Genomic DNA, 72,089 nt, shown 5'->3' on the forward strand with positions numbered 1-72,089 from the left:
AGATCGCCCACGCCCCCCCCCGGATCCCGGAGCCCGCCCGTGCTGCCTTGTCCCGCCATTCAAAAGGTGGTTTAATCCACGCCGGCGGGACAGGCAATTTATCGGCGGGACTACGGCCCATACGGGCCGAAGAATCCAGCGGGGGGGGCCCGCCAACCGGCGCGGCCCGATTCCCGCCCCCGCCGAATATCCGGTGCCGGAGACTTCGGCAACCGGCGGGGACTCCGGCGGCGGGTCGGAGAATGACGCCCATGGTGCTCATTATGCCACTCTTGGTTAGTTCATAAGCACAAGAAACACTAGTTGCATACAGCACTTGAATAATAATTGAGCATAGAAATACATAATAGAATGAAAAGCAATATAATTAGCAGAGCCAGTCCCGGATAATGTCACCTTGGTTCTCGGCAGCCAGTAGCCATATTGTCAAGGCTTTTGTGCAAGCTGTTCACGCCAGTGGGATCTTCCCGTCCCGCCAACAGCGCATCCCCACCGTGGGTTTCCAGGTGACCTGGGGTGGTTTCAATGGGAAATCCCATTGACAGCGATGAGACCAAACAGTCCCGGGGCAGCACAGTAGCATGGTGGTTAGCACAGTTGCTTCACAGCTCCAGGGTCCCAGGTTCGATTTCCAGTTTGGGTCACTGTCTGTGCAAAGTCTGCACGTTCAACATGTCTGCGTGGTTTCCTCCGTGTGCTCCGGTTTCCTCCCACAGTCCAAAGATGTGCAGGTTAGGTAGATTGGCCATTCTAAATTAAGTGTCCAAAAAGGGTGGGGTTACTGGGTTACGGGGATAGAATGGAGGCGTGGGTTTAAGTGGGGTGCTCTTCCCAAGGGTGGGTGCAGCCTCGATGGGCTGAATGGCTTCCTTCTGCACTGTAAATTCCATGATTCTCAGATTCAATGGTGGGTCATCACCACGACGCGGGGAAACCAGAGAATCTCAGCCCACAGCAGAGCCAGTGGAAGGCTTTTGTAGGGTTGCGACCATACGTTACAAGGCCAAGGCACACAATGGCAGGAGTTCAAATGGGTGTGCTCCATAGAACGGAAGGATTAGAGGAGGTTGTGGAATCAGATCAACTATGAATGGGCAGCAGTCAATGTAAAAAGGTGAGGCTATAGGAACTATAGTGGGAATTAATAAAACCAAGGTAAATGTTCCTACAAGTATAAGTTAGTTTCCAGGCATAAAAAAATGACACCAGAGGTGACAAGAGTATCAACAAAGGAAAGACAAAAACAGGAAGTGCTTCCATGCACAGGATTTTTGATATGATAGAACAATAACGGAAATGGAGATGAGCCTTGGTATGGAACCCGCATGGTTAACTAATCCTAGAGATAAATTTACAAGCAAGCCACATTGGCAGTACAAATTGCATTTATGTCGCAATGTTGTTCCGAAGTGACACAAACTCTGTCCTTCTGGCACACAGGTCAATAGAGTAAAAAGGTCCTATAATCAATATTAATCCTTCGCCATAAGAATTTTGCCAAACTCTGGATGGTTGAAAGAGCCTGAATACAAAAGGTAACTGTAACATTTATATTTCAGTCAACAAATTATTTGCAATATTGTAATTCCGGTTTGAAAAATATCAGACAAAAACATAGATCTTAGCCCAAATTTATAATGACTGACTTGGTCTTAAACATCTTCATTTTATAGCAACATATTTTGAAAATCAGGCACTTTGAAACTAGCAGTGCAGTATACAGCAATTCATATGAATGTGTAAGAAATGATCACACTGTAATTTTGTATTGTGTGTTTTAATTCATTTTATCTCTACAGTTTTTAAGCTTCATTCCACAAATAAATGCCAATTAAATGAGAGAATATATAGCTACATGCACATTTCTTTTCTCTTCAGTTTCTCAGCCTTTTCTATTGAAAGCCAACTGAACTGGATTCCTCCTACAGCTGCCATTAAGCGATCAATGGAACTGAGCAGCTTAGCATAATTTAATTCGATGTTGTTGACACCTCTATTTAAAGCAATATGCTCACAGCCAGATCAAAACCAAGCGACTTAACATTTATATTAATAATCCTTAGCCTGTTAAATATTCCAGTTATCAAACTCAATCTTTTTGTGTCATAGTGTATAGGAATCTGTAAAGACCAGTTATGTTACATGTCTGAAATTCAGGATTTGTTTTGGTAGAAGATTCAATTACTGCCTGTTCCATTTTCAGAGCTGACAGTTTGCGGGAAACACAATTGCAGAAAAAAAGGAGCAACCTATATCCTCAGAAAGAGAACAAAGGGCTGGAACTTCCAATTTGATAAGGAAACAAAAGGGTGCAGTTTAGTTTTTGAGCAAATAAATTGTGATCCAGATCAACAGTGCCCCCAAATGGTAACTTAGCGACAAACATATATCTAAAAAGAAATACCTGGCAGAAATCAAAATAAGTTTGATAGAGGATAAGCAGTGAAGCTGATTTTAGGAGTTTCAGATGTAAGGTGCAAGGTAGGTAAGTAAGTTAGGTTATTCCCCTGGAAAAAGGAGACTTTGTGTCCACCTAAATTATATTTTCAAGATTGTAAAGGGTATTGACTAAGTTGATCCATGTAACTTGTCGATTGCAGCAATTTGGGTCAAATAACTGGAGCAAAAAGATAAAAATAAGTAAGCTACAAGTGAGAATGGAAGCCTAAATTGCACTATTTATTTTTCTTCCAAGGGGTTACAGGCTTGCGTCACAGGTTACCAGGGAAGATCATCGAAGAAGACAGTATAAATGGATTGAAAAAGCAATCAGAAACGTTTCTGGAGAGAGAAGACTGTAATAGTGCTGTCACTTGCATCAAAATTGCATGCCCCCTACGATTTCAGACAGGAGGTCCTGTGGACATTAGGGGTGTTAGCACAAAAGTGTATTGTGCACAAAAAGAGCAGAGACCTGGCATTATAATGCAGACAGGATGCAAAGGACAAGAAAACTGACCCCCATATTTTATAGGACATTTTCAAAGTTTTTAATGTGGCAATTTGATTACTGCATTGGGTAGTCCTTGGTCTGCACCTGTCTAACTTAGCCATAAATAGCAGACAGTTGGGCATGCTGGAGAACTTGCCTTAAAAAACTTGCCTGATTTTTCTTCAATTAATTTTTCAAATTTAGACCTCATTCATTTTTGAATATTGGGACTGGATAAGAAGCTTTTACTCCTCAGGTACAACTCTTGATTCGATGGAACTCTTGTTGCGAATACTGGACTTTATAAGATGGTAAAACAGGAGCAAACTGTCTCCTTTAATTCAATGTAAATTGGAATACTTTGATAAAGGGAATGACACTTCCTATGGGATCTGGACAGAGACAAACACGTGTGACCTGATACTTCATCCATCTGGAGACAAACCCATGTGATCTGCTTGCGACTGAACCTTATTCAAAGTGAAATTTTTGACAACTGACCATAAAGGAGGAGGTAGCTGGCCTTACTGCTGCCAGAAGCACAGACTCTCAGAGGCAGTCAAACCAAAGGAATTGGGGTAAGAAGACTCACGACAAGTGCTCCTATGCCAAGCAGGAAAATAGGACAAATTTTGTTTATTTTTCATTTACAGGATGTGGGCTTCACTGGCTAGGCCTGGCATTTATTACCTATCGCTAATTGCCCTTGAGAAGGTGGTGATGAGCTGCCTTCTTGAACTGTTTCATTCCATGTGATATAGGTATACTCATGGTGCTGTCAGGTAGGGAGTTTCAGGGTTTTGACCCAGTGACAGTGAAAATAATATATTTCCAAGCCAGGGTGGTGAGTGACTTGGATGGAAACTTCCAAGTGGTGGTGCTCCCATGTATTGAGCTGATTGCAGACTAGCACCTGTGATGCTGGAGACTTCAGGAGGAGGCTGAGATAGACATCTATTCAGCACTTCTAGTTGAGCATTGTAACAAAAGATTCAGCCTTATCTTTTGATGTGATGGACTCCCTGGGTGTTTACTGTGAAACCAATGTGTTGAGTTGGCAGGAATGTTAATTAATCCAATACAAACATCTGTAGACAAGTGTCAGATTCCATAGATATTGGTGTCTGCTTCTATCTCCTGTTACGATACCCTGGGCAGGTTTGAGGTCAATTCCAGCCCCATTCGTCCCAGAGACACAACACAAGTGAATTAATCAGTAATTCTTATTAAAGAAATCCCGAAATCTTTGGCCCTTGGCTGCCCAATAAATATAGTCAGCAGATTTGTAAGTTTAAACACAATAACTGTTCATTTATAACTAGGACAAATATGAAAATAAGCAGTTAATTCAGCTGTTTAACATCTGAGAATTTGCTGCTTACTTTAGTGACGTTTGACAAACACACAAATAGGATGGGAATAGAGGAATATCGACCCCGGAAGTATAGAATATTTTAGTTTAGACGGGCAGCATGGTCGGCGCAGGCTTGGAGGGCCGAAAGGCCTGTTCCTGTGCTGTACTTTTCTTTGTTCTTTGTTCTAGAGAAAACAGAGTGGGAAAAAGACTAGTTGCCAAAGCAAAACTGAAACCTCTCTGGGTCTCTTAACCATTTCAGTGGTAACAGATCCAATCACCACTTGTTTCCTGGCAGTACACTGTCTTTTAGACCAATTTATTGGCCACCAGCCAAATCAATCAAACCAAGTTGTCACTGATGTCAACTAATCTGTAATCACCATGTTGAACTGGCACACCCCTTCCTGGATTATTCTGTTTAATTAAAGGCACAGGCCACTTTCCTTAAAGACACATGTCCATTAATCACCCATGGATCAAAAATGCAACAAGAAACAAAAAGAAAGGGGTAATAAGGGAATAAACAGGGAACAAACAGGAGGGCCACTTACACTCCCCAGAAATTCTCTCAAGCACACATTTCCAAGCTGTCAGACTGCTCCTGTGACATAGCCTTGAATAAGTCTCACCTTCGCTCAAGCTGACCATTAGGAGGGATGAAGTCATTGTTTTGATGCCCACCAAAAACTCTCCTCTGATGCCATTTGTATCTCTAACCATCAGGCTAGGCTGAACAAAGCCACTCACAATGTCAGCATCTCAATCAATCCTAAGCTGAACAATATCAGTCACATACTCTCTACCACCAAGTCTCTGCGCTTTGGCCTCTTCAATGGATCTTGGACTGGATCAATGTCCTTCCCAGTTTAGCAGTTGGAAACCTTACTTCGGATACTGTCTCACTTCCGGCAGTGGTGCAGGACTCTTGGAATTTTGGCACCCAGTTCTCTACAGAAGAATTCAAGACTGATTACTTTGACCAGCAAAATTTAAGGAGAGCTCCCATCTTAAAATAAAACTCTATTATCAGTGTAGTTCATGTTTAGACTAATAATACTTTGTTGCATTGAAGACATTAGAGAGGCATAAACTATTTCAAGGAACAAGAAAGAATATACAGACACATAAATCAATATTTATATTGTTGAAATGGATTCAAAATAACATAATAAATAATTTAAATCTCACAGTGGCAAGCACAAACTATATAATATAATTCTGTTAGCTTCTGTTTGCACATCTATGTGTTTACTGCAAATATTTTTCATCTTTGCACTTCTACTTGTTAAGCAATAACAGCTGAAGCAGGTCATGAGTAAGTATTTTATTAAAATTACATATAATACTCAACTACATTTGCTATTTATAGCTTGACTGGTGCTGAAAATGCTGAAAAGGAGTCAAAATATAATGACTATTCATGTACACATTGAAATTAAAAATAATACCTTCAGTACACACTACTGCTCTTCCTGACTGACGATATCCGCTGCCACATCCATTACCTTCAGCGAACTGGCATCCTTTCTTTACTAGCTTAATGTTAAGGGTTAATAATCCACACAGAGAGTTGGGCAGAAATAGTTCATCTGCTTTCCATAGTAATTTAACCATGGGATAGTCTGCAGATATTAATAAACACTTTGATTTCCCCAGTGCATGACTAATCTATATTTGTTATAATCCCCGCAGCAAACAACAGCTGACTTACAAGGTGATAAAACTGATTGTTGGCAAGTTAGTTGGATTGCTTATCCCCAACAAATCTGCAGCAGCTGGTTGCAAATGTGTCATTAGTGACTTCCTTACTGCTGAATGTTCACTTCTGTTCAAAAAAAAATGTGGAAGGAGCTGGAGCTGGTGCTGTTAATTTGAAAAATGTACTATACTTCCAGAATACAACAGCAACAGGATGACGGGTCCGAAGGATATCACAAACCCTAAGGGAGATATAGACGTGGTTTAGGGATACTATAGAAATGGAAGGCATTTTTGACACTCTCCCAATGATTCACAGAACTCCAGTGTGGTACAGTTTATTAACTTTCACACAAGGGTCAGCACCTATCTGTGCCTTAGCAATAGATGATATTGCAAAAGGAGAAATGCATTACCCATACTTTCCTTGGCAGAGTAGGTACCAATTTTTCAACAGTCTTGAAGGAAGTCCTCATCCCGCCCTGGCCTTCTGCAATTCAGTGGCCTTTAGTTCATACCCAGCTTATCTTATCTGGTATTTAGATTCTGAATCCTCTTATGAGACCATTGCTGTCAGCGACTATTCCCGGGTCAGCCCGTGCTCCTGGCCTGATAGCTGTATAACTTGACTCTGCAAATACTGGTGCATTTATGCCAATTTTGAGGGTGGGTATAGAGGGTAATAGTGACACAGGTGTTTGCCCCATTGGGACTTTTCCAAAAGATGGAGTGGCCAATGAGGCATCAAATGTATTTTGCAAAGAAAAATAATTACTCCATCCTTATCTCTGACCTTTCTGGATGAAGTGGGTAGAGAAGTATTCAGAATCCTTTGTTTAGAACATAGAACATTACAGCGCAGTACAGGCCCTTCGGCCCTTGATGTTGCGCCGTCCTGTGAAACCACTCTAAAGCCCATCTACACTATTCCCTTATCGTCCATATGTCTATCCAATCACCATTTGAATGCCCTTAGTGTTGACGAGTCCACTACTGTTGCAGGCAGGGCATTCCACGCCCTTACTACTCTCTGAGTAAAGAACCTCCATCTGACATCTGTCCTATATCTATCTCCCCTCAATTTAAAGCTATGTCCCCTCGTGCTCGACATCACCATTCAAGGAAAAAGGCTCTCACTGTCCACCCTATCCAATCCTCTGATCATCTTGTATGCCTCAATTAAGTCACCTCTTAACCTTCTTCTCTCTAACGAAAACAGCCTCAAGTCCCTCAGCCTTTCCTTATAAGATCTTTCCTCCATACCAGGCAACATTCTGGTAAATCTTCTCTGCACCCTTTCCAATGCTTCCACGTCCTTCCTATAATGCGGCGACCAGAATTGCATGCAATACTCCAAATGCGGCCGCACCAGAGTTTTGTACAGCTGCAACATGACCTCATGGCTCCGAAACTCAATCCCTCTACCAATAAAGGCTAACACACCGTACGCCTTCTTAACAACCCTCTCAACCTCGGTGGCAACTTTCAGGGACCTATGTACATGGACACCGAGATCTCTCTGCTCATCCACACTGCCAAGAATATTACCATTAGACCAGTACTCTGTCTTCCTGTTATTCCTTCCAAAATGAATCACCTCACACTTTTCTGCATTAAACTCCATTTGCCACCTCTCAGCCCAGCGCTGCAGCTTATCTATGTCCCTCTGTAGCTTGTAACATCCTTCTGCACTGTCCACAACTCCACCGACTTTAGTGTTATCTGCAAATTTACTCACCCATCCTTCTACGCCCTCCTCCAGGTCATTCAAAAAATGACAAACAGCAGTGGCCCCAAAACAGATCTTTGTGGTACACCACTAGTAACTGCACTCTAGTCTGAACATTTCCCATCAACTACCACCCTTTGTCTTCTTCCAGCTAGCCAATTTCTGATCCAAACTGCTAAATCACCCTGAATCCCATGCCTCCGTATTTTCTGCAGTAGCCTACCGTGGGGAACCTTATCAAACGCTTTACTGAAATCCATATACACCACATCAACTGCTTTACCCTCATCCACCTGTTTGGTCACCTTCTCAAAGAACTCAGGAAGGTTTGTGAGGCACGACCTACCCTTCACAAAACCGTGTTGACTATCTCTAATCAAATTATTCCTTTCCAGATGATTATACATCCTGGGCGTCATTCTCCGCCGGCGGGAGTCTCCGTTCTGCCGGCGCTCGGGGGTTTCCCGACGGCGTGGGGGTGCCCCACAATGGGAAACCCCATTGACCGGCCGGTGTTACGGAGACTCCCGCCGGCCGGTCGGCGCAGAAATGTGGCGGGGCGGGTAGGAGAATTTCGCCCCCTATCTCTTATAAACCTTTCCAAGATTTTGCCCACAACAGAGGTAAGGCTCACTGGTCTATAGTTACCGGGGTTGTCTCTACTCCCCTTCTTGAACAAGGGGACAGCATTTGCTATCCTCCAGTCTTCTGGCACTATTCCTGTAGACAAAGATGAATTAAAGATCAAAGTCAAAGGCTCAGCAATCTCCTCGCTAGCTTCCCAGAGAATCCTAGGATAAATCCCATCCGGCCCAGGGGACTTATCTATTTTCACACTTTCCAGAATTGCTAATACCTCCTCCTCATGAACCTCAAGCCCTTCTAGTCGAGTAGCCTGAATCTCAGTATTCTCCTCGACAACATTGTCTTTTTCTTATGTGAATACTGACGAAAAATATTCATTTAGCTCCTCTCCTATCTCCTCAGGCTCCAAGCACAACTTCCCACTACTGTCCTTGACTGGCCCTACTCTTACACTAGTCATTTGTTTATTCCTGACATATTTATAGAAAGCTTTAGGGTTATCCTTGATCCTACCTGCCAAAGACTTCTCATGTCCCCTCCTGGCTCTTCTTAGCTCTCTCTTTAGGTCCTTCCTAGCGAACTTGTAACTCTCGAGCGCCCTAACTGAACCTTCATGTCTCATCTTTACATAAGCCTCCTTCTACCTCTTGACAAGTGTTTCAATTGCTTTAGTGAACCACGGTTCCCTTTCTCGACCACTTCCTCCTTGCCTGACAGGTACATACTTATCAAGGACACGCAGTAGCTGTTCCTTGAACAAGCTCCATATTTCCATTGTGCCCATCCCCTGCAGTTTTCCTCTCCATCCGATGCAGCCTAAGTCTTGCCTCATCGCATCATAATTGCCTTTCCCCCAGATATAACACTTGCCCTGCGGTATATACCTATCTCTTTCCATCAATAAAAAAAACTTAATCGAATTGTGGTCACTATCACCAAAGTGCTCACCTACCTCCAAATCTAACACCTGTCCTGGTTCATTACCCAGTACCAAATCCAATATGGCCTCGCCTCTCGTTGGCCTATCTACATACTGTGTCAGGAAACCCTCCTGCACACATTGGACAAAAACAGACCCATCTAAAGTACTCGAACTATAGCGTTTCCAGTCAATATTTGGAAAGTTAAAGTCCCCCATAACAATTACCCTGTTGCTTTCGCTCCTATCCAGAATCATCTTTGCAATCCTTTCCTCTATATCTCTGGAACTTTTCGGTGGCCTATAGAAAACCCCTAACAGGGTGACCTCGCCTTTCCTGTTTCTAACCTCAGCCCATACTGCCTCAGGAGACGAGTCCTCATCAAACGTCCTTTCTGCCACCGGAATACTGCCCTTGACTAATAATGACACCCCTCCCCCTCTTTTACCACCTTCCCTGAGCTTACTGAAATATCTAAACCCCGGCACCTGCAACAACCATTCCTGTCCCTGCTCTATCCATGTCTCCAAAATGGCCACAACATCAAAGTCCCAGGTACCAACCCATGTCGCAAGTTCATCCACCTTATTCCGGATGCTCCTGGCATTGAAGAAGACACACTTTATACCACCTTCCTGCCTGCTGGTACCCTCCTGCAATTTTATCTTGAAACCTTACTCACGACCTCACTACTCTCAACCTCCTGTATACTGGAGCTACAATTCAGGTTCCCAAGCCCCTGCTGAACTAGTTTAAACCCTCTCGAAGAGCATTAGCAAATTTACCCCCAAGGTTATTGGTACCCCTCTGGTCCAGGTGTAGACCATCCCGTTTGTCGAGGTGCCACCGACCCCAGAATGAGCCCCAATTATCCAGAAATCTGAAACCCTCCCTCCTGCACCATCCCTGTAGCCACGTGTTCAACTCCTCTCTCTCCCTATTCCTCATCTCGCTATCACGTGGCACGGGTAACAACCCAGAGATAATAACTCTGTTTGTCCTAGATCTAAGTTTCCACCCTAGCTCCCTGAATTCCTGCCTTACATCCCTATCCCTTTTCCTACCTATGTCATTGGTACCTATGTGGACCACGACTTGGGGCTGCTCCCCCTCCCCGTTAAGGATCCCGAAAACACAATTCGAGACATCACGCACCCTGGCACCTGGGAGGCAACACACCAACCGCGAGTCTCTCTCGTTCCCACAGAATCTCCTATCTATCCCCCTAACTATGGAGTCTCCAATGACTAATGCTCTACTCCTCCCCCCCCCCTTCCCTTCTGAGCAACAGGGACAGACTCTGTGCCAGAGACCTGTACCCCATGGCTTACCCCTGGTAAGTCCCCCCCCCCAACAGTATCCAAAGCGGTATATTTGTTACTAAGGGGAACGACCACAGGGGTTCCCTGTACTGACTGCTTCCTCCCAGCCCCTCTCACCATCACCCATCTATCTTTATTCTTCGGAGTACCTACATCCCTGAAGCTTCTATCTATGACCACCTCTGCCTCCCGAATGATCCAAAGTTCATCCAGCTCGAGCTCCAGTTCCCTAATGCGGTTTCTGAGGAGCTGGGTGCACTTCCCACAGATGAAATCAGCAGGGACACTGACAGCGTCCCTCACCTCAAACATTCTACAGGAGGAACATTGCACTACCTTCCCTGCCATCCCCTCTAGATAAAAAAAGAGAAAGAAAGAGCTTACCTGTTATTCACTCCCCTTCTTAGCCAGCACACACTCAGTAGCCTCTGCGCCCCGCACAATAACACCTGAGGGAAAATAAAAGAAAAACTACTTACCAGTCACCGTTTAAGCAATCATCTGCCTGACACAATGAAAGGACACTTTGCAATTTTAATTTGGTCTGCTTCTTTCAAAGCTCAATCAGGAAATTGAGCTATTGTGTTACATTCCTGGTCAGTTCTCAGGCTAAGAATTCTATGCGACCTCACCCCCAACCCTCAGCACCACTCCGTTGAGAAGAGCAGATTCTTACCTCATTGCCAGGATTTGGGTTGTTAGCATGTATAAAATTACTGATGAATTCGACATTTCATCTTTTTTAGCTGTGTTAGAAAGAGAATGCTGCTTTTATCTAACAGTTTTTGCAAAGCTTGTCAGTTTTTAGGTGTGTGGTCGCAATCTACCCGCCACGTTGCACTCTCGCTCGAGCACAACGCGGATGATAGATGCTGGGAGAGGCCTCCCGCAGGCTTCCCGTCAGCCTTCATGCCTCGCAGAATATACCAAAGTCCCGCGAGGTGTGAGAATCATAATCCCGCCCAAAAGGGGCCTGACCAAACAGCGCGCGCCTAAGTAGGGTTTAGGCAAGTTCAGCCAATATCTACCAGCCTCCTGGGATTTACCACCTCCCCAGTGAGGCCTCAGCCGGGCATTGTTCAGTATTGGTCCACACAAACATGGACCAGGTGGAATAGCACTTGGGGGGTCTCCCGGGACATTGGAGACACCTGAGTAGTCAGGGATAGTGCAGGGTATTTCACTGGCCCTTCCCCCTGGAATGCGGGCACCGTGGCATTGCCCAGCTGGCACCTTGGCACTGCCAATCTGACATGAACACTGAGAGAGTGGCTATGCAAGGATGCCCGTGTGCCAGGGTGGTACTGCCAATGGTCAGGAACTGAGGGGGGCCATTCCATGAACAGAGAGTGGAGGGGGGGTTTGAAGGGTGGCAGGTAAGCAGGGGTCTCTGGAAGGTGGGAGGGTGACAGCTGGAAGTCCTGGAGGGAGCAGGGCTGTAAGGGGATGTGGGGACATCTGAAGAGGTGGGCCCTAGACACCTCACATCGGAGGTCGTGGGGTAGTGTCCATGTGTGTGGTATTTGACAATGTGGGGAGAGTGGGCTACCCACAAACTCACTTAGAGATCAGAGCACCTTGTAAAATGGCAGGCCGAGCTCTGAGTTCAGCTACCCTGTTGAAAACAATTCTAAGGGCGTGATTCAACTAATTGGGAAAAATGCGCCATAATGAGTGCGTTTAGCCAAGTATTTCGAGCACCGGGAAACACAAAGCTATACAACGCATCTCACATTGTATAAGGAGCCTCAGTGGGGAACATGCAGCTGAGGCCACACATAGCTCCATTTTGTACACTGAGGAACTCCGCTCATCGAAGCGAACCCGCGACTTCCCCAACCCAAACACACTATGGGATGATCCCTGACCCCCTCCTCCCAAAAACCCGTGCAGGGCACCCCCAGCCCGATCACATGCAGACAAAACAAATACCAGCATGGCACCTTGGCAGTGCCTATTCCAGCTTGCAGTGCCACCTGGGCACCTTGGCAGTGCCAGGGTGCCAGGATGGCACTAGAAGTCCCAGGGCACTACTCTGCCGAAAGGGCATGAATCTGGGGGCCTCCAATCCCCTGGAAGATCCTCACATTTGTGGAGATCAGTACTGAATGGCACTCACCCAAGGTCTCCAAGGCAAAGGGGATAGATTCAACAGCCTCAGGTACCTCAGGAATTTAATATGCAGATTTTCCAAAAAGTGATCCGACCTGCAATGGGCGAGATTTATATCGCAACAAATCACAAGGTCGCATTAAACCACGTGAGGTGTTGCGAGCAGGGAAGATCCTGGGAGCGGGGTCCCCTGGCTTTTATTGGCCACGCTGCATCGTGGCGAGCTGACTTTCAGGTGCATCACGCCCTAAGTGTGGGCTAAAATGGTGAGAAACTCTCCAAGGCCCAAACAAGTGACTAAATGTTGTTTGATAGCCTTGGGGAACTTGTCGGCAGAGCCGGCAGGAAACTCCCTGAAAAAAACGCCACAAATGAACTTAGAAATATTCCCATTAATTTCAGCCCTATGTGTAAAACACCCTTATTCAGGTTAATTACTGCATTATTATTAACACAAAAAGGTGATCATATAAAAATATTAAAGGTTCCATATCAAAAGTGACAGGAGGTGCAATGAATCAAGGTTCATGTGGGGTTAGAACTGTTTCTTCCATTCATTAGTAGTCATCAAATTTTGTTAATAAAAGTGAGTTTCCAAAGTATCTATTCAATGCAGATTCAACACATAATATTCATTCAGAAAGGATACCGAGGTGCTTCCAGGTCATAGTAGTACTTGTGAGGAAAGATGAAAGATGTGTTGGATTTGTTCTCTTTAAAAAAAGGGTCTTGTGATGATCAAATTGAAGTTATCAAAATTCTGAAGGAAATTCTGCAAAGTTGATATTCATTGAGGTGGAAGCTTCAAATGTTGGGCACACAAACTATGGAAGAAATTTGGATGAAACTTTCTTGTTTACCATGAGATGTTCATATACTTATAAGAATGGAGGTTTTTGTTGTGTCTCTATTGTTGGAACTGTGTTCAATGGGAGAATGCGATGCAAGTAAACATTGCTCCAATGCATCACTCATATGAGAAAAAGTGATACATTTTTGGGCTCCCGAACAAAAGTCACATTACCTTTCACGATCATATTCATGTAAGAAGATTCACCAATATTTTGCAGTTGTTGTATTAACATTTTCTTTTGAATAAAAAGATTAAGATTTGCATTCCCTGACAACTTGAGTTTATATGAAGCAGGTTAGACCTCTGTATGTGCCAGCTAGTACCCCATCGATCATCCCATTTTTACCACTTACCACTTTATAGTATATTTCTGTTTATGGAAGATGTGGCGACATCTATTTCTCAAGTAAGAAATTCTATAATTGACTGACTCAGTAAGGATTGAAAAAAATGCAAAGTTATTAACATGTACTTTATCAATCATAGTTTATTATTTGTTGATAGCTACTGGACTGTGCACTTAGTTGTATACAAGTTGATAACAGTACATGTAATAATGATGGAACACTCAAATAGGATAGAATATTGACTCAAACCACGAAAAGACACACAAATCCAATCCAGCTAATTACTGCTCCATCAGTCTACTTTCGATCATCAGCAAAGTGATGGATGATGTCATCGGCAATGCTATCAAGTGGCATTTAAGCTGCTCACTGATGCTATGTTTGGATTCCCAAGGGCAACTCAGCCCCTGGTTGCAGAGTAAAGGTTTAACATCAGAAGCATATATGATGCTGATGTAATAATGATGTCAGATCACATGACTGAGAACTAAGAGAAATGAGGAGGGGGAGGAGGAGAAGCTCCAGTCTCGTGTAGCGGTCCAAATGTTTAAATACTTGCTGTATGTAAAGAGTAATAGTTTTGAGAAACCGGATTTGAATAGAATACTTTGGGAGAATAGACAATCCCCCAAACCCATGTCTAGACCATGACCACAATGGAATACTGACCTCATTACAGCCTTGAACCAAACATGGACAAAAGAGCTGAGGTGAGGTGAGAATGGCCATCCTTGCCATCCTTGACATCAAGCAGCATTTGCCCAAGTGTGATCTCAAGGAGCCCTAGCAAAACAGGAATCAATGGGAATCGTGGGGGAAAATTTCCACTGGTTGGAGCCATACTGAGCACAAAGGATGGTGCTTTAGTTGTTGGAATTCAGCCATTTCAGTCCCAGGGAATCACTTCAAAGGTTTCTCAGGATAGTGTCTATGGTGTTCTTTGCATTATTTCATTCAGGATGGTTGGCGTAGTGTTCACAAAGACCACAAAATAGCTTGAACTTGAACAAAGCTATAAATTTATTAACACTACTAATTTGGATTTGACACTTACTTCTAAATAATACAGTTGATTGTTAACATATAAACTATACTCATCTACAACTAATCTTAATACTATCATAAACTATGATCTGCTCTTACATTATCAATACTTCTGTCTGTTTCCAGCTAACTCCTGTACTACTTTCTCCCACAAGGCTTAGCGTCAATGCCTTATATGCTTGAAACTGTAGCTCCCTCTAGTGGTTACTCTAGATATGTCATTAACCCTTGCAGTTCTCACAGTTATGATAATACCACAGTGTCCTAAGTCTAATCATCTTCAGTTGATTCATCAATGACCTTCCTTCCACCATAACGTCAGAAGTGGGGATGATTGTGGGCGATTGCACAATGTTCAGCACCATTCACAACTCCTCAGACACTGAAGCAGTTAGTGCCCATATGCAGCAAGACCTGGACAACATTCAGGCCTTTAATTATCAGGGCTGATAATTAAGTAGCAAGTAACAATCACGCACAAAGGTACAAGACAATGACCATCTCCAACAAGCAATAATCTAACCATCTCCCCTTGACATGCGAGGCAATAAATGCTGACCTAGCCAACAATGCCCACGTCCCATGAAAGCATGAAAAAGACTACTCTCATTAAACAGCAAAGGAGATGCAACAGCACATAAGGCAATTAATCAGTTCAGTAAACAATAAATCCACTGAAAATTGCAGAAAGAAAATGAACCATATTTATTACCAATGATTTAATTCTCTTCTAGATTCACCTTGGATAGTAGCTTTGTGGCTTAGCCTAGCTTACTCTCAAGGTTCTTAGTTTCCTATCCCCCCTCAAGCTTACATAATTCTGACACTAACAGTTGCAGGGATGAAGACAGAATTTAAATTAAGGAAATTATGGTCAAATTTATTTAATTTCTCCTCATTCAGTTGAGCCATGGCTTTGTGAAAATCTTGCCTTTACTGGGTGTGAATCTGTTACTACCTGAATACAATTGTAATTATAATTATCCAATTTTCCAATATTTAACAAATTCAGATATTTATTCAAATAACAGCATTAATGAGGCAGATCAAATATTTTAGAGCTAAACTTCCAACATGTTGAATTAATATAGTGCTAAAGGGATGATCAAATCTTTTGCAGGCACTTGCCAAATAAGCAGCCTTCAATACATTATTTTCTGATCATGCTCACTGAAAATTCAATTGTCTGATCTGCTAAAATCAAAGACGTTTGTCATCATCAAATAAAGAAATCAGCACAATGCAACGGCCATCAATTTCCTAAATTCATAAATGCATTATTTCTGTGAACACCACTAAGTCTTGGAACACAACAAATTAAAGTTATGATAGATGAGGCTATTTAGCTGCAATTACATTATTGCCTTTTCTCAGTGATCCATTGAAATGTTTTTCAAATTGCCCTCATTTTAGTTTTCTGAATGTAATCTCTAATAACCTCCAAATAAATTTGGGTTGACTTAACAAGGGCCATGGCATTATGAGTTCACTGGAAAAAGTATCGACTAGCCATAGTATCTCGATTAAAAGATATATTTGTCTCCTGTAAGCCCTGGTGTGGCCAGTGACAGCATATGGTTGTGAAAGCCAGATCGTCAGGAAGAGTAATGAGAATCGAATAAGAGCATTTGAAATGAAAGGACTCAAATGGAGTTTCACGTGTCATGGACATCCAAGCAGATAAATGAGTGGGTGCTTCAGAAAGCTGGTGTGATGAGGAACTTGCAGAAGGCAGTGATAGCAAGGAATCTCACATATTTTGGATATGTAATGCGAACAGGAGGGGAGTATTTGGAAAAAGAGGTAACGCATAGCTCAGTTGACTGGACAGCTGGTTTGTGATGCCCAGCAACGCCAACAGCATGGGTTCAATTCCCCTACCTGAGGTTATTCATGAAGACCCCGCCTTCTCAACCTTGCCCCTCGCCTGAGGTGTGGTGACCCTCAGGGTAAATCATCACCAGTCAGCTATCTCTCAAAGGGGAGAGCAGCTTATAGTCATCTGGGACTATGGCAACTTTAAATAAATAATCTTTATTGTCACAAGTAGGCTTATATTAACACTGCAATGAAGTTACTGTGAAAACCCCTAGTTGCCACATTCCGGCGCCTGTTCGGATACACAGCGGGAGAATTCAGAATGTCCAAATGAACAAACAGCACATTTTTCAGGACTTGTGGGAGGAAACCGGAGCACCCGGAGGAAACCCACGCAGACACAGGGAGAACGTGCAGACTCCACACAGACAGTGACCCAAGCCCGGAATCAAACCTGGGATCCTGGAGCTGTGAAGCAACAGTGCTAACCACTGTGCTACCATGCCGTCTTTCATTTCAATGCAAGGGAAGACACCTGGAAAACATGCATGAGGAGGACCCAAGATGGCATGGATGGATAATATCAGAATGTGGACTGGCCTCTCTGGGGCAGGCAATGAGGGCAATGGAGAATAGAAATCAGTGGAAAAAGATAGTTTTATAGTGCAACCAATCCTCGGAACGAGGGTGGATGAAATAAGAGATGGGCCAAGAATCCCCAGTATCGAAGTAGTTAATTTAAAAGCAGATTAAACCAATCCACCCCCTAAAACCAATACTGTCTGGGACATACATTACTGATAAACCAAGAACCCACCTGATTATATAAAAGCCTACTGTGCTGCCCTGAACACATCAAATCTCACCATGGAATATATTAAATGGAAATGGTATTTGCTAATTGGACATGAATGAGAAACTGTTCATGATTTTAAAAATGTGCACCTACACCCGCCTTTCCTTTTAGTTCCCATTACCTAGTTAGTGATCTGTAGTTATAAATCTAATGATTTTTTAAAACAGGAAATGGTGATGACCAGAAATTCCAGTGTCTGAGAGTGAAGCTGAACAACGCACCAAGCAGTTGTAGAATTTTAGGAAAGAATTAAGTTCCCCAGGATTTGAGTTAGAATTGGGTGCTTTAATTGTTTTTATTGCTTAATAGATTTTAGTTAATGTTTAAATAGATTGCACCATGTAAATAAAAGGGATATAGGTGGTACTGGATGAGCTGGTGGAGCAGTGATCACTGCTTAGAATAAACCTAAATTTGATTAAGTGAAGATTTGCTTTCTAGTCTTATGAACAGAGTTACCTTTGGAGCTTAACAAAGAATTGTAGCAATAGTCAGGAGAAATCAACCAGCAACTAACCTGTAAGTAGTTAATGATCCCTTTAAATAGCTCTAATGGTGGTGAGGGATCCTTCGTGCTCCTTCATGCATGTTTAGCTGTGAGAGTTTAAGAGGGACCTGATGTGTTGGGTGTTCTGGATCACATACAGGTCACCAACACTTGAAGTAGTGCAACACTATTTTATTGAAAGGTTAACCGTTTAAACATACTTGAACTGTGGGTAAATACGATACTAGCTTTAACTAAAGACCTTTGCCTTGTCCTAACCAGTTGATGCACTCAGCACATGGTAAATGTCTGTGTTGCAGGCTGTGAGCTCTGTGCTCCTAGCTAGCTGCTACTCGAATGAGCGGGAACTCTGATGCCCCCTGTCTTTATAGTGCGTGTGCTCTCACTGGTGATTGGCTGCGGTGTTGTGTATGTTGATTGGTCCCAGTGTGTGTCCATCAGTGTGTGTCTGCACCATGATATACTCGTGTATATTATGACAGGGCCATTGACCAAAGCATCGAGTCCAAAATAGCTCCCAAAAAAATAAATCTGGAAAAGTCACATGTTATGAGCTATGTAATGCAATTCAATGGAAAGTAGATATCTTAATTGCCTTGGGGATTATATTTACCAATAGGTTCAGAAAAAATACTTGCCCCAATGGCAATTCCTTTTTTTAAATGTTTTTATGAGAGTTTTTCTTTTTATACAAAATAAAGATGAACGTGAACATACACGAAAACTATATACATTGGTTACCATTCACTATATACATCAGTTACAATTTATATTTCTCAGCAAATGCCTCCAAATGGTAATTTTAAAACACAGGAAATATCAAATGAACATCTAAACTCACCCACCAACAGATACAAAGGATAAATCGCATTAAGTATTAATCCTTAGCTATAGCTGTTTGGAATTAGCAGCAAGAACAATTATTTTGTAGGTGTGAACCTATCAGTGCACATTTAGAGAATCTGCAAAAGAAGGGAATCATCAAAATTACAGTGCAGAAGGAAGCCATTCAGCGCATCGAGTCTGCATAACCCCTTAGAAAGAGCACCCTACTTAAGCCCATGTCTCCACCCCATCCCTATAACTCAGTAACCCCATCTAACCTTTCGGACGAAGGGGCAATTTAGCATACCCAATCCACCGAACCTGCACATCTTTGGAATGTGGGAGGAAACCGGAGCACCCGGAGGAACCCCACGTAGACACGGGGAGAAATTGGAAACTCCACACAGTCACCCAAGGCTGAAATTGAACCCGGGTCCCTGGAGTTGTGAGGTAGAAGTGCTAACCACTGTGCTGTCCGTATCAGGATTTAGAAAGCAGCATCACAAACAAAAGTAATTTAACAAAGAGAGTATTAATAACTGTGTTAGGGGGCATGGGATACAGGGAAATTTGGCTGCCTGGATACAGAATTGGCTGGCCGAAAGAAAACAGCGAGTGGTAGTGGATGGAAAGTATTCTGCCTGGAGGTCGGTGACCAGTGGTGTCCCGCAAGGATCTGTTCTGGGACCTCTGCTCTTTGTGGTTTTTATAAATGACTTGGATGAGGAAGTGGAAGGGTGGGTTAGTAAGTTTGCCGATGACACAAAGGTTGGATGAGTTGTAGATAGTGTTAAGGGTTGTTGCAGGTTACAGCAGGATATTGACAGAATGCAGAGCTGGGCTGAGAAGTGGCAGATGGAGTTTAACCTTGATAAATGTGAAGTGATTCATTTTGGAAGGTCGAATTTGAATGCTGAATACAGGGTTAAAGGCAGTATTATTGGAAGTGCGGAGAAACAAAGGGATCTTGGGGTCCATGTACATAGGTCCCTCAAAGTTGCCACCCAGGTTGATAGGGTTGTTAAGAAGGCGTATGGTGCGTTGGCTTTCATTAATGGGGGATTGAGTTTAAGAGCCGCGAGGTTTTGCTGCAGCTTTATAAAACTCTAGTTAGACCACACTTGGAATATTGTGTCCAGTTCTGGTCGCCTCATTATAGGAAGGATGTGGATGCTTTAAAGAGGGTACAGAGGAGATTTATCAGGATGCTGCCTGGACTGGAGGGCATGTCTTCTGAAGAAAGGTTGAGGGAGCTAGGGCTTTTCTCACTGGAACGAAGAAGGCAGAGAGGTGACTTGATAGAGGTGTATAAGGTGATGAGAGGCATGGATAGAGTGGATAGCCAGAGACTTTTCCCCAGGATGGAAATGGCTGTCACGAGTGGACATAGTTTTAAGGTGATTGGAGGAAGGTATAGGGGAGATGTCAGAAGTAGTTTCTTTACACAGAGTGGTGGGTGTGTGGAATGCACTGCCAGCAGAGGTGGTGGAGTCAGAGTCATTCGGGACATTTAAGCGACTCTTAGACAGGCACATGGGCAGCAGTAAATTGAAGGGGTGTAGGGTAGGTTGATCTTAGATTAGGATAAATGGTCGGCACAACATCGTGGGCTGAAGGGCCTGTACTGTGCTATACTGTTCTATGTTGAAATATTGGTAAGCATTTATTAAATCATATTTACATGAACATATGCTTTGCACATGGATATGGTTCAGTAAATTGTAAGTACTTTGGGAAACTTTCACCATGCACTCGCACTGACAAAATTTGGGCTGTGTTTTTCACAGTTAAATTTATCATTTTGCGACATCTAGTGCACGAAAGGTGCCTTCATCCCATGTGAAGATTTAAGATTCCTTCTCCCCATGTGAGTATTTCATAAGGCGAATATCAAACAGAGCAAATGTTTCAGTCAAATAACCACCATGATGTAGAAATAAATTTCACCAAGATGGAATCGAGATTGAACCCGAACACAAAGTTTAAAATATTGGAAGGAGTGAGCAAAAACCTGTCAAAGAGGTAGATTTTAAGGAGGCTGAGAAATGGAGAGTGTATGAGAAAGAGGTGTAAAGCAGGATGAAGTTAGAGATAGGGAGAGACAAGGCCATCAAAGAATTTCAATACAAGGAGGAAATTTTCACCTTAAGACATTGGAGGACTGGGAAGCATGGAGATTGATGACAACAGAGATAACGGGTAAGCAATATTTGATGTGACATTAGGTTACCTGCAGAAGGATATTGGATGAGTTGTTGTTTACAGAGGGTGGATGGTGGGAGGCTGGCCAGTAGAGCATTAGAACAGTCAACTCTGGGATGACAGTGGTGTGGATTAGTGTTAGAGCAGCAGCTGCACTTAGGTAGGAACAGAGGTGATCATTTTGATGAGGAAGAGGAAGTGGACAGGCGCAGATCTTTAGGAACATCAGTGTTACTCTCCAAAAGGTCTGTGGTGACCGATCGAACAGGGGCGGGATTCTCCGGTCTCCCAGCCAAGTGTTTCTCGAAGGCGGCAGGCCGTTCGCTGGCTGCCGGATTCTCTGCTCCCACCGCTGTCAATGGGAATTCCCATTGAAGTCACCCCACACTGTCGCGAACCCATGGGCGGGGGTGCGCTGCTGGCGGCACCAGAAAATGCCGTCGCCAACAAAAAGCCGAAGAATTTCAGCCGGGAGCTCATTTTTAAACCTTTTTAAAAGCATTTATTCACAAAAATGTACATAACAAACATGTGCCTCCTCTACTCCAATGCCCACCTGTTCCTATCCATAGGAGCTAAAGTAAATTCCGAGGCAATGCCTATTGTTTCCATCCAATTAAACACATTTAATATACATCTAACAGTCGATATAATGATGCAGGATTGTTGCAGAAGCCATTGCAGCAGATGCTCTGGCGATGTTCATCGAGGTAAGAATAGGACCAAGTTGGGGCAATCCCACTGAGCTGAACAATGGAGGAGAAGGGTTGGAAAACGATGGTGTGGTCAACCACCATAGAATCCCTTCAGTGCAGAAGGAGGCCATTTGGCCCCGACCCTCTGAAAGAGCACCCTACCTAGGCCCACTCTCCCGCTTTATCCGTAACCCCATCTAAGCTGCATATCTTTGGAAACTAAGGGGCAATTTTAGCACGGTCGATCCACCTAACCTGCACATCTTTGGCAACCATTACCAAAGCCCAAATTGGGGTTCGAAGGATGAGGAGGAATAATGCACCATAGTTATAATAATCGAGGATATAATTTGCGACTTTGATTCAGGTGACAGTGATACCCAAGGAGTTGCAGGAAAAATGGTAATAGATTTCAGAGGGGACAACACATTCAAGGATGTTGGAGAGCAGACAGATTTGAATGGTGGGCCGGGTAGGTCACAAGGACATTGGTATTGAGGGCATTATTTTAAGGAGGGATATGATGATGACAACTTTGAAAGGGTTGGGTTAGCATCTGTGGAGAGAAAGACATTTAAAGTATCAGTTAGCATAGGAACCAGTAAAGAGGTCAAGAGAGTACAAAGCAACTTGCATGCAAGGTACATTAGGATTGAATCAATAATTCAATCAGATGATTTTTCCCACCTGGTTTTCTGCTGCTTACAATACTATGTAGATTTACTTGAGCAAATGCCTGTTTTATACTCAGGAATATATTTCACATGTGTTTTAAAATAGAAATGTGAAAACTAGGGCATTCTATTGTCATACAAGATACAAGAGGTTGCTGTCAATTTGCGATGTTTTTCAATGCTGCCATAGGCATCCTACAAAGAACAAAGAACAGTACAGCACAGGAACAGGCCTTTAGCCCTCCAAGCCTGTACCGGTCATGATAACAATCTTTGCCAAAACCCTCAGCACTTCCTTGTGCTGTATCCCTCTATACCCATCCCATCCATGTGTTTGTCAAGCTGCCTTTTGAACGCAGTTAATGTATCTGCTTCCACAACCTCCCCTGGCAACGGGTTCCAGGCACTCACCACCCTCTGCGTAAAAAGCCTGCCTCGCACATCTCCTCTAAATGTTGCCCCATTAAGCCTATGCCCCCCTGGTGACTGACCCCTCCACCCTGGGAAAGAGTGCCTGTCCATCCACTCTATCCATGCCCCTCATAATCTTGTAGACCTCATCCTCCGTCTTTCTAGTGAAAACAGTCCGAGTCTATTCAGCCTCCCTCACATAGCTAACACCTTCCAGACCAGGCAACATCTTGGTAACCCTCCTCTGCACCCTCTCCAAAGCCTCCACATCCTTCTGGTACTGTGGCGACCAGAATTGTGCGCAATATTCAAAGTGCGGCCTTACCAAGGTTCTATACAACTGTAGCATGACTTGCCAGTTTTTATACTCAATCCCCCATCCAATGAAGGTAAGCATTCCGTATGCTTTCTTGACTACCTTGTCCACTTGTGTTGCCACCTCCAAAGATCTGTGGACCTGCATGCCCAGATCTCTCTGACTTTCTATATTCCTAAGAATTTTGCCATTTACGGTATATATCTCCTGAATGTTAGACCTACCAAAATGCATTAACTCACATTTGTCCAGATTAAACTCCATTTGCCATTTCTCTGCCCAAGTCTCCAACCTATCTATGTCCTGCTGTATCTTCTGACAATCCTCAACACTATCTGCCACACCACCAACTTTGGTGTCATCCGTAAACTTACTAATCAGACCGGCTACATTTTCTTCCAAATCGTTTATGTACACCACAAACAACAGAGGCCCAAACACAGATCCCTATGGAAAACCACTAGTCACAACCATCCATTCAGAAAAACACCCTTCTACTGCTACCCCTTGCCTTCTGTGACCGAGCCAGTTCTGTATCCATCTTACCACCTCACCTCTGATCCCGTGTGACTTCACCTTTTGTACCAGTCTGCCATGAGGCACCTTGTCAAAAGCATCACTGAAGTAAAACTGTTCCACCTTCTCGCTTCTTCTCTGGTTTTCCTCAAATTTTCCTCAGTGCGCATCTCAATGTTAGCCATTCATCCAATTTTTCTTTTTTCTATTCTGTTATCATCCTGATTTTCTCCATCAATTTTTGCCTGTCAGACAACTTAAAGCCAGGAATTAATGAATTCTAAGTATATAAATCACATGTAGTAAATTGGGCTTCAGTCCAGCAACATTTATTACTCACATTAATAGTTAAATAACTTTTAAGTAAGTGTAAATTTACAAATGGCACTTCAAATCTATTCAGATGGAAATTATTCAGCCTCTATGCATAGCTGCTGGATTCACTTCCATCTAACACCTGAGAAACCCATGAATAAAATCATCACAATAATACTGCACTTTAAGTCAGGTCCTGGCTATCAGGTCCCGCAGAGGCTGCAAAATAACCAAAATTTAATTACCAAGTCACTGTAATTTCCTCTCCACAGTTCAGCAATGGCAGCACAGAGACAGGCTGTGCTCACCTGACAACAGCATTTGTCACCTGGAGAATAATATTCTCTAGATGATGCCAAATTAGTTTATCCATTGAAAAACTTAACCACAATCATTTGATATACCAGGAATTGTGTTTGTGCCAGTCACTGCACAATCAAAGCAGGTACTCATCTTTGATGAATCCAAATCCAGTAGCTCATATGAGTCTGGAAATTAGTGTTGATAATACTATACTTTGACAGCGTCTTCCAAACCACAACCTCTACCGCCTAGAAGGATGGGGGCAGCAGATACATGGGAATACCAGTACGTGTAAGTTCCCCTGCCAGCTACCGACCATCATACTCTGAACTATATTCCCATACCTTCACTGGAACTCCCCCTCACTTAGCACTGTTGGTGCATCTACACCACATAAGTTACAGTGGCTCAAGAAAGTGGCTCACCCTCACCTTCTCAAGAGAAATTCTGAATGGGTAATAAATGTTAGTCCAGCCATCAACTCGCACATCCTGTGAACAAATTTTCAAAAATCAGTTTCATGTTTTATGTATTTACTTTAAATGTGTTAATTTTAAAAGTAATGCAGCGGGGCGTCTAAATCATGGCCCCAATATTAATAAGGAGGTGGGGCGATGCAGTGGGAGGATGGTGGAATTATGTGAAAAATATTCAGGAGGCAACGGAGTGGGTCTGAATTACAACTGCTCAGGGACCCAAAGAAATAAAAAGCATGGATCTGTGATCCAAAGAAGTCAGAATCGAAGTGGATTAGTCATTAGGCTCAACTTGGAGAGATGGAGAAAGGGTAATTTAGCGAGGAAGACAGTCGGTAAGGGTTTGATAATGAGGTTTGGTTAAGTAACTACCTACCTCTGTGCACAGCCTGCTATGGAACGGAACCACCAGACCCCCCAACCGGTAGCCTCTTGTGGCAAAGAGGGAGTTTGGTACTCTGGGTGTGCCTAAGCAAGTGTTTCGAATGCAAAGAAGTGTAGGAATAGGGAAAGAATATTCAAACCACCTTGTAGAAGGTGGCCAGTGATTTTTTTAAAAGCTCCAGGAAAGATCCTTTGTGTCAAAGGGGGATAAGCACATGATATTGGGATAGTCAGGGATTATCCCGAGAAAAAGTAAAGATATGTGGGCAGCACGGTAGCACAGTGATTAGCACAGTTGATTCACAGCTCCAGGGCCCCAGGTTCAATTCCCGGCTTGGGTCTGTGCAAAGTCTGCATGTTCTCCCCTTTTCTGAGTGGGTTTCCTCCGGGTGCTCCGGTTTCCTCCCACAGTCCAAAGATGTGCAGGTTAGGTGGATTGGCCATGCTAAATTGCCCTTAGTGTCCAAAAAGATTAGGTGGGGTTACTGGGTTATGAGGATTGTGTGGAGGTGTGAACTTGGGTGGGGTGCTCTTTCCAAGAGCCGGTGCAGATTTGATGGGCCGAATGGCCTCCTCTGCCCTGTAACTTCTATGATTCTATGAGTCTTGGTTCATGTGTGTAATGGGTTTTACGAAAAATCAGGAATTGGTGCTCCAGAAGAACTATAATGAAAAGAACCAAGTGTCAGAAAAAGCGAGAGAAAAACAATTTTTAAAAAAAGAAATAGAAAAAGAGAGCAAGGTTCGAGCCTCCACTCTAAGTCCAAAGGGGTATGAGAGACGGATAAAGATGATGGGGATATAAAATTGTGGACATGCTTTTGAGTTTGGAAAAGGTAAATTAACAATTTGGAAAAGAGTTTGAATCCTGCATTCTGAATGTATATTTGAAACAAAGGGCGATCTACCGGCCTCGTCGTGCCCGGCTCGGTGACGTCTCGAGGCCGTTAAATCTCATGAGAGGCCTCTTGCAAGATTTACGACGCTTGTTATGCCTCGCGAGATCTAACGAGATCACATGAGGCATCAAGATCTGGACCTCGCCCTCAATGGGTGCGATCCAGATTTGCATAGTCAAGTCAGTAGTTAGTTTCACTTGGATATTTCTATGTTGGACTTATCCAAACGCAGGATCGAACGGCTTCACCACAGAGACCCCGCCATGGCGCCGTTTACCATTGCTTTCCACAACGTGGACCAGGTGTAACAACACTTGGGCAGCGGGGGGTTCCTAGCTGTTCAGAGGCCCCCAGGTGGTTGGGCTCTGGGCAGGGTGGTAGCCGGACACTCCCGATGCCATCCGGGCATCTTGGCACTGGCACTCTATCAGTGCCACCATGGTAGTGCCACCCTGGCACTACCAAGGTGCCCAGGTGGCACTGCCAGGCTGGCATCAGCACTGCCAGCGTGCCGGCTGGCAATTAAATGGTGCCTGTGTGCCAGGTCGCCGGTGCCAGGAATCGGGCCCCAGAGTGCCTTTCTCTTATGAAGTGGGGTGTGTGGTGGTGGGGGGGGGGGAACTCGAGTGCTGTTTAATTGTTAAGCTACGGTGTTGCGGGGATCCAGAGGCTTCGGTTGGGGTCCAGAGATCAGGACGCTCAGATCTCTTCTTGAAGTGGCGAGCTGAGCTCATCAGTGCAGAAAATGAATCTTAAGTGCAGCTTTGGTGGGACGTTCCTTGCCGAGGCCCAAAAAAGAAGCAGAGGCCCCTTTAATAGCAGGGTCGTTCTCGGCACTGTAGCATTGCGAAACATCCCACTAAACATGCCCAAAATCCAACTTTGGGTTTTTTGCCATTAAATCCCGCCCAAAAGCCTGATTCGGGGAAATTATTAGCTTTTTTTCATGTAAAGTTAATAGGTATTTTGCAGATTTTAATCAACTCATTCAGAGCTACTGGCAACTGAGTTGAAAAGGCAACTTGTGTTTGAATAATTGCTGTCTGCATGTTACAGTGTGTTATAACCTGCCTACTGACGATTGGCTGGGGACTAATGACTATCCCACAATCCTATGGGAGTATGAACTTCCCCAATGAGGGGGGCGGAGAAACTCCTACTATAAATAAGCTGGCCAGTCCAGGAACCAGGAGGAAGGAGAAGGTAGCAAGGGAAGTTACTGCTACTGTTATGTATATATTGTTATAGTAAATAAACGTTATTATTTTGTATCCTTAAAACTCGTGCTGGATTCTTCGGGGCCCTTACAAAACTGGCGACGAAGGTAAAAGTGAATAGCTGTCTACACTGCTGAAGCCACCTCCCTGGATTTTTGTTGGATACAGGTTGGAAGTTGTTTTCTATTATACCATGCCTCTGTACGGACGTTTGGATGTTTTTGATGCTGCGCTGGAAAGCTGGAACCAGTACACACAACGGATGCATTACTATTTCCGGGCAAACAATATCACTGAAAACGAGCGCCAGGTGGTCATATTGCTCACCGCCTGCGGGCCGCATACGTTTGGGGTGATTAGGAGCCTTACGTACCCAGCTGCGCCGGACACCAAAACATTTGACGAACTTGTGAATATAGTGGGGCAACACTTTAACCCAACCCCGTCCACGATAGTCCAGCGTTACCGGTTTAATACCGCTGAGAGGACCCCTGGAGAATCCCTTGCCGATTTTTTTTTTTATCCAGGCTACGTGGGATTGCGGAATACTGTGACTATGGTGAGACCTTGTCAGAAATGTTACGCGACCGTTTGGTTTGCGGTATTAACAATGCGGCCACCCAGAGAAAGTTGTTAGCGGAGCCAACATTGACTTTTCAACAGGCAATACAAATAGTCTTGTCCCGAGAGAGCGCAGAGCGAGGAGTACAGGAGCTACAGGGAATGGAAGTGCATGCCTTGGGGCGCAACCCTTTCCGCCCAAAAACGTCCCCCCGCACTCCTGCGGTACCTTGGGCGAGGCAACGACCAGACCGACGCCAGTGGCCATCGGACATTCCTCCCCGAGGGGAGCCTTCTCCAGAGCCAATGGATGAGGAGCCATGTCCGTGTCAGACTTGTAGGCGCCGACCCCGTCGCGGACGGCGGTCCTGGGGACGCCAGAGGCGCCGTCGTTCCGACCGAAACTGGGACCAGCCCAGGGGCCGTAACTGGGACCAGCCCAGAGGCCGTACCTTCCATGTGGACGAACCTGCGGTGACCACTCCTGAGGACGTGGAGACAGAGGACGACTGCCTGCAGCTGCATTGTGTGGCAGCTCCCCGTGTGGTCCCCATTAAGGTGACAGTACGGGTCAATGGCCACCCGCTGGAGATGGAGTTGGATACTGGCGCAGCGGTCTCTGTGATCGCCCAGAGGACATTCGACCGCATCAAGCAGGGTATACAGACCCTTACATTAACTGACTCACAGGCCAGGTTGGCCACCTACACGGGGGAACCACTGGACATTGCAGGAACTACAATGACCCCTGTTGTCTATGGACGCCAGGAGGGGCGTTTCCCACTTATCGTAGTGCGTGGCCATGGGCCCAGCCTGTTGGGTCGGGACTGGTTGCGCCATTTGCGGTTGCAATGGCAGCGCATCCTCCAAACAGTTTCTGGAGGGTTGACTGAGGTGCTAGGATGATACCCAGAGGTATTCCAGCCTGGTTTGGGGAAAATAAAAGGGGCCGTAGCCCGTATCCAAGTTGAACCAGGAGCTACGCCGTGCTATTTCCGGGCGCGCCCAGTGCCTTACGCTTTGCTCGAGAAGGTAGAAGGGGAGCTCACTCGTTTGGAGAATTTGGGTATTATCAGGCCCGTCCGTTTCGCTGACTGGGCAGCACCAATTGTACTAGTAATGAAGCCAGATGCCACAGTTCGCTTGTGTGGCGACCATAAACTTACAGTGAATACAGTTTCCTGACTCGACCGATACCCAATGCCTCGCATAGAGGATCTCTACGCGAAACTTACAGGCGGACTCTCATTCACAAAATTAGATATGAGTCACGCCTACCTGCAGTTGGAGCTGGACCCTGCCTCCCGACCATATGTAACAATTAACACACACAGGGGCCTGTATGAATATACACGGTTGCCCTTTGGAGTGTCCTCTGCCTGTGCAATTTTTCAACGTGTTATGGAGGGCATTTTGAGAGGTTAACCACGTGTGGCTGTCTACCTAGATGACGTGTTGATTACAGGGACGTCGGAGCAAGAGCATTTGGAAAATCTGGAGGCTGTCCTTAAACGCCTTTTGGAGGCTGGAGTCCGTTTACGTCACACAAAGTGCGTATTTCAGGCAAAAGAAGTAGTCTACCTAGGTTATCGGGTGGACCGCGAGGGTCTGCACCCCGTCGCAGAGAAGGTGCGTGCAATTCAACATGCCCCCACCCCGACTGACACTTCGCATCTTCGTTCTTTTCTCGGTCTCGTAAACTATTACGGGAAGTTCCTCCCCAATCTGGCAACTACGCTGGCCCCGTTGCACCTTCTGCTAAAGAAAAATCACACCTGGGTTTGGGGTCAGCCGCAAGAAACCGCTTTCCGGCGGGTAAAGCAACAATTGTCGTCGTCTGGGTTACTAACCCACTATGATCCGGGAAAGCCTTTGCTCGTCACATGTGATGCATCCCCGTATGGTATTGGAGCTGTCCTGTCCCACAAGATGGAGAACGGGGCCGAGCGACCGATAGCTTTCGCCTCCCGCACATTGACTGCAGCGGAGAAAAAGTACGCGCAGATCGAGAAGGAGGGCCTGGCAGTGGTTTTCGCGGTGGAACGCTTCCACCAGTATGTGTACGGCCGCCATTTCACTATCGTGACTGATCATAAGCCCCTGCTGGGACTCTTCAGAGAGGATAAGCCAATACCGCCCATTGCTTCTGCACGGATCCAGCGCTGGGCTTTGTTGCTTGCTGCATATGAGTATTCTCTGGAGCACAAACCAGGTACGCAGATAGCAAATGCCGACGCACTGAGCCGATTGCCTTTATCAACCAGCCCCATGTCGACCCCCACGACCGGTGAGGTGGTCGCAACCCTAAATTTTATGGACACCTTGCCTGTCACGGCATCACAGATCCGTGAGTGGACCCAGACGGAGCCAGTCCTGTCAAAGGTTCGGCACATAGTCCTGTATGGTGGGCAGCATAGACAGCTCCCAGGCGAGTTGCGGGCATTTTCCTCCAAGCTGTCAGAGTTCAGCGTGGAAGACGGCGCCCTCTTGTGGGGGACGCGTGTGATTGTCCCGGAAAAAGGCCAGGAGCTGATATTATCAGACTTGCACAATGGGCATCCGGGCGTGACCAAGTTGAAAATGTTGGCCCGGAGTTATGTCTGGTGGCCAGGCCTCGACACCGACATTGAGAAGGTGGCCCAAAACTGCTCCATTTGCCAGGAGCATCAGAAGCTTCCGCCGGCCGCGCCCCTACATCACTGGGAATGGCCAGGGCGGCCTTGGGCACGCTTACATGCAGATTTCGCTGGCCCTTTTCAGGGATCCATGTTACTTCTACTAATTGACGCCCAGTCCAAATGGCTGGAGGTGCATAAGATGCAGGGGACAACGTCCTGCGCAACAATTGAAAAAATGCGTTTATCATTTAGCACGCATGGCCTCCCCAAGGTGCTGGTCACGGATAATGGCACTCCATTCACGAGTGAGGAGTTTGCTAGGTTTACAAAGACGAACGGCATCCGCCATATCCGCACTGCCCCTTACCACCCGGCTTCAAATGGGTTGGCAGAGCGTGCAGTGCAAACATTCAAAAGAGGCCTAAAGAAGCAGTCTTCCGGATCAATGGACTGGCTCGGTTTTTGTTTACGTACAGGACCACCCCCCATACAGTGACTGGGGTAGCTCCCGCAGAACTCCTAATGGGCCGGAGACTTCGCACCCGCCTTAGTATGGTCTTCCCGGACATTGGCGCAAAAGTACGCCGCACACAAGAACGGCAGGGACCGGGATTGTCTCGGCATCGTCCGATTCGGCAGTTTGCGCCCGGTGACCCAGTATTCGTGCGGAATTTTGCTGGTGGTGCCAAATGGGTTCCTGGTGTAATCTTTCGCCAAACGGGCCCTATATCGTACCAAGTCCAAGCCCAGGGTCGTCTCCAGCGAAAACATGTAGACCACGTCCGGTCCAGAAGATAGGGCAGCACGGTAGCATTGTGGATAGCCCAATTGCTTCACAGCTCCAGGGTCCCAGGTTCGATTCCAGGCTTGGGTCACTGTCTGTGCGGAGTCTGCACGTTCTCCCTGTGTGTGCGTGGGTTTCCTCCGGGTGCTCCGGTTTCCTCCCACAGTCCAAAGATGTGCAGGTTAGGTGGATTGGCCATGATAAATTGCCCTTAGTGTTGGGTGGGGTTACTGGGTTATGGGGATAGGGTGGAGGTGTTGACCTTGGGTAGGGTGCTCTTTCCAAGAGCCGGTGCAGACTCGATGGGCCGAATGGCCTCCTTCTGCACTGTAAATTCTATGATGAATAGTACCTCATCTTTCATCATCCCCGCAAAAGATTCCCCGCCCCCGGAGCTCAGTTCAACAGTGGCAAAGACCAGAAACAAGGGAAGGTAGTCCTCCAAATCTTCCACTGGTGCCTCACTCGAAGCCTGCGCAGGTCGTGACGGGACCGAATGGGGATAGAGACGCTGACATGACGGAGGCAGCAGACTCTGACTCCGAGATGGAGACACAGGATGAATCAGAGGGGGAATCCTCGGGTCCACAGGCCGTGGATGTACAACCGCGCCGTTCATCACGGAAGCGACGGTCTCCGTCTCGTTATACGCCGCCTGATCCAGCGCCGCGTGCAAATGGCGTCCGGCCTGCGGCCAAACGAGTTTGACGCCTTCCTTCGCCAGGGCCTACGGTGGATTCCTTGGACTTTGGGGGGGAGGGATGTTATAACCTGCCTACTGACGATTGGCTGGGGACTAATGACTATCCCACAATCCTATGGGAGTATGAACTTCCCCAATGAGGGGGGCGGAGAAACTCCTACTATAAATAAGCTGGCCAGTCCAGGAACCAGCAGGAAGGAGAAGGTAGCAAGGGAAGTTACTGCTACTGTTATGTATATATTGTTATAGTAAATAAACGTTATTATTTTGTATCCTTAAAACTCGTGCTGGATTCTTCGGGGCCCTTACAAAACAGTGTCTATGTGATTTTCCCTTGTCTGTGTGTCTAAGTCTATGTCTAACCTGCAGAGTGAACCCTCTGTGGTCTAGTTCTGTCAGTTGTTTTAAAGTTGCTTGTTCAACGTGTGTGCGTAGTTGTATTTTGAATTAGGTTAAGCCGAAGGGAAGGATAAGCTGTGACAAAATGGTCGAGGAGTTGTTACAGCAATTGCTTTGTTCTGGCGGGCAACACAAAAAGTGTTCAACTTTTTTTTTTAATTATTTTTATCAAAACATAATTTTTGCATAACCATTAACAACATCTAACAAAACAAGGTAAACGTTAACATTATATGAAGAAAAAAGAACAAAAATACACAACATCCCCCCCTCCCCCTCCCCAGATTGCTGCTGCTGCTGACGTTTTAGTGCTCTCCTAGAAAGTTGAGGAACGGCTGCCACCTCCGAGAGAACCCCGTCATGGACCCTCTCAAGGCAAACTTTATTTTCTCGAGACTGAGAAACCCAGCCATGTCACCAATCCAGGTCTCCACACTCGGGGGCTTCGAGTCCCTCCACATTAAATGGATCCATCTACGGGCTACCAGGGAGGCAAAGGCCAAGACCTTGGCCTCTTTCGCTTCCTGAACTCCCGGTTCGTCTGACACACCAAAGATCGCTATCTCTGGACTCGGCGCCACCCGCGTGTCTAGGATCTTGGACATTGCCTTAGCGAATCTCTGCCAGAATCCTTTAAGAGCCGGACATGCCCAGAACATATGGACGTGGTTCGCTGGGCTTCCCGCACACCTCGCACATCTATCCTCAACCCAAAAAAACTTGCTCATTCTCGCTGCCATCATGTGTGCCCGATGGATCACCTTAAACTGAATTAAGCTAAGACTGGCACATGATGAGGAGGAATTAACCCTGCTTAGGGCATCAGCCCACAGGCCCGCATCCAGCTCCCCGCCTAGCTCCTCCTCCCACTTGCCCTTAAGTTCCCTCACTGGGGCTTCCTCCGCCTCCTGTAGTTCTTGGTAGTTGTCCGACACTTTGTGTTAAACTTTTAAAAATAAGAATTTACTGTCTTCTTTGAGTTTAATTACATAAGACAGAAATATAAAGTACAGAATTCATGAACTAAGAAAGAATGGTCAAGAACAATGATGAGATAATGGAGGATTTTCCTCTAAAATTTGTTAAGGTGGCATAAAATTTGTTGAACTTGCTTTTCACCTGTATGGGGACATAACTTGTGTATGCTAGTGGAGACAAAAGGTTTGAACTATGACTATTGAGAATTTAGGTTTACAGCGATAGCTGTGACCTTATCAATGGTCATACAAACTTATCATTGATCTTCACAAATTTGGTTTGCAGCAGAGTAGGAGTGATGTGGTGCTGGCCCAAGAAAAGGCTGATGATGAATTCCCATTGAAGTGGGCACTCTATTCTAAATGCTTCCACTTACCCGCACAACCAGCATCCCTAAGCCAATACCTGACATACTGCATGGTTTCTTGATAGCTTGGACATAACAGCTGCAGCTTTTGCAATACGTCTCTTGATTTCAGCATCAGATTGCTGGTGATTGTGGAGTCTAGATATGAGGAGCCTAGATAAGCTACCTCTAAGATTGTCAGTGGTGGTAGACAGCAGTATGGCAACATCCTGGACATGACATATGCCTTCCTGATGTTATTTGTCAAAGCAAATTCTTTACAGGAATGCAGGAGTCTATCCATTCACCGCTGTAGATGTACTTCAGTATGGAATGCTAATGCGGCATTGCCAGGATAGATCACCTTCCTAATGAGGACTTGGTGCACCTCTGTCTTGGCTCAGGTGAGCAAGATTGAAGAGCCTTCTATTTATTTCTGGTATATAATAGTCGGCCTCCGTAGGTGACCTGAAGGCATATGACAACAGCAAAGAGAAGAATACACCTGCGAGTGTCAATCTCTGTTTGACTCCACTATGGATTTCAAAAAGGTTCCATGTTGTCCCATCATTGCTGACATTATTCATAATGTTGTCAGTGGAAAGAGGAAATCACACAGAGCAGTTGCAGTGGGCAGACAATTTGTCTTTTTATCTGACTTGTAACTATAGCGCAGTTCCTCCACTACCACAGGATCAAAACCCTGGAACACCTTTGGCAGCCGCACGTGGTCTGCAGTTGTTCAAGAGCGTGGCTCACCTCCACATTCTCAAGGGCAAGTAGAGATGGGCAACAAATGCTGGCTTTGCCAGCAATGTCCACATCCCATGAAAGAATAAACAAAACATACATTTTGTAGCCGATTTACGCACTGCTCGATAAATCGCCAGCGCAGAAACATGCCAATAATAATTTTAATGCCACTTTGAAAATAAGTGGCGATTAACCGTGTTAATGATATTAATTTTGTTGCAAGAATTGATAGCTGTGATTAAGTGGCAGTAATTAGATCAAGATGCTTTGAACAGAGAGCAGACATTCAGCAATGTATTAGCTGAAAACCAACAGGAAGATAAAACTGTAACCTTGAAGTCATACCGCTATGCTATATTAATAATGAAAAATTACTCACCCGTCATATTACATGCTATTTCAGGCAGAAGCAGCTGATGATCTGAATCATGTGGAATCTGACCCATTTACATCAGGCAGTGAAATCCACAGCACCAGTGCCAGCCAGTAAACAAAAGGCACATTTGCAGACTTTGAAAAGCATGGTTGTTTGAAAGTCATGAATTGCAGCTTCATTTCTTTTGGCTACTGGATCGCTCCCAATCATTGGGGAAGGTTTATGTAGGCCAGGGAACAAAGCAGAACAACAAAAATGTCCTATTGAGTTGTACAGGCCAGATGGGCTTTCACCCGGCTGGCTGTAAAATATAGTTTCTGATGCCAATGTGTGGCACTGTTGTCTACTAATACAGCAGAAACATTCACAAGATCATTTAGTTCCACAGCACAGTTGCCAACCTGAGGTTGGAAATATCCCTTCCTCATAACAAGGTCTTTCATGTGCAGGCAACATGGAGCAGGATTTCACACACATTTCAGGCATAGAATGGGTGCAACGTTCAGCATTTTCAGAGAATAGAATAGAATCATAGAATTATTACAGTGCCCCAGGAGTCCATTCGGATGACTGATTTTGCACCGCCCCTCCGAAAGAGCACCTTACCTAGGCTCATGCCCCCACCCTAACCCAGTAATCCCACCTAACCTCTTGGACATTAAGGGACAATTTATCATGACCAATCCACCTAACCTGCATATCTTTGGACTGTGGGAGGAAACCGGAGCACCGGGAGGAAACCCACGCAGGTACGGGGAGAAAGTGCAAACTCCACACAGACAAAGCCAGAATTGAACCCGGGTCCCTGGTGCTGTGAGGCAGCAGTGCTAACCACCATACCACCCCGTGCACCAGAGATGTCATGACATGCAGACATACAGCTAATGAACACATAGAATAGGACACGACCAATGGGCAGGCAAGACACCCAGAGGTGACACTACCACAAGGGGGCTACCCATATAAAAGGACAGGGCACACATGCTCTTTCTCTTTCCACAGGTGACACTCAGAGAGAAGGACAGGGGCAGATCAAAAGTATCACACCCACCGCATGGCTTAGAGCAGACTGGTTAGTTAGACTGAGTTACTATAGCAAGATTAGCAGGAGAGTCGAACTCAAGTAGGAGAATTGTTAACTGTTCAATAAATGTGTTAAACCGATCTCCAAGTCTGAACCTTCCTTTATCAGAGCATGCATTAAGGCAGCAGCTTATGCTACATGAAGAAGCATAACACAACAGCCCCAAGCTTAAGGTGTTGCGCCTGATGTCATGATATTCAGATGAACATCACAGCACATACATACACACCTAATGATGGACAGATCAACGGACCAATCAACACACAAAACACGACAGCCAACCACGGACAAGAGCATACACAGTACAAAGCAGGGAACATGACACTTCCTGGGCACTCGAGCAGGAGAGAGCTCAGGGCACTGACCTCATTGCCAGCCACTCAGAGGTTCACCATGTGCTGAATACCAGAGTTTACTATGTTTATAGTTCACTGAAATAAAACTGCGTTGTACCATTCGCAACCGTGTTGGTTCGTCTGTGTATCAGAGTACCCAACACTTCATGATACCAGGAGTGAATTGACACCTACCCACAAATCTGCCATCCTGCGCCATGGACACCATCAACACACCGCAGCCGCTGCAAGTCGCTGGGAACCTCGGCGTAAATTGGAAGCTATTCAAGCAGCGCTTCCAGCTCTTTCTGGAAGCCAACGAAAGAGAGAGCGCCTCCGACACCAGAAAGATCGCTGTCCTCCTCACCACCGCAGGGCAGCACGCCATCCACGTCTACAACTCCCTGGTGTTCGCGGAAGACGAGGACAAATCCAAATACAAGACGGTCCTTCTCAAGCTCGACCAACACTTCGACGTCGAGGTCAATGAAAGCTTCGAGAGATATGTCTTTCAGCAGCGCCTGCAAGGTAAGGATGAGATATTTCAGTCATTCCTTACCCATCTCCGCATCCTCGCGCAGTCCTGCGGTTACGACACCACCTCAGACACCATGATTCGGGGCCTGATCGTTTTTGGGTTCGCCTCGGGCACCCTACGCCAGCAGTTTTTAAAAATAAAAGGCCTCACCTTAACCTCCGCAATCGAAGCCTGTGTCCTGCACGAAAACGCGACTAGCTGCTATGCACAATTTCAGGCGACCGAATCGGCGCGTCGGGGGTCCTTCGCGGCCGGATCGGCGAGCCAGGTGCCCCACAAGGCCGACCGGGTCCAGGTGATCGAGTTCCTCCCGGCCCGTGGCCCGGACGACGCCGGCCATTTCACGCGCTTTTCGGGGCCTCCCGCGCTTGTGCGCGCCAAAACCCACGGCAACACTGAGGGACGTGATGCGCAGGCGCGCCCGACGCAAGACCGAACTGCGCATGCGCAGTGGTGCAACGAACGTCATGACGTCACGACGTGCAGCAACTGTGGAGCTGCGCATTTAAAGCGGCAATGTCCCGCAAGAACCCGACAATGCCTATGCTGTGGCAAGGTGGGCCACTACGCTGCTTACTGTCGAGCAGCTCAATCTGTCAATCTTCCACAATTCCGACAACCTCGCAGGGACGTGCGGTCCATTCAGCCTCCCCATTACGAATCTTGCCCAGGCGACATCCAGACCGGTGACACAGATGACCGAGACGCCTTCCGTGTTGCGGTCATTGATGGGAACCGAGTTAACACGATCAATCCGGGTGATGAATGGTGTGCCACCCTGACGGTCAACCGATCGCTGATAACTTTCCGCCTGGACACTGGCGCCTCCGCCATCCTCATAGCATGGTCAGCCTTCTACGCCATGAAGGTCAGACCACCAATTTGGCCGTCCAGGTGCAGGATGGTCAACTACAACGGGAACGTTATACCGGCTATGGGATCCTGCCAGCTCCAGGTGACACACAACACACACACGGCCACACTCTCATTCGAGATAGTCGGCTCATCGAAGGATTCCCTGCTAGGCGCACAGGCATGCAAGGCTCTCCACCTCGTGCAACGAGTCCACTCTCTCTCTCCAGACGGAACGTCTGACTTCCCGGATGCAGAGTTTAACACACAGCTCCAATCGCTCCTCGCCCACAACCAGAAGGCACTTGAGGGCATGGGAACACTGCCATACACCTATAGAATTCGGCTCAAACCAGACGCCACCCTGGTCATTCACGCACCTCGCAGGGTCCCTGCGCCACTCAAAGACCGCTTCAAGCAGCAGCTGCAGGATCTCCAGGACCAAGGGGTCCTATCCAGGGACACGGAGCCCATGCCATGGGTCAGCTCCATGGTGTGTGTCAAGAAGCCCTCCGGCGAGCTCCGGATCTGTATTGACCCAAAAGACCTCAATAACAATATTATGAGGGAACATTACCCCATACCCAAATGGGAAGAGATCACGAGTGAAATGGCCCAGGCGAAAATATTTACCAAACTGGATGTCTCTAAAGGCTTTTGGCAGATCCAACTAGATCCGTCCAGCCAAAAGCTGTGCACTTTCAGCACCCCTTTCGGCAGGTTCTGCTACAACCGAATGCCATTTGGCATCATCTCGGCATCCGAGGTCTTTCATAGGATCATGGAGCAGATGATGGAAGGCATCGAAGGGGTGCTCGTCTACGTGGACGACGTCATCATCTGGTCCACCACACCACAGGAGCACATCCAACGCGTCTTTGCATGCATAAGTGAAAACGGCCTGCGCCTCAACCGAGCCAAGTGTTCTTTCGGCCAAACCGAGCTGAGGTTCCTGGGGGACCACATTTCCCGGTCAGGGGTCCGTCTGGATGCAGACAAGGTGAGCGTCATTACAGCCATGCCGCAGCCGGCAGACAAGAAAGCAGTACTACGCTTCCTAGGCATGGTCAACTTCCTGGGGAAGTTCATTCCCAACCTTGCCTCCCACACGACAGCTCTGCGCCACCTCGTCAAAAAGTCCACGGAGTTCCAGTGGCAGCACACACACCAGCAGAAATGGGAGGAGCTCAAACTCAAGCTCACCACTGCACCGGTACTGGCGCTTTTCGACACATCTCGTGCCACTAAAATCTCGACTGATGCCAGCCAGTCCGGCATTGGGGCAGTGCTCCTGCAGCGGGATGACACAGCGTCATGGGCCCCGGTCGCCTATGCCTCGCGGGCCATGACCCCCACAGAGCAGCACTACGCGCAGATCGAAAAGGAGTGCCTGGGCTTGCTAACCTGTTTAGACAAGTTCCATGATTATGTGTATGGTCTTCCCCGGTTCACTGTTGAAACTGACCACCGCCCCCTGGTCAGCATCATAATCAAGGACCTGAACGAGATGACCCCTCGCCCCCAGCGCATCCTACTTAAACTCAGGAGGTATGACTTCCAACTGGTCTACACCCCAGGGAAGGACCCTATCATTGCGGATGCCCTATCGAGAGCAGTGAGCACGCCGCATGATTCGGAGGGGTTCGTATGTCAGGTCGAGGCGCAGGTGGCCTTCACATCGGCAAATCTGCCAGCTGACGACTCCAGTCTGGCCGCATTCGCAGAGAGACTGCGGCCGACCCCCTTCTACAACGAGTGATGCGCCACATGACGAGAGGGTGTTGATTTGATGCCTCAACAGCGGCGTCAACGCGGTCCAGAACGCACGTACAGTAAACATCATTTGCATATCATTAGCGAGCCTGATCCTGCAATCTCCAGGGCCTCCGCGATGCTCTGCCTCCGATCAGCCATGGTCCCAATGGCGCGGTTAACTTGTGCTTTTAAAAATTGTGAAACCGTGCGGCACGATGGTGCAGCGGTTAGCACTGCTGCCTATGGCGCTGAAGACTCGGATTCGATCCAGCCCTGGGTCACTGTCTGTGAGGAGTTTGCACATTCCACCCATGTCTGCACGGGCTTCACTCCCACAGGTTAGGTCGGTTGGCCACGCTAAATTGCCCTTTAATTGGAAAAACTCTAAATTTAAAAAAGAAATTGTGAAACCGACATTGTGGCTGATGAGGGAGAGAGAGGAGGTAGGACATGAAGAGGCACGACTGTGAGCTGCTGGGCTGGACATTGGCTGAGCTGGCTGGGGTGTGGTGGGGCCCTGCCAGTGCCGGGGAGCAGTGACAGGGGAACAAAGCCAAGTGGCCAGGGGACCCTCCCCATGGGACTGGGGCGGTGTCCAGGCACTGACCGCCATTGCCGTGGCCTGCAAGGCAGCCATCTTGCAGCGCACCCCAATGACCACCCACCTTGACCCCTGCTTCTGCAGAGTGACACCAGCCATACGGGTGTCCCCACCTCCCCCCCCCTCCCCCTCCACCATACCCAACCACCACCCGCTGGCGGGGCATCAAGCGGCTCACCCAGGGCAACACCCACTATAGCCCCTACGAGGGCATTGGACAGGGGCTGTGGAGGGTACCGCTGGCATGGCAGCGGCAGCCGATGGTGTCATGATATGCAAACATGCAGCTTATGAGCACATAGAATAGGACACGACCAATGAGCAGTCAGGACACTCAGGGACACTATAAAAGGGACGAGGCACATACAACCTCTTTCCACATACCAACATCTACAGAGTGAGACAGGGTGTATCCTCAGCATCACACCCCAGCACATGGCTTAGAGGAAGACTGGTTCAGTTCGACTGAGTTACTACATTTAGATTAGCAGAGAGTCGAACTCATTGAGAACTGTGCTAGTAGTTCAATAAAACACATTGAACTCACTTCAAAGTCTGGAGCACCTTTTACTCAAAACTGCATCAAGTGGCAGCTTGTGTTATTCCAAATTACATAACACAACAGATGGTATCCCTGGCATCAGGCCGGGCACTAGGGCCAGAGTCCCTACAGTGCCAGGCAATGAAAGAGCCAGGGGTGCGGAGATGGGCGATGACATTTGGGGGCAGAGCCCGCATTGCCAACCAGGCCACTATGTAGCCTATTGGACCTGGTTGGGCATGTTAATATGTCGGCCTTTCACCCCCTACAGACAATGGATATTGGAATTCAACCAGCATTGGAGGCCTTCCTGCGAGTCACCACAGCCCAGGGGGATGCTCTTTAGTGCACAGGTGCATCCATGACATCAGGGACGCCATATAGGCTTAGCCGGCTCAATACATCCATTTCAATGAGGACCGAGCCCATCAGGATGCGGGCAGCCGTGTTTGCCTTGGGTCCAGGGGGTGATCGGCAGGATGCATGTCTGCCTTCCAGCACCTGCAAATGACAGGCCGCTCTACACAAACCGAAAGGGGTTCCATTCGATGAACGTGCAGCTGATATGTGACCATAAGCTGTGCATCATGCATGTCTGTGCCCAATATCCGGGCAGTGTCCACGACGCCTTCATCGTGGCACACTCGGCGATACCTGACATGTTCGAGACGCCCCCCAGCCGTGGGGGGGGTGGGGGGGGGGGGGCGGGGGGGGGGGGGGGGGGGGGGGGCTCAGTAACAGGAGTTATCTACTGCGGTCGTGGCTGATGACTCCTATCCGGAGGTCACAGACTGATACCAAAACCCACTACAACAACGCCCATGCTGCAACCAGGAGCATGATCGAGTGGTGCTTCAACCGCCTGAAGATGCAGTTCAGGTGCCTGGACCGCTCTGGATGGGCCCTCCAGTATGATGCTGAGAACATCTCTAACATTGTGGCAGCCTGCTGCGTCCTCCACAACACAGGGCAGCAGTGGGGCATTGTGCTGGAGGAGGAGGATGAACGTCAGGCCTTGTCCGACGAGGAGAATGCGGGGGAGGGGGAGGATGGACAGGACATGGGGCCCAGGCAGGCACGGGAGGCCGCACGACATGCGTGCCTTGGTACAGGGCACTCTGAACGCCTCCAGATTCACCGACTGCGGGGGGTGGTGGTGAACTGGTCAGGGGCACGAACACCGCATCGCATCCCACCCCCACATCCACCCCCCCCCCCCCACCCCCCCACCCCCCACCCCCCACCCCGACCACACCTTTGCCTGCAACCCCTTCCGTGATACATACCTGATGCTCTACAGGGTGCTGGCACGGGTTTGGTCCGTGGGATGGTGGATGATGACCCTCTTTGCGATAAGCTCTGGTGCTCCGCATCATATGACGAGGTCTGACTCCTGCCCACGGTAGCACCTTCCACCGTCCACCCGGGTGATTCCTGCATGCGAGCTGGCTATTCCATCACACGGTGCCATTGAATCCCTGGGGGGGTTGGGAGGGGAAGAGGGGGGAATCCCAGGCCACCCACAACGTCCACACATTTCCCCCCCCACCCCCCCACCCCACGCCCCCTCTCTGGCTAGCCCAGACCTGCCCACCACTCACACCCATCTGACAGTGCCACGAGGCAGGTTGTAACAGTGTGAATAGGTGTTTAATGTGAAAATGGACATACAGATTTGAGCCCTAGCCTCTATAACTAAACTGTGCCCTGCACCCGTGCTAATTTAAATTTCTGGCCATACAGGCCCTATTGCTACGTCTTGGTGGATCCCCAGATGGTACATCAGGAGTAGAGGAGGCCTGCTATGATTCCCGCATTGGGTCCCCATTGGCGGCCATCTTCGGGGGGGGGGGGGGGGGGGGGGACCGGGCCTGGATGGGTCAGACTGCTGCTGGGTGACCCAGGTGACGTGGTGCCGCCCTGTTCTACCCGCTGCCCACCAGATGCACCAGGGACAGGAGGAAGGGTGTTTGAGGTGCTGTGATGTTCCGGCATCTCCTGTGCGAGCGTCAACGGCACAGGCCCCATCACCTTATCCTTCCTCGGGGTGTCCGATGGCCCCCGGGCTACTACATGGGACAGGGGTGCAAGTGGAGCTGTCCCTGAGGCTCCCCTGTCACCTGGTGCTGCCAGTCCTGGAGACCTGCTCTGGTCTGAACCAGGGTCTGCATGCTCGTGGTCATGGAGCACAGAGATTGAACCATCTCTGTTTGGGACTGCGCCACATCACACATTCACTGTGCCCCCATCTTCTGGTCTGTGTCACATCAACCAGTGACTGCGCCATCTCCCTCTGGGACTGGGCCATCTCCCCCTATGTCTGTGCCATGTCGCTCAGTGCCTGGGCAATGCCGCCAACGTTCCCAGCCATGGCCTGTGTGACTGTGCCATGCTCAGGAGCGACGCTGCGATGTCCAGGTGGCTCTGGTACATGGCTGCCTGTGAGGCGGTAACCCTGTCCTGGGCCTCGGTCAGTGCCTGCACAGAATTCCGCAGAATGCCCCAGGCCTTGCACATTCTGATCCATTGCCGAAACCGTCGCCCCCAATGCTTCCACCTTGGATGCCAACTTGTGGTGTTGGCCTGGGCGGCAAACATCGTCGGCACCACCTCCTGCTCCTGCACGTGGAGCAGTGCACCGGCAGGTGCTGGACTCTCGCCGACAACCCCTCATGTAGTCCCTGGCTCTGCGACTGCATCTCCACGTATCACGGGGAACCGCAACTCAGCAGGGTCTCCCTTCCTTGCCCATGGCCGAACTCCATTCCGACGACTTCCCTTTCCTCCGGGTCGGACCCAGGGCTCTCTGCTCTGCCATGGCCAGTGGCTGCAGGTCTGGCAGTTTCCCTCGAGGTTTTTCGGGCTCCCGGCGGTTATGAGTATCCTTTTCCTGAGGGGGGTGGGCGGGGAGGAGAAACAGAAATTGACAGTGTTAGACGCACCGACGCATGCAGCCCAGGGGGTGGGTAGCTGGTGGCCCCAGTGGCCAGGGCACCTGGCCAAAGTGGCTGGTATGGGTGCTGGCATGTGGTGCAGGGTGGGGGTTAGCCCCCCCCCCCTCCGGGTGGGGAGGTGGTCATGTCACGGGTGTGTGGGATGCAGGTTGCTGCCAGAAGCACAGTGCTGCCAACTCACCCTGGCCACCCTGAGGTGGTGGTGCAGTTTTTTCCGGCACTGATGGCCGGTCCGGACAGTGTTGCTGACGGCACTCGGCGCCATCTGCGCCCAGGCACAGCGAATGGCGGTGGCTGGCAGCCACCTTCCTGGGCCGGGGTACAGGGTCAACAGCCGCTCCTCCACTGCATCCAGGGTGGTCTCCAGCTCGGCGTCTGTGAATTTCGGGGCTGCTCTGCTTGCTGCCATCTTGTTGGTTCGGATGCTAAGTGCGGTGAGTGAAGTGAGTATGTGCGGCTGCAGCTTGTCAGCCTCCTGAGTGTCAATCACGGACCCGGAGAAGCCTGCGCCATTTCTCATTGAAAGCGATTGTGTTCCACCTGGCGCCGGTGCTAGCCCCTTAACAATAGAAGAATCAGTCCAGGTGCGGCGCCAGGTTTGCTGTCATGGAAGTCCATGAATCCTGCGCCAAAGTGAAACACTTCATCTCAGGAACGGAGAATCCCGTTGCTCATTTTAGCTACTGAGCATATTAGAGTGAGTCAGGTAGTCTCACTCTAATATGCACCTCCATAATCTTACCAAGGCGTTGGAATCTAACCCCTTCGTCTTGGAGATCTCGGGCGAGCTCGTTCAGTGATAGTCTCCACAAACAGGGATCAGATGGAACGGCACTTGTAAGCTGCCCAGGTGGCATTGCCAGCTGGCAGGATCAGGCTGGCAGTGCCAAAGTGGCAAGCTGGCACTTTTTCCGTGTCAGTGATCAGGGGTGCCTGCATGGCTACAGGAGGTGATGGGAGGCCTGAGGACCTCCTTATAGGTGAGTTGGGACGTTGGGGTGTTTGGGCATTGCATCAGGGGGCCGAGCGCCGTGCGCATGTGCAGCCTCTGACCTGGAAGTGAGGGGGTCCATATCTGCAGCAAAAGCTGCAAGATTTACTCCGGGTCCTTGCTCGGCCCCTCCAGGGCTGGGAATACGTGTCCCTTTAATGCAGGATTTTCAGGAGTAAAACTATACCGTTTTGACGCCAGCGTGGGGTCATTGTCCCAATAATGGAGAACCTTGCCCTGTGTTTTAAGCTTTGCGAGCACGGGCTGGTTGGGTATGGTTTGTGCCTTGCCTGCTGCGAACTGCAGAAAGGACATGATATTTGGCATGTTCCACCAGTCTTTGGGATGTACAGCCTACATACCTAACATCACACGGGCACTAAAATTCATACACCATAATACTCATTTGTGTGATAGCAAAATGCCTTTTTGGCAGCATCTTTTCACTGGTGAATACCACACTTGCTACTGCTGCATAGTTGCAGCTTAAACAGTTAATTATCAGTCATTAACAACTGGTGCATTCTCCATGGCAATGCCTCCACCAATCACAACCTACTTGCTAACCAGTCAGCACTCTCTTATTATACAGTGTAAATTTGTTGTCTGCCCTTACATTGGTATTCTTCTGATTATTCTGATGAGTGAAAGACAAAAAGCTTCAACAAAATGTCCATTTTGTTCAGCAATACACATACAATTTTGGAAACATAAAACAATTAAATATAAATATCTTACAGTCTAATATTCAGGAGTGTATGCGGTACATGTGAATTAACAGGCAAACTGTGGTCAGACACACCACACTCCAAGCAAATGACTGAAACAACCCAAAATGATTTCCAGCCCCACCATAGCTGGGGTGCAAGGTGCTAGCCAAAAAGCCATTGACTTTCAGCAGGACCGCTGGCCTCTGTCTTTCTCACAAGGGTTGGCAATCTCCATGGGTAAATAACTTACCTGGGAATTCTCTCCAAAAGTAATTAACACAAGGACAGCTTCTAAAACGATCCACTACCAGGCTATCTGACTTGCCTTCTGAGATTCCTTTCCCCTGGATCTCCACGTACACTGGAGCTACACCTCCACAGTTTCAAATCTTTCACCATGCTAAGCGGGACACCACTGCTCCAAAAGGCAGATGTCACCAAACTTAGCTGTTTCCTCAAACCTTCAGGGTTTCTCTCAAGCCTGCTTTGCTCCAGGTTTGCCCCTTGTAACTCTCTCTTTAACGTGAAGCCTCTTCCAGTGCTTCTTTCTCTCAACTTTACTGAACAGGATCTGTTCCTGATCTCTGTCCTCCTCCCTTACCTAGGACCTTCCCCTGGGGTCTGTTTTTGAACTCTACCTTTGTAGAGTTTACCTATGACTGTCACCTGGAACCATTTCTGATCCCTGCCCCTGTCCTGACCTCTTTCTTTCCCACTATTTGGTTGAGACTTTGTTCTTGATTTGAGACCTTCTCCCTCCACCCCCCAGCCCTTCCCCTGGCTCCATGTCCTGCTTCTTGGGACAGCTTCTGTTTAATGGCACAACAATTCAAGTTCACCTGAACTGCTTTTCATGCCATTCCACGTGGTTTTCTTCTGCGCATGTGTGAGGGCCGATTCCCACCCTATAGAAGCTAACATCAAAGAACTGCGGCTCTGCAGCCACTCCCAGGAGGGCACAGCCCGCCAGGAACCGCCGTTCCAACCTCCGACTACAGTTTTTGGTAAATATTACATTCCATCACGATATATGTGATCGTATAAGAGTGAGAGAGTGTGTGTGTATGGAAGTGAGAGAATGACTAAATGTGTGAGTGAGAGTGAGAGAGTGACGGATTGAGTGTGTGTCCGTGGAAACGTGAGGGTGAGTGGGTGGCGGCCTTACTCCCAGTCTTTGATTTCTCATTCACTCTTACCAACAAATACACTCACTCACTCAGAGTTGGTGAGAGTGAGTAGAGTGAGCACCCTGAGACTGGTAGTGAGCCTGGCACAGGCACTCTGGCCCTCTTACACTTTGGTCATTTTTATTAATTCCTCTTTTTTTTAACAATGACATTGCTTTATTTTCACTCAGAAATTGTTTCTTTTCTTAATTCCGTGACTTTAAAAAAAAAAAGTCATCTTTCCAAAATGTGCTCACCGGCCCCTTAAGTGAGAAGAAAAAAAGGAAATGTGACTCCTGAGGTCCTACAGGTAGAGGTCATGTAGGTAGAGGTTGGACTTTAGGTCTCAAACCAACATTGTTTTGAAATCTTAAACCCAAACCCAACCGGCATCCAAAAGCTGCCCACATCTGGCTTTAGTGGATGTTCTGACAAGGGGTGAGCTGTCAACCCTCTCCCTGGAGTCAGATTGGTAATTTAACTGTTATAGTGAGGCTGGCAGCCTATGATTCAACTTGTCTTATAGGTTAAACTGATTTCGACCAGGTTTCCCAGGCCTCAGGAAACCTAGCATCTGAAGGGAGTTGACGACAGCTTAGAGAGAAGGTAAGAATCTTTATAGCACTGCTTACAGACTAGGAGGAATGGGAGTACTCCCCCCCCCCTCCCCACCCCTCCCTCCCACCCCCAAACCCCTGCCCAAGCTAACAACCCTCTATGAGAAATCCTCCACAAACAAAGACCCCATGAGGAATCTATTCATGGGAAAAAGAAATTTCAGAAAGACGCAAGAATGTTAGAGTAGTGGTATTAGGGGACTTCCATGATGTTAATATAGATTTGGAAAATAGCAGAGAAAAGGGCTGAACTGTGTACAAGAATATTCTTCATCATTATATTTCAGCACATTAGGGAAGCAAGCAGGTCTTGGGAATAATGTCAGGCAGGTGGTGCAAGTTTCTATATGAGAACATTAGGGAAATAACAATCATAGTATTATTAGGGTTAAAGTAGTTATGGAAAAACACAAGAGAATATCACATGTGAAAATATTTACCCCGAGGGGAGAAAATGTCAGTGAATTGAAAAGGGATCAGATTCAAGTAGACTAGGATTAGACGGCTCGAAGGGCCAAATGACCTACTCCCACCTCTATTTTCGATGTAAGCTTTCTATGTATATCCCAAATGGTAAGGGGGGAATGCGGAGGAGGTCACCCCACATTCCCACACTTGGCCAAAGCAGGTTAACCTGCCAGCCTCCCTATGCCCCAACCCAGTCCCTGACTTCCTCCCACTGGCCTGAAAATTTCAGCAGGTGGAAAGCAGCCCTTAAGCAGCCATTAGAGGGCCTCAATTGGAGAGACAAGGGTGGACACCCTTGGCCTCACCCTCCTGCAGTTTAATCGTGACCAGAGTGGGATGGGTAGTTGCAGGGAGGATCCCACAAAAATTCACGGGCTCCCCCACCTGCAAACCTGCTGCCAGGGGGCCAGACAATTCTCCCCCATATATTAGGAAGGATGTAATAACCTTGAAAGAGCGTAAAGAGATGATTTACTAGAATGGTACTGGCATGAAACACTTCAGTTTGGGCAGCACGGTAGCATACGTGGCTAGCACTGTGGCATCACAGTGGCAGGGTCCCAGGTTCGATTCCCCGCTGGGTCAATGTCTGTACGGAGTCTGCACGTTCTCCCCGTGTCTGCGTGGGCTTCCTCCGGGTGCTCCGGTTTCCTCCCACAGTCCAAAGACGTGCAGGTTAGGTGGATTGGCCATGCTCAATTGCCCTTAGTGTCCAAAAGAGATTAGGAGGGGCTATTGGGCTATGGGGATTGGGTGGGAGGGAGGGTTTAAGTGAATCGGTGCAGACTCGATGGGCCGAATGGCCTCCTTCTGCACTGTATGTTCTATGTATCTATGTAGTTACTTAGAGAGATGCCAGAAACGTGGGTTGATATCCTTAAAGCAGGGAACTTATCAGAGATTTAAAAGAAACCTTGAAGTATTTTGATAGAGGAAAAAAGGAGAAACCAATTACAGTGGCAGATGGGTCAATAAGCAGAGAACAGTGCTTGAACATAATTGGCAAAAGAACCAGGGACATCAGGAGGAAAATATATTTTTGCACAGCAAGTTCTTATGATCAAGAATGCAATGTCTGAAAGGGCGGTGGAAGCAGATTCATTAATGACTTTCAAAAGGGAATTAGATAAATATTTGAAAAGGAAAAGAATTGCTGAAATACGGGGAACAAGCAGGGGAGCAAGATTAATTGGATAGCTGTTTCAAAGAGCTATGCCGTGATTCTGTGATTCTATATGTATAACAAACTCAGATTAAAAATGAGTCATAACCATCTTAAGTATTCAAAGGCAAGAGTTTTCATCTGGTGATAAAGCAAAATCTGTGCCATGGTTTCTGACAGAAATAAATTGGTAATCTGTCTTAATGATACACCTTTAATGGAAAATATAGAGTTAGTTGCTGAGTTTCCCAACCCTCAAAGTTAGGGAGTTTTAGATTGTGAGATTTATACAGTAAAAGTGTTGTCACCAATTAGAGGTATTTGTGAGTACTTCAGGCTTTTAAAAAAATTCCTGATGGAGATGGAAAATTCAGAGCAAATTGTCAGAGAGGAACACATGGGCAGCACGGTAGCACAGTGGGTAGCACTGTTGCTTCACAACTCCAGGATCCCAGGTTCGATTCCCGGCTTGGGTCACGGTCTGTGTGATGTCTGCAAGTTCTCCCCGTGTCTGCATGGGTTTCCTCCGGGTGCTCCGGTTTCCTCCCACAAGTCCCAAAAGACGTGTTGTTAGGTAATTTGGACATTCTGAATTCTGCCTCTGTGTACCCGAACAGGTGCCGGAATGTGGCGACTAGGGGCTTTTCACAGTAACTTTATTGCAGTGTTAATGTAAGCCTATTTATGACAATAAAGATTATTATTATTCTACTTGAAAATTAGTCTCTGCAATTTGTCTGGTGGAGGTAATTTTAATGTCTGCCTGCGTAGCTCCCAAGTGTCAGTGTACTCAATTTCTTTAATTCCCAACAACGTTCACACCAGAGAATTAATGACTATGGTAATGCAGCAGATTTATCAAACAATACCATTCTGGGCTTGCTTCCAAACAGTGCTCCAACAGCAAAGCTTAGTCATTGTAATGGAATATAGAGGATCACTGATCATCCTTCTGTCCTCCTCCTGCTTTTAATTTCATTCCTGTTAACTAAATTGTAATTTTGCTACGAAAGAGTGCCGCCATCGTACTGAGGGGGCACATGACAGAAAGTTCCTGAAACTGTATCGCATTGAAAACTCAAGCATAATTCTATCAAGAAAATGTTTCCCAAATGCATGTCTTTCAGGACATAAAAATTCAGAATTTTCTTGGATCTATCAAATTATTCAGTTGGATTCTCAAATGCATGTTGGTAGGCCCATTTGATGACTATGCGATGATATTATTTCATTCAGAGAGATAGTATTGAAAGGGTGCTGGTTTCCCTGAATGCTACATGCATATTCTTCTTGACAGGTTCCCCACCTGGGAGCCCGCTTGATTAACAGGCTGGGCTTCCAGTTGGACACAAAGCACTCAGAAGCAGGCTGCAACTACAGTTAAGGGACCTGTCGCTATCAAAGGGAGTCATAGAGTTATAGATGTTTACAGCATGGAAACAGGCCTTTTGGCCTAGCTTGTCCATGCCGGCCAGTTTCTATCACCAAGCTAGTCCCACTGACCAGCATTTGGCCTATATCCCTCGATACCCACCCTGCCCATGTAACTGTCTAACTGTTTATTAAAGGAAAAAATTGTGCCCGCCTCTACCACTGCCTCTGGCAGTCCATTCCAGATGCTCACCACCCTCTGTGTGAAGAAATTTCCCCTCTGGTCTCTTTTGTATCTCTCCCCTCTCACCTTAAACTTATGCATTCTAGTTCTAGACTCCTCTACCTTTGGGCAAAGATGTTGACAATCTACCTTATGTATGCCCCTCATTATTTTATAAGATCACCCTTAAACCTCTTACGCTCCAGAGAAAAAAGTCCCAGCCTATCCAGCCTCTCCTTGTTGAGGAGATCTTTCCACAGGGTTGCGGTTCTGATCATTGACATGAGAAGTTCTGTTAGGCAGGTGGGGGTAGTTGTAGGGAGGGAGTGAGGGGGTCAGGGGGTCTGATGGGGATGGGGATCTGGGTTTGTGTGGGGCAGAGAGCTGGTTTAGCTCAGTGGGCTAGAAAGCTGGTTTGTGATGCAGAACAAGGCCAGCAGCGCGGGTTCAATTCCTGGAGCAGCTGAGAATTCTGAATTCTCCCTCTGTGTACCCGAACAAGCGCTGGAATGTGGTGACTAGAGGCTTTTCACAGTAACTTCATTGCAGTGTTAATGTAAGCCTACTTGTGACAATAAAGATTATTTTACATTTATAAGGCGTTGGCTGGGGTAATGTTGGAAATGGGGGGGGTGACCCCTTGGAGGTTTCTGCACCCGAGGGAGTGGGAGTATTCGTTTTTCTCGGCAGTCCATTAGGTCTACTTGCAGATCGACATTTTTGTGGCGGGGAAGGCTTTGCTGGCTGGGGTTAAGGGGTCGGAGTACTCGGCAAATGCAGTATCAGATCATGCTCCGCATTGGGTGGATATGGTACTGGAGAAGGGGGTAGCACAGAGGCCGGGGTGGAAATTAGATGGGGGACCGAGGAATTTGTGACAAAATTGAAAAAGTAATTGAGGAATACGTAGGTTTCAACTGTACGGGTGAGATGTCGAAGGCAGTTGGCTGGGAGGCTCTAAAGGAGGTGTTGAGGGGTGAGGTGATCTCATTTAAGGCTAGGGTGGACAAAGAATAGAGGTTGGAGCATTAGAGGGTAATAGATGAGATGCTGGAGGTAGATAGGAGGTACGCAGAAGATGGGGACCCAGCAAAACTGGAAAAGAGGAAGGAACTACAGGCAAGCTTTGACCGACTATCTATCAGGAAGACGGTACGCCAATTGAGGCAAGCAAGGGGGGCAGTTTACGAGCATGGAGAGAAGGCGGGATGTATGTTAGCGGGTCAGCTTCAGAACGAGGCGGTGGCAAGGGAAATTGTTCAGGTGCGCGACAGGACAGAGAAGTTGGTGGTGGCTCCGGATCAGATTAACAAGGTCTTTGAGGAATTCTATGAGAGGTTGTACAGGTCAGAGCCACCTGGGGGAGACCGGGTGATGCAGGAATTTCTATATGGGCTGGAGTATCCAAGGTTTAGGAGGGAGACAGGGCTACATTGGAAGGAGCGATAGTGGAGCAGGAGATAAAGGATGCGCTCGGGAGGATGCAGTTGGGGAAGGTGGCGGGGCCGATGGGTTTCCGGTGGAATATTATTAAAAAATTCAAGGATAAGCTGGCACCCCTGATGGTGGGGAAGTTTGAGGAGACGATAGGGAAGGGAGTGTTATCACAAACTTTGGGGCAGGCATCGATTTCCCTGTTGCTTAAAAAAGATAAGGTAAGGTGTGTAGACCCATATCACTTGTAAACATGGACGCAAATGTATTGGCGATGGTACTGGCAGGTAGGCTGGAGAAGTACCTCCCAAAGGTGATAGGTGAAGATCAGACGGGGTTCATGAGAGGGAGGCAGCTCTTTTCAAATGTTAGAAGGGTATTGAACGTGGTTATGGCACCGGCGGAGGGGAAGGAAACAGGTGGTTGTGGCATTGGATGCCGAGAAAGCGTTTGACCAGGTAGAATAGGGTACTTGATGGCAGTTCTGGAGCGGTTTGGGATTGGACCAAGATTTGTGAACTGGGTAAAGCTACTATATAAGGGCGGGTGTCCGTACAAATAACATCAGCTCTAGATACTTTTCTCTCCACCGTGGAACTAGGCAGGGATGTCCTATGCCCCTACTACTGTTTGCACTCGCGATTGAGCCGTTGGCCATCGCGTTAAGAAGCTTGGAGGTATGGAAAGGGATAGAGCGGGGGCGGATAGAGCATAGTGTGTCCTTTTCTGTCGATGAATTGTTGTTATACGTGTCAGAACCAATTGTGTCAATAGGGGGAATATTGGAGCTGCTTCGGGTGTTTGGATCTTTCTCAGGGTACAAATTAAATCGAGACAAGAGTGAGTATTTTGTGGTGTCCCGACCGGGAGTGGGGGGGCGGGGGGGGGTGCTGCCATTCCATAGGGCAGGGACTCACTTTAGATACCTAGGGGTGCAGGTTGCTCGGGAGTAGGTTGGGGGGTTCTGTAGGTACAACATTTCTAGTTTGGTGGAGAGAGTGAAAACTGATCTAGCAAGGTGGGATGATCTCCCTCAGTCACTGGCGGGTCGGGTACAGGTGGTTAAAATGAACGTGTTGCCGCGATTTTTGTTTATTTTTCAATGCCTGCCGATTTTCCTGCCAAAGGCATTTTTTAGAGAGATTGAAGTAATGATTACTTCATTCATATGGGGAAGGGAAGTTGGCCAGAGTTAGAAAAGTGCTGCTACAGAGGGGAAGGCAGGCAGGGGGTTTGAGTCTTCCGAGCCTGATGTATTATTACTGGGCGGCGATTTTGGAGAAGATGTGGAGCTGGGTCAGAGAGGTTGATTCCCAGTGGGTCAGAATGGAGGAGAGTTTGTGTAGGGGGTAGGGACTGAAGGCGTAGCAACAGCACCGCTCCCGATGGCCCCGGGGAAATACTTAGGGTTTCCGGTAATAATAGCTTCATTGAGAATTTGGAGGCAGTTTCGCCAACACTTCGGGTTGGGAGCAGGGCCAAGGGAAATGCCGATTCGGGGGAACCACAGATTTGAGCCAGTGAAGTGGGACGGAAATTTTCAGAAATGGGAGGAGAAGGGGATTAAGACACTAAAAGATTTGTTTCTTGGGGGTCGGTTTGCAGGATTGAAGGAGCTGGAAGCAAAGTATCGGCTGGAGCAGGGAGAAATGTTTAGATCCATGCAGGTTTGAGATTTTGCCAGGAAGGAGATACAGAGCTTCCTGGTGGAGCCGGCCTCCACATTGCTGGAGGAGGTGCTGATGACAGGGGGACTGGAGAAGGGGGTAGTGTCGGCGGTTTATCGGACTATTTGGGAAGGGGAAAAGGCACCACTGGAAGGGATCAAAGCAAAGTGGGAGGAAGAGTTGGGAGAGGGTATGGAGGAGGGGTTCTGGTGTGAGCTGCTCTGGCGAGTGAACGCCTCCACCTCGTGCACGAGGTTGGGGCTGATACAGCTGAATGTGATATATAGAGCGCACCTTACAAGGGCGAGGATGAGCCAGCTCTTTGAGGGGGTAGAAGATGTGTGTGAACATTACGGGGGGCCCGCAAATCACGTTTATATGTTTTGGTCCTGTCAAAAGCTGGAGGATTACTGTAAGGAGGTTTTTAGGGTAATCTCTAAAGTGGTGCACGTGAAACTGGACCTGGGCCCTCGGGAGGCCATATTTGGTATGTCGGACCAGCCGGGGTTGGAAACGGGGGCGGAGGCAGATGTTGTAGCCTTCGCCTCGTTGATCGCCCGAAGGTGGATCCTGTTGGGATGGAGAGCAACCTCTCCACCCGTTATTCATTATGCACTTTCAAGAATTGGATAACAGTGAATATTAGTGGGGGGGGGGTTGGGAGGGTTTGGGGGGAGGGGGACTGTATGTGTTAATGGTGACTATGGGTGATTCCTGATTCCTTTTTGTTATTTGGTTAGGTTAACATGCAGGCAGTTGTTTGGGGGTTGGTGGGAGGATGGGATCGTTGTTGTTGATATGGGGATTGACATTCTATTCGTTACTGCTTATTGTTTATTGTTGGTGGGTGTAAATTTGGGAGAAAATGTGAAAAAAGAGGAGAATAAAAAATTTTAAACAAAATGTAAATCACCGCTAAATGCCTTTTTAATCACCCTCAAGACACATCATATCAGAATTATGATTTTTTAAATTCAAATTTGTTGAAATTGACACTTAAATCAGTGAAGTTTGCAGTTTTGGCTTTTTGTCTAAAAGTCATAAGATTTGTCACTCATTAAATAACCACCATGATGCAGCAGTGCTGACGACTGCGCCACCGTGCCGCTGCCCATATTGACTATCCGTGATTGATCGTTGCCTCTCCAAATGGAGATTAATTCTGTCCTCAGAATTTTTTCTAATAACTTCCCTGTCACTGATGTCGGTCTCACTGGCCTCCAATTACCTGTTTTCTCCCTACTTCCATTCTTGAATAATGGCACCATATTAGCTGTACTCCAGTCCTCTGGCACTTCACCTGCAGCTAGAGAAGATTTGAAAATCTGCTTCAGAGTCCCTGCAACCTCCTCCTTTTCCTCACACAGCAGCCTAGGGTACATCTTGGGATAGATTTGCCGATTCTGCGGCTATGTCCGCAGGATCCCTCTGGTCTTACGACCAGAAAGTCGGCGCCCCCCCCCGCACCGATCCTCCGCCAGCATAAAGCCCCCCCGGATATGCCCACAAATGGCCGGGTCCGTGGCCACATATGCGCATGGCGTCAGCCACGCGCGGAACCGGCCTACCAAAGACTTTCCCCTTGTAACCTCCCTCGACATCCCTGGACCATCCCCCACCAGTCCCCCCAGCCCCCACCGAAGCCCCTCCACCAGCGGAATGGCTCCTCCCCCCTGACAGTGGAGGTGCTGGACACAGTCCGCAGCCGCCACGCGAGGTCCCCGAACGTTGTGAGGACACGCGCCCCATGCCGTCGGGAACTCGGCCCATCGGGGGAGGACCTCAGGTGATTTCTTGAGGCCGTCCATATGGCGTGCGCTGTACTCCCGAGTACGCCGTTATGAGGGGGTGGAGTATCGCAAAACGGCGCCACCCTCAATTCCAGCATAAACGTGGATTCTGCGGCCAATCACCAAACTCGATTTCGGCGTTGGCAACCGGAGAATCCCACCCCTCATCTAGGCCTGGGAATTTATCCACTCTTAAACCCGCTAAAACTGCTAACATCTCCTCTCTCCCAATGCTAATCTGTTCAATTATATCACTATCCCCCTCGCTGCTTTCTATACCTATATCGTCTTTCTCCATAGAGAACCCAGATGCAAAATATTAATTTAATACCTCACCTCTGTCTTTGTTCCAGCCTTAGATTGCCATTCAGGATTCGACATTCTGAATTTTCCCTCTGTGTACCCGAACAGGCACTGGAATGTGGTGACTAGGGGCTTTTCACAGTAACTTCATTGCAGTATTAATGTAAACCTACTTGTGACAATAAAGAATATTATTATAATTGCCTCTACCGTTTCCCTGGTTATCCTTTTGTCCTTAATAGACTTATAAAACACCTTGGGATGTTTCTTTATTTTGCCCTCCAGCATTTTTTCATGCCCCTTCTTTGCTCTCCTAATTTATTTTTAATTACCCCCTGCACTTAATATATTCCTCTCGGGCCCACATTGTTCTGAGCATCCGGAATCTGCCATAATCTTCCCTTTTTTCCCTTATCCAATCCTGTATATATCTTGACATCCAGGGTTCACTGGACCTTTTGATCCCATCCTTACCTTTACAGAAACATGTTGGCTTTGCACTCTCTCTATCTCCTTTTTGAAATACTCCCCCTAGTCTGATGCGGATTTTCTGACAAGTAGTTGATCCCATTCCATTTTAGGCAGAACCCATCTTAGCATATTAAAATCGGCCTTTCCCCAATTCAGAACCTTTCTTTCTAGTCTTTGTTCTTTTCCATAACTACTTTATGTCTTAACGAGTTATGGTCACTATCACCGAAATGCTCCCTCACTGACACTTCTGCTACTTGCCCGACTTCTTTCCATAAAATTAGAATGACACTTGTAGGACTTTCTACGTGTTGGCTCAAAAAGCTCTCTTGGATGGACTTGTATTCCACCCCCTCTAGGCCTTTCACATTTTGGCTATCCCAATAAATATTAGGGAAATTGAAATCCCCGACTATTATTACCCTATCATTTTTTCACTTCTCTGAGATTTGCCTGCAGATCGGCTCTTCTACACCTACCTGACTATTTGGAGCCCAATAGTACATGCCCAGCAATGGATTGCCCCCTTTTTGTTTGTAAGTTCCATCCATGTTGCATCTGTTGAGTAGCATGGGGTTTGCGGACCATGACATAAAAGCATGGAGGATCTGGAAGGGTGAACAAAGTGATTTCTAATACAATAATACAAGTGAGTTATTACAATGGTGACTTATCTCTACTAGTGCCCTAGGTTCACCTATGGCCACTGGGTGCCACTAGGTGCCTACAGAATCATAGAATTGACAGTGCATAAGGAGGCGATTCAGTCCATTAGTTCTACACCGGCCCCTGAAAGAACACCCTACCTAAGCCCACATCTCCACCCTATCCCCATAACCCAGCAACCCCACCTAACTTTTGGAAACTACGGGGCATTTTAGTGTGAGCAATCCACCTAACTAGCACATCTTTGGACTGTGGGAGGAAACTGGAGTACCTAGAGGACCCCACGCAGACATGGGAAGAACGTGCAGATTCTGCAAAGACAGTGACCCAAGCCGGGAATCGAACTCGTGTCCCTGGCGCTGTGAAGCAACAGTGCTAATCATTGTGCTACCGTGCTATCTTCCTCACCCTCCCGCTACATCTAGGTGTATCCCCAGGATTCACAGCTGAGGATGAGGCGGCCTGCTAACTTTCATGCCCTGTTGTCTGAGATTATCTTGGCGGATGTTCCCTGGTGGACATGGACCTCGAGGGTTCAGGCCTACTTTCAGGCTGCACATTTGTTGCAGTGCTGCCCTCCTCGGTGTGTGGGGCTGGAGGTATATCATTCGCAAGGAGTGGGGGGCGGGGGGGGAGGGGGGGGGGGTGATGAGCTGGACATGCCAAGGTCTCCTGAGTGAAAAGCCCAAAACTGCCCTCCTGTTTATCCGCTTCTCTTCTGGTGCCCGGGGCACCTGAACTCCTCCATGTGCCAGAGGGACCGTTATAGTGCGATCCAGAAGCCCCACCATCCTCTGTCACAGTCACAGTAGTATCTGCACCATGCAGTTGAGACTCTGCACCATGGAGCTCATGCCCACAGCCATGGAGGTAATGAGCGGAACCATAGAGTGCACATCCCCCACCAGGGAGTGCACATCCTGCACCAAGGTACCCACTGCGGACATCACCCTCGCAGTGTTGGTCTTGGTGCGTTGGACTTGCAGTCTGAGGAGTGATGCTGTCATCCATTCCTTATGCTCACAACTCTGCCTAAGTAGCTCCAGCAACTCTGGGACGACTGGACCGAGGGGCACATCTTCGACTAGCGGCTCAGCTAAATCCTAGGCTCCAACATCCCTCCGAGTGCTGGATCCCTAGGGTGTTCCTTCCTCCACCTGCAGTTGATCTTTAGCTGTGAGGTGCTCACCAGTGAGTGACCCAGAAGACTATCTACTATTTGTCCCTACTGAGATATGGTGGAATGAGAAGGTGACAGCTGTGACGACTCTTCGATGCTTGTCTCCGAGATATCTCCCTCGGTCTCTGGTCTGTGATCTCCAGAGGGAGAAAAGGTGGTCCGGACTGGTGGACTGATTGGGAAGTGAGGAAAGTGTGATGGCATTAATGCATCACAGGGGATAAGTGATGGGAGAAAGCTAACTCACATGAGGCTTGCACCATGGCTGCATGGGTCAAGGGTTCTCACGTTTGACTTCTACCCCCACTTGACCCTCTGCACAGGTGCAGTCCTGCTCCTCGTCTGCCAGCTCAAGGCTTCTCTCCTTAAAAGTCTTTAGGTTTCTCAGCTCTGGCATGGCTCCAGCAGGCAGGTTTGTCGTGCAATGAGACAGATGGGGATAGAGTAGGCAGGAGTCTTGCCGGGTCAAATGGCGATGAAGTCTGGCATGCATAGGAGCGGGTATGTGAGGAACAGATAATCGACTGGAGGGACCATGGGGGACGGGGGACAGGGGATAGGGGACAGGGGGACGGGGGATGGGGTGGGGGTTGGGGGGGGAGAAGACCATGACAAGAGTTGGGAATTCATGAGGTGGCTAGGTGAAAGATCACCATGGGGGTGTGATGTGTGTGTTAAGGGGTGCAGTGGGAGGAATGAGTGGGCAGACTTACCCTGGCTGCACATGGAAGGTCATTCATCTTCTTCAAGCACTCTTGCTCCATCCTCTCATGAAGCGAGCTGGCACTCACTATCACAGCCACAGCCTCCCCAGTGGTGTTGGTGACCTTGTGTGATGGATGTCTGCGTGATTGAGTGTAGTGGATGTCACGCTTGTGCCCCACACCAACCAGGAGCTTGGTAACACTTCCCTCCGAAACTCTTGGTGCTGTCTTCCTGGCAGCTATCCCCCAACTTGACTTGGAATAAGTTCTGGGGGGGCGTTTAAAAGGAGCGCCTCACTGATTACAGAGATTAGGTTTTCCTGGGGCGAGCGTATCAGAGGCATGAATCGCATAGAAAACAAAATCAGGTAAAGAGGCTGAAAATTGGGGGAGATTTCCTGCCGTCGGCACTGATGGGATTCTTTCCAGTTTTCCCACTGGAACCAATGCATTGAAAAAGTAGTGGGAAATTCTGCCCAACCGATCCAGTGACAACATCACTATGCCACAACCTCACCATTCAATGTCGGTGGTGTTTACTTTCTGTGCTAAGCTATTCATGTGTTTGAATAAATTCTGTTATTTTTTCCAATCATGTCAGTCTTATTTGAAATTATGTAACATGCCTTTCTTGCGCTTTGTATGAGCGTCCAACATTTTACAAATACTCGGACAGATAATAATATAAAATAATTATTAAAAATATATCATGATAAGCTCATGGGTTTGTATGTTTTGTTTTAACTACTGAATGTAATAAATCAAGAACTTAGAAATGTTTCTTCTTCCACATCAAATGATCCAAATCATTATGTAATTCTTCTCACTCTGCCTTAAATATTCTGCTTCGACTTTTTTCCCCAGATTCCTCACAGCATTCCTTTGACTGCACAGATTGCATTCAAGGCAAACCTTTTCTTTCTTGGGAAATTAACTGGAAGTCTGGACATAATTATTTCACAAATCTTTTGGAGAAATATTTTCCCTCCTTCTCAGCCCAGCACCAGTGTGCCTGGCCTAATCCAATATGTCAGGGGGCATTTTTCCTTCTTGCTTGATGCAATCATTCTTTGAATACAAGGTATGTTTTTGTGTATCTTTATTATAATTTGTGGAAGAGTTCTTATCATCTTCATGCCAAGTGAAGGACAAAGCTTTTTAACCAATTCTGGGTCTGGCCAGTATTCTAAACCTACTTTAGTTTTTACTATCCCTATCAAACAAGCACAATTTTCTATCTCCTTAATAACCAAGTACCATTCGCAGCAAAATGAGAGAAAGTCACCATCTCCTTTAAAAATCAGACATTACTGGGAACTTAGTTCTTCCTCTCTCAGTTGATTAATTAAATTGTAATCAAGCAGTAAGTCTCAATGGCATCTTCTGGTTCCTGGGTTTGGAAGAGCTGCTGATTCCAACAAAGCTAAATTAACACAATTCGATATCACCACTAACTCGGGGTAGTTCAACTTCCCCTGAACTCATGTTAACTCATTGCTCTCATGTAATGCTATCAGACTCAATAACCCTTCCTGACAACTCTCAATGATATCTTAGTATTCCAGCAAAAATTAACAGAAACCAATCTCACACAACAGATCAATACGCATTAAGTTAATTCCCAGCCTTGAAAATGAAATTTCCAACCAATTTTCTTTCCTTTCCTGAAGACAATGATAAAGCTCAGGTCCATTGCAACATATGTTGGCATCTTGACGATTGCCATTTTTAAGGACCAAATTAATCTCAACTTTAATTCTTCAAAGGGTGTTGAGGTGAAACTAGCTTTTTCAAACGACACTTCAATAAAAAAGCACAATACAACAACTATGGGGGTTGAAAATACAGACAAATAATCTTAGGAAAAATGCATAATCTAAGTTTCATTTATATTTGTATTTTTGGGTTAAGAAAGGTGAAACATGGTTCTAGTTTCATCCTGAGTATCGATTGTGTATTGGGTGCCAGGAAATATGGAGACCCTGTTTATGTCCATGCATTTTTAATGAAGTTTTACAACCCTTGAAGTGAAGAGATGGCTGACAAAGGGGGTTGGTAGTTTTGTGAATTTAGAAAAAAAATCATAAAGTAAAAAATAAACTGTGTTGTTACCTAGCTACAGAGGTCCGGGGAGACTCAGGGAAAGGCAAAAGGGCAGTCAGTCACTGTGGGTATGCCAAAGAGTAAAGGCAGAAGTTCTAAACTCTCCTGCAATCCTGCTGGGGAGCTGAGTTTAGGGTTTGCTCTGAAGTTGAAATAATAGTCATTTTGGATTTGGGTTCTTGCGTCTCAGAGAAAGATACCAGCTGAGGAAAAGGTGCCCAGTAAATGCTCAGAAATTTACCAGAAGAAAATTGTTTGCACCAAGCCCAAGCAAGAGCTTGGTTTTAAGAAAGTGGTAAATCTTCACTGGGGTCTTGTGCCTGTAAAGGTGCTCCCAAGATAAAAAGGGTAGTGTGAATTTGAATAATTTTCTGGTATTTGTAATGAAACCTGTCCAATCCTTGGGTCTGCTGATAATAGTGTTCATTTTTCCTGTTTAATAAATGTTTTATTCTCTGTAAAAGTACATTGGCAGACCCTTGTTAACGTGTTCAGTAACTGACCTCCATGGTAAGCTGGAATTGTAACAATACAAAATTAATATAATATTGTGAGAATTGACTCCAAAGATATAAAACAAAATATTCATGAGTATTTTTGCACCAAAGGAAAATTTACTGGAAAATCCTAAGCATAACAATTGTATTATAGTGGCCATAAATTAAAAACAAAAGTTTTGAATCTTTAGATATATAAGGTACACAAAAATGTGTAATCCTATAAAGGATGAGTTCATGTAGTATCAATATTGGTTAACATATTAAATGGAATTCCATATATTAAATTTGGAAAAGCAAATCCAAATATGGATTACATAGTAATAGCAATGAATTTGTTCTTTTGATGGATGGTAGATTTCCCAACCAACAAATGAAGTAACATGCAATTAGAAATGGAAACAGTTGAGTAACACATTCAGTAAATACCAACATTGGGTTGACATATTTTGTGAGGGCCACGAAGACTATCCAGCATGAGTTTTAAGGATACAAAGTAATAACATTTATTTACAATAACATATATATATATATATATAACAGCAGCAGCAACTTCCCTTGCTGCACACTCCTTTCCTGCTGGTTCCAAACTGGCCAGCTTTATTTATACATAGAGTTTACTAATGGTTTCTCCGCCCCCCTCATTGGGGAAGCTCATACTCCCACAGGATTGTGGGATTGTCATTAGTCCCCAGCCAATGGTAAGCAGGCAGGTTATAACAACATAATAAAAACTAAACTGCAGCAATCATAAGGGGCTTCACAAATAAAAGGTGCAATTGGCTGAGAGAGTCCCAGGGAATCACACTGTCAGTTCCCCATCCTGAACGGGATGACCGATAGCGAGGTTCTGCGGTGGGCATCCACTTCCCCCCTCCCTTGCCACGCACCGCAAATTGGTCCTAACCAATCGCGCAAGCATGTGATTTCACTGCACTTACGTCTCTTTGATGAGGTCAATGTTTACAGACATTATGGTTTCACCACTTAGGCTACTGAAGCGTGAAGGGATACGAATGGATCAAAGCTGCAGATGGCTTTTACGAGGTGTCAATCACAGACCATGACTCGAAAGTTATGAATGGCTTGCATATAGTGGATCGGTGGGAACCAGATGCAGTCACAGCTACTCTCCATGGAGGAATGGGCACTTGGAGCTGCAAGGTAAGTATTGATTCCCACATCTCCTGTCTGGACTATCTCCAGCTTCCAGACAGCGGTCTCTTTTCTGGGAGTGGGGTCTGTTGGATGGGGGGGGGGGGGGGGGTCCGGGGGGGGGGGGGGGTCCCTAAGTCAGCGAGTCCCATTAGTCAGGGGATTCTTGTGGGGTCCCTTTAGTCAGGGGGTCCCTGCCCTGTGTTGGGTATCTCTATCACAGGGGGCCCTGTGAGGTGTCTCCCTATCATAGAGGTCTCTCTGGGGGTCTCTCTATCACAGGCCTCTCTGTGGGGGGCCACATCACAGGGGTCCCTATGAGGTGTCTCACTATCAGTTTTCCCTGTTGGGGGTCTCCCTATCACAGGAGTCCCTGTGAGGGCCCTCCCTATTACAGGGGTCCTGGGGGGTGGTGTTAGGTCACCCCCGTACTTGAGGGTTGGGGGACACCGAGGCATTCGGGATTGGCTTCAGGTGTGACGGGAAGGCAGAGGTCGAAGAAGGGAGATGAATGTATCAAGGCTGCAGCTGGTTTGTAGAAGCTGGCAATCACAGCCTACTGCTAGAAAGATATGAATGGTTTGCAGCTAATGGATCTGTGGGGTTGAGACACAGGTCACAGCTGTTCTTCGTCGAGGATCAGACACATGCTTCCAGGCAACTGTTACAGCAGTAACTTTTTTCACTGCCCCTGTCTGGACTGCTCTCTAGCTTTCAGACAGGAGTCTCTTTTCCAGGGGGATTGAAGTGGCCGGGGTCTGTGGTGGGGGGGGGGGGGGGGGGGGGGGGGGGGGGGGGGCGGGAGCGTCTGTAGTCAAGGCCCCCTTTAGTTCGGGGGCCCTGGCGGGTCTCCCTATTACCCTGGTTCATGGGGGGTCTCACTATTGCAGTTGTTCCGGGCAGTGCTCCATATTTTAGAAGTCACTGGGGGTTTCCCTATTGCTGATGTCCCTTGGGAGGGTCTTCCTATTAAGGGGCTCCCTGGGGGTCCTCCCTATTAAGTTGGTTCCGGGGGAGGGGGGGAGGTGCCGGGGGCGTCTTGAAGAGGAGGGGTGGGTAGGTAGTACATTGTGGGGGGGGGGGGGGGGGGGGAGCTTGAGGTGGCCCTCGGATGGACTCAAGGGGCAACTTCCCCTCAGATGTTACCCCCTTGGCCCACCGCAAGGTCCACCATGCCAGGGCCACGCTGATTGAGATCACAAGTGATTTGCGTGCATGTAATTCCCGCCCCCGTGAAACAGAGAATCACAGAGTGCCAGAGCAAAGTGTGCCGTGCCAGCTAAATTGATGCAAATACGTCATTAAAACCTATTTGCATTACATCCTTTGCCAGTCATAATGGCACCTGGGGGGGGTAACCCCCGGGGCCACTGGAGACCCCCGAGAGGTCGAGGACAGGGCAGGGTGGCACCCTGGCACTCCCTCTGGGATCTGGGCACATTGGCATTGTCAGCCTCGAATCCTGGCAGTGCCACTGGGCACCCTGGTAGTGCCACCATGGCAGGGTAGCCAGATGGCACTGCCAGGCTGGTAGTCCACTGCCAGGCTACTGGGGAATTGTCAGGCTGGCAGTGCCAGAGTGCCCAGGTGCCATTTTGGCAGTGCCAGAGAACGGGTCTGGGAGAGCCTTGTCAGGTGGAGGGGGTGGTGAGGGGTTTGTCCCGGGGGCCTTCCCGAGGTTGGGGGGGAGGGGGGAAAGATCGGGGCAGCCTGACAAAATGGCACCCCGACATACAGAAGTCTTTCCTGGTGGGCTCACCAGAAACGGGGATAAACTCCCCGAGGCCAGTGTTTCTCAATGCTGCAACCGCCCAGAAGCATCCCGCTAACCATGCTCAAAACCAGACATGGGTTGTTTTCCGGTTAAATCGTGCCCAACATTTCATTTGAGAAATAAAAGGCTGATGAACATTGACCAATCTGAGATAACCATTGCAGACATCAGAGCAGCCTCCTCGAAGGTCAACCCCCGGAAAGCCACTGGCCCGGATGGGGTAGCCGGACGGGCACTCAGGTCTTGCGCAGATCAGCTGGCGGGGGTATTCGCAGACATCTTCAACCTCTCTTTACAACAATCTGAGGTCCCTATCTTCTTCAAGAAGACGACCATCATCCCTGTACCAAAAAAAAGCCAAGCAGCGTACCTTAATGACTATCTTCCAGTGGCTCTGACATCCATCATCATGAAGTGCTTCAAAAGGTTAGTCATGGCACGCATCAACTCCAGCCTCCCGGATTGCCTTGATCCACTACAGTTCGCCTACCGCTGCAACAGGCCCACAGCAGACTCATCTCCATGGCCCTGCACTCTACCATGGAACACCTAGATAACAAAGACACCTATGTCAGACTTCTATTTATCGACTACAGCTCAGCCTTCAACACCATCATTCCTATGAAACCCATCTCCAAACTCCGTGCCCTTGGCCTTGGCTCCTCCCTCTGCGACTGGATCCTGAACATTCTAACCCACAGACCACAATCAGTAAGGAAAGGCAACAACTCCTCCTCCACGATCATCCTCAACACCGGTGCCCCACAAGGCTGTGTCCTCAGCCCCCTACTATACTCTTTGTACACCTTTAACTGTGTGGCCAAATTCCCGTCCAACTCGATTTTCAACTTTGCTAATGACACCACAGTAGTGGGTCGGATTTCAAACAATGACGAGACAGAGTACAGGAATGAGATAGAGAATCTGGTGAACTGGTGCGACGACAATAATCTCTCCCTCAATGTCAACAAAACAAAGGAGATTATCATCGACTTCAGGAAGCGTAGTGGAGAACATGCCCCTGTCTACATCAATGGGAACGAAGTAGAAAGGGTCGAGAACTTCACGTTTTTAGGTGTCCAGATCACCAACATCCTGTCCTGGTCCCCCCATGCCAACACTATAGTTAAGAAAGCCCAACAACTCTACTTTCTCAGAAGACAAAGGAAATTTGGCATGTCACCTACGACTCGCACCAACTTCTACAGAGGCACCATAGAAAGCATTCTTTCTGGTTGTATCACAGCTTGGTATGGAGCCTGCTCTGCCCAAGACCACAGGAAACTACAAAAGGTTGTGAATGAAGCCCAATCCATCATGCAAACCAGCCTCCTATCCATCGACTCTGTCTACAATTCCCACTGCCTCGGAAAGGCAGCCAGCGTAATTATGGACCCCACGCACCCCGGACATACTCTCTTCCACCTTCTTCCGTCAGGAAAAAGATACCAAAGTTTGAGGTCACGTACCAACCGACTCAAGAACAGCTTCTTCCCTTCTGCCATCAGACCTTTGAATGGACTTACCTCGTATTAAGTTGACCTTTTCTCTACACTTTGCTATAACTGTAACATTATATTCTGCAATCTCTCCTTCCTTCCCTATGTACGGTGTGCATTGTTTGTATAGCATGCAAGAAACAATACTTTTCACTGTATACCAATACATGTAACAATAATAAATCAAATCAAACTATCAAAATTTTCCAGTATCAGCTTTATCATCGAGATTGGACTAATTGGGAGATGTGCATTGGGACCCTGCACAATAATTGAGCTCAGTGACAGAAACCTGGGCCAGATACACAGGATGTACCTGGATACTTACCCAAACTCATTCTAACTCAATTAGCCAGCATAATTGAACTATTCTGTATCACAAACCAGCTGTCCTGGCAACTGAGCTAAACCGGCCCCGGTTTATAAATTATAAATAAAAAATTAGCAATGAAGGCATATTTGGGGGCAATGGAGAATTCAATGCTAACAATGGGAACCAGTGTAATTACGAAGGTTAGACATTTGGCCAAAAGCCAACCAAATAGGAGTTGAGGATAAAGTAAATGTTTTCATCACCATGACGGGGCCAAATGCTTTTGAGGTGGTGTCTACCCAGTGCTGTCCACAAGATCCCAGTACTGTGAACAATTCTGAAATTAATGAGATTCTGGACCCATATTATGGCATAATGAAGAATTAGTTTGCATTGACAATTGCATTCCATGAAAGAAAGCAATTGCCAAGCGAGATCGTTACAGATCACCTTCTCAAAATAAAGAAACTCTCCTGTCACAGTGGGTATGGTGCAAATTTAGAAATCAATCTCAGAGACAAGTTTATAGGAGACCTAAAGAACACTAAAATCCAGGCCAAGCCTTTGATCAAAGATTGCTGTTGTTATGTTCCTTGTACTGTTCTCCAAGATATCCAAAGTCATAGTGTTTACAAAGAACATTGAGCTATATGTTTAAACCAAAGCTAGTTTGTTTTACATTACTTGAAATGGTTCGCTCACTCTACTGATGATCAGCTAACAAAATAATAGTATTGAATTTATGTTACAATAATTAATTATTTCTTCTTAATACAATCAACACTCTAACTCAACCTCACACTATCCTTCTTCATCAGCTTCCCCCAGAATGCTTAGAGATGTAGCCTTTTATAAGACTACTCTGTGATGCCATCTAGTGTTGATATGCATGAACATTATCTTGTTAACCTTTACTCTCCTTAGATTATACATGTCATTACAAATGTGGCCACCAGTGATGAGGCCACAGACACGGAAATGACAGAAAGGGATAGTTGTAAATTGCAAGGGAGTTCTTTTCCTGAGCTGTCGGAGTCATTCAGCAGATTTCAGAGTCTGGGCCACAGCAGCCAAGTTTGCAATCTCAAAGTCAGCAATGTAAATTTTGCCATTGGGCCATGGTAGCACTAACCATCGAAATGCCCCTATATCCAGTCACAATTTAATGCCTGTGGGAAAGTCAGCCATATCCAGATGATGTGAAGGATTAGAGGGAACAGCACTGCTCCAGGTTAGGGTCAATCTCCAGGTCACAGCCATGCACCAGGTTGAGGACATGGTAGATCAGGGGCAGGATTCTCTTTTGACCAACGGCCAAATCGTGAAAAATTGGGAACCAGGCGCCATGTCTGATGAGGGAGAGAGAGGAGGTAGGACACAGGAAGGCCCAACCTTTGTTTGGCCTTTCGCATCTTTTGTTCTCTCTGGGGACTGCCATTAGCACTCTTTCCCCTTGGTTTCTGTGGCCATTAGCACCCGGTTTCCCTGGGCTTCTGTGGCTATGACTCATCTTTCATTCTCACTCCACAGTATAAATATTTCCCACTTTCTCTGTCTGTTATCTTTGACAAAGAGTCATCGGACTCAAAACGTTAGCTCGTTTCTCTCTCTACAGATGCTTCCAACAGTGTATGGGCTGAGGATAGAATTTCAACGCCCACAGTAGAAATGAAAGTCAGACAGTCACAACTTACTTTCAGCATTGATACAACTATAGTTACCTGTTACCTCAGAAGGAGAGTACAAAAAGTTTCTAAGTCACATTCCCTTACACAAAACAGCTGTGAAACTGTTATTCCAATATCTGTGTTCATAGAATCATAGAAGCCCAACAGTGCAGGAGGCAGCCATTCAGCCCATCGAGTCTGCACTGCCCCTCTGAAAGAGCACCACATCCTGGGTCAGCCCCCATCTCATCCCTATAATCCAGTAACCTTTGGACGCCAAGGGGTAATTTAGCATGGCTAATCCACCTAATCTGCACATCTTTGTACTTGGGCAAGGAAACCAGAACACCCGGAGGAAACCCACGCCGACACGGGGAGAAAGTGCAAACTCCACACAGTCTCCCGAAGCCGGAATTGAACACGGGTCCATGGCGCTGTGAGGCAGCAGTGCTAACCACTGTGCTAAACTCCCTCCAGTATTCCAGTGGTAGGCCAAGTTAGTGCCAGAGTGGAATTTTATGATGTATCCTATTAATTCCCGTTGGCAGGAGCAGGTCGGAACATCTCCCTGATGCAATGGAATTGGCTTCAAAAATATGGCTAAACTGGGCGGAGTTATTTACTCGGGATCAGTCAGAGTATGCCTGATATTAAGGAGACACTCAAACTCATTGTCAGTGGAAGTGGGGGAAGCAGGAAAGATTCAAAGCAGAATTGGGAGGGAGAGAAGAATGTGGCAGGGGGCACAAACAATCTGCCGATACCTTGCAGAGGTAGTATACAGATCTGATTTCATCAGCACAAACATTTTCACACAATCTTTGAGCTTCAGAGCATCATGCACGCAATGTAATTTCATAGAATTTACATTGCAGAAGGAGGCCATTCGGTCCATCGAGTCTGCACCGGCTCTTTTGAAAGAGCACCTTACCCAAGCCCACACCTCCACCCTATCCCCATAACCCAGTAACCCCATCCAACACTAAGGGCAATTTTGGACACTAAGGGCAATTTAGCATGGCCAATCCACCTAACCTGCACATCTTTGGACTGTGGGAGGAAACCGGAGCACCCGGAGGAAACCCACGCACACACGGGGAGAACGTGCAGACTCCACACAGACGGTGACCCAAGTCGGGAATCGAACTTGGGACCCTGGAGCTGTGAAGCAATTGTGCTAACCACCATGCTACCGTGCTGCTAATTTAATATACAGCTGGCAGCTGTGTAGGCATGTGAGAGGCTTGCAAAAACCTGCAGTCCATCATGGAGTGATGACAATGCCAGGACTGTTCCAGGGCAGCCCAGGGGTAGAAGGCTGCAAATAAGATGCAGTTTAACTGACAGACCGTGTCTACTGCTTTTGGGACCACGAGCTGCAATATCTGGAAGGCACTCAGGTTTTGCCACGAGAGGCTAAGATAATCAGTTTGAAAAACTTTGATGGTAACTGGCTATTTTAAAATGAAATATGAAGAGATTAGAATTCTTTCATAAATTTACTTGTCTTACCTCAAAATGTCAATATTGTTAAGCAGTCTAACAGGAATTTGGATTCGCCTACCAAATTTCTTAGTTGTAATTCGATTTGTCACTGCGGTGGCTCGAGAAACACTCTTTGGCTTCCAATAGTAACAAAGGGGTTCATTAACGAAAGGCAAAGGCTGATATTTAGGTAGTCCAGCCTCTTCGGCTCCGGGGTCAACACCGCCTGGACTCTTGCTCCCAGGGCTTCTCACAAACGCGCTATTGGCCAGATTCACGTGCTCCGGCACAATTGGACCCGAGTCAGCCATGTGGTCCGCCAGGTCTGTCCCCTTAAAGTAGCCATGCTACCACATCCCATTTCACACAATAACTATGTACAGGGTCTATATAGATGGTTAAAGGCATCAGGTGAAAAGAGTTTGTCAAAGGGTAAGTCAGTCCATGGACTTTCGAGCCCTTCCAGACCTCCATAGACTGCCGACAGGCTCAAAATCCTTTGGGGTAATCAAATTGTCAGTACAGTAAGAAGTCTTACAGCACCTGAGGAAGGAGCAGTGCTCAGAAAGTTAGTGATTTGAAACAAACCTGTTGGACTTTAACCTGGTGTTGTAAGACTTCTTACTGTGCTCACCCCAGACCAATACCGGCATCTCCACATCAAATTGTCAGTAGCCAGTGACAGTACAGGAGGCACCACTTCAACGATAGGAGACCTGGTCCAACCAGCCTCTAAAGTTACAGGGCTGGGTTCATACGTTCATGGGTTGGTTCGGGAGTTCTTTTCTCCCTCTGCTCAGGAACATTTGAAGTGGGAAATGGTTCAGAAGGGCACTTGGCACAGAAGGTGGCTGCTTGACACACAAGATGGAGACACAGAGAATAAAGCAGACATAACTGATGCCTGGAGCCCAGCGGGGTGCCAGTGGGACAGATGGGAACAGATCCAGGACAAAGGGAGACAGACAGGAAGATTAAGAAATACATAAATGCGGGACACCACTTGAATAAAGCTGACTTCAGCCAAGGTGTACACAATATGCTAATACAAATGTCTTGGGCCATTTGCTAAAACAAAGGGACAATCGATCCTGCTTTCCTGCTGCTACCTGTAACCTGTAAAACCTCTTTAACTATAACCATGTGTAAATGGCAAAACGCTTACAAATAGCGATGTACAATCTATAAAATGTTTAAAGATAACAAGGTGATAATTGTTTTGTATCTGGGCTCATTGTGAACCCAAAGTATAAAATGAATGACTGCCATTCAAACCACGAGAAAGGTTGGCTACCGTACCGCGGGGTATGTATGCTTTCTCCCGAAGCTTCATGTAACAATAAACTGCACTGATTGAACTCAGCAATTCTGACTCCCCAAGTGGTTGATTTTCCCACAACACATTGATCCATTCATAGGAGTGTCAACAAAACCAGTGGGTCTAGTTTGTTCTGAATTGGGGTTGCTACCCTTGCCCCCCCCCCCCCGATTCCTCAAATGACCAGTGCATTTTTGGACAGTCCTACCACTTACATTCACCACTTATGACACAGGATCCGACTGGGACACACTCCATGCAGCTAACCATAGAAGGCAAAGTTACGAACCAAGACCGGGTGCCCCAGCTGGAACGATCTGTTGCCGCTGCCCATTGACCTCGCTGGGTGATCTGGCATGCCTCCACATGCCTCGCCAAGTTACGAAGCGAGTTCTGAGGTGATGGCCCATCAGCAACTGGGCAAGCGTGACCTCCATGGTAGTGTGAGGGGTCGAATCTTATGCCAACAACAAATTGGCAAGCCGTTGGCAGAGCAGTTTGTCAGACTGTTTCCACATGCCGTTCTTAATGGTCTGAACAACCCTCTTAGCTAAACCATCGGACACGGGATGGTGTGGAGCAATCCTAGTGTGGTGTATGCCGTTGGCTTGAACGAAGGTCTGAAAGTCATCCCCTACAAAAGAGGGTGCCATTACCTGATACAATGGACTCCAGGAGCCCATGAACAGCGAACACCCAGTGTAAGGTGCCTACTGTTCTGTCTGCAGCTGTCCGTTTGAGTCCTGTTGGCTGATTTCTCCATTGTAGCCATCTAAAATGGCTGATTCCCGATTAATTTGGCCAAACCCCGATGTAAAATGGCGAACTGAAAAGGCTGATGGGAAAATCAGCCAACAGGACTCAAATGGACAGCTGCAGACAGAACAGTGTATTCGGCTCTGGGGAAGTCGGCCCAGACCGATACCTGCAACCATTAGCAGCACATCAACCCAGCCATCTGCAGTTTAATCGGCTATCCCCGGGAACAATTGCTACAAATTAGCAATTGAAAGCCGATCCAGACCTCTCGGCGCCAGCAGTGGCCGAGACAAAGAAAGGTGAACGACCACCCCCCGATCAAGGAATCGTCCCATTATTGGAGCATATCGAACCCAGTGATTGGGACCAAGTCCAATCACTTGGGACCAGGGTCAAGGTCCGCCCCGAGAGGCGGGAAGCCCCTAGGGACTATAAAAATAGGGGCCAAGTTCAGATCGACCCTTCTTCTCCTACTCGCAACCTTCGAGACCCTTCGACGAAAGACCAAGTAAGTCTTACTCCAGCGATCGCTACCAGATAGGTGTTCCAGACTATCGACCCGTACCAGCCTTTTTGAATCCCGCAGGCCAGACCCAATTCGATAAGCCATTCGTTTCCCTGACCTGGTGGGCCATCACCAAAGTTACGTATTGGCCTTTAGTGGTAGGTAATAGTCTAGAAGTAGGATTATTGTATAAGTATTGATTGCTGTATATAATAAATGATCGTTGATTTAACATTTACTAAGCGGCTCAATCATTACTTGAGCTTGAACCACGTGGCGGTATCAGAAAGATACCTGGCGACTCGTGAGCAAAGGTGACAGAATTAGAGCTAATAAAACTAAGGCTAATAAGAGAAACACCGTCCTCTGTGAACTCGTTTTTCCAACCAAGTGATTCTGACATGTAAATAGTATGTGGGGATTAGCAACCCAAGGGTTGCCGGAAAGGGCACAATTTGTGGCAACGTGCATTCTTTAAACCACAGGAAAGAAAAAGGACAGCAAAAGAGTTTCGAAAACAATTCTCCGAATGGGGTGGTGCGTATAGGGCAAGAATGGGTGGAATCCCCGGGTCGGGCGGTGACCAGTGCCATTACTCC

At 47.2% G+C, this 72,089-nt stretch overlaps 1 long non-coding RNA gene across 1 annotated transcript; it reads right to left on the reverse strand.

Moving 5' to 3' along the window:
- Positions 1–1,780: 1,780 nt before the first annotated feature.
- On the reverse strand, positions 1,781–34,948 carry LOC140393858 (uncharacterized). Its single transcript, XR_011935752.1, has 3 exons — positions 34,836–34,948; positions 10,928–10,992; positions 1,781–5,237 (listed from the first exon to the last, which is right to left on the reverse strand). It is a non-coding gene; the product is annotated as an uncharacterized lncRNA (long non-coding RNA).
- Between the last annotated feature and the right edge of the window lie 37,141 nt (positions 34,949–72,089).

Source organism: Scyliorhinus torazame, chromosome 17 (genome assembly GCF_047496885.1).
Source record: "Scyliorhinus torazame isolate Kashiwa2021f chromosome 17, sScyTor2.1, whole genome shotgun sequence".
NCBI classification, from domain to species: domain Eukaryota; kingdom Metazoa; phylum Chordata; class Chondrichthyes; order Carcharhiniformes; family Scyliorhinidae; genus Scyliorhinus; species Scyliorhinus torazame.